The sequence below is a fragment of the Amborella trichopoda genome, chromosome 7 (genome assembly GCF_054954075.1).
Source record: "Amborella trichopoda isolate Santa Cruz 75 chromosome 7, AtrichopodaSantaCruz75HAP2 v2.0, whole genome shotgun sequence".
In the NCBI taxonomy this organism is placed as follows: domain Eukaryota; kingdom Viridiplantae; phylum Streptophyta; class Magnoliopsida; order Amborellales; family Amborellaceae; genus Amborella; species Amborella trichopoda.
Window position 1 is genome coordinate 5,389,442 of NC_142342.1, and position 72,089 is coordinate 5,461,530.

At 35.4% G+C, this 72,089-nt stretch overlaps 5 protein-coding genes across 6 annotated transcripts in view; 1 reads left to right on the top strand and 4 right to left on the bottom strand.

Annotated features, from left to right (window-relative positions):
• Positions 1-6,412: 6,412 nt before the first annotated feature.
• Positions 6,413-13,602, bottom strand: LOC18447305 (stearoyl-[acyl-carrier-protein] 9-desaturase 5, chloroplastic). Its single transcript, XM_011629889.3, has 3 exons — positions 13,208-13,602; positions 11,490-11,991; positions 6,413-7,149 (listed from the first exon to the last, which is right to left on the bottom strand). The coding sequence occupies exons 1-3, from the start codon at positions 13,318-13,320 to the stop codon at positions 6,589-6,591; spliced, it is 1,176 nt and encodes a 391-aa protein (XP_011628191.2). The 5' UTR covers positions 13,321-13,602; the 3' UTR covers positions 6,413-6,588.
• Positions 13,603-30,091: 16,489 nt separating this feature from the next.
• Positions 30,092-37,807, top strand: LOC18447307 (protein unc-13 homolog). The gene is made up of 4 exons (XM_006857407.4): positions 30,092-31,079; positions 33,557-34,861; positions 34,948-35,134; positions 36,338-37,807. The coding sequence occupies exons 1-4, from the start codon at positions 30,591-30,593 to the stop codon at positions 37,342-37,344; spliced, it is 2,988 nt and encodes a 995-aa protein (XP_006857469.1). The 5' UTR covers positions 30,092-30,590; the 3' UTR covers positions 37,345-37,807.
• An 823-nt stretch (positions 37,808-38,630) lies between these two features.
• Positions 38,631-48,370, bottom strand: LOC18447308 (very-long-chain aldehyde decarbonylase CER1). The gene is made up of 10 exons (XM_006857408.4): positions 48,239-48,370; positions 47,141-47,364; positions 45,948-46,180; positions 45,626-45,845; positions 43,873-44,248; positions 42,841-42,948; positions 40,465-40,665; positions 40,261-40,359; positions 39,612-39,785; positions 38,631-39,000 (listed from the first exon to the last, which is right to left on the bottom strand). Exons 1-10 carry the CDS (start codon positions 48,296-48,298, stop codon positions 38,830-38,832), a joined length of 1,866 nt encoding a protein of 621 aa, XP_006857470.1. The 5' UTR covers positions 48,299-48,370; the 3' UTR covers positions 38,631-38,829.
• An 8,895-nt stretch (positions 48,371-57,265) lies between these two features.
• On the bottom strand, positions 57,266-59,946 carry LOC18447309 (eisosome protein). The gene is made up of 4 exons (XM_006857409.4): positions 59,577-59,946; positions 59,393-59,481; positions 58,180-59,278; positions 57,266-57,660 (listed from the first exon to the last, which is right to left on the bottom strand). The coding sequence occupies exons 1-4, from the start codon at positions 59,655-59,657 to the stop codon at positions 57,553-57,555; spliced, it is 1,377 nt and encodes a 458-aa protein (XP_006857471.1). The 5' UTR covers positions 59,658-59,946; the 3' UTR covers positions 57,266-57,552.
• Positions 59,947-67,905: 7,959 nt separating this feature from the next.
• Positions 67,906-72,089, bottom strand: part of LOC18447310 (very-long-chain aldehyde decarbonylase GL1-5) — a 14,077-nt gene continuing 9,893 nt past the window's right edge. The window contains exons 7-10 of one of the 2 annotated variants that reach the window (XR_002283227.2): positions 70,785-70,985; positions 70,389-70,487; positions 69,050-69,217; positions 67,906-68,229 (exon numbers count right to left, since the gene is read on the bottom strand). Coding sequence is in view for 1 of the 2 variants with exons in the window: in XM_020675314.2 (XP_020530973.2) it covers positions 68,053-68,229; positions 70,389-70,487; positions 70,785-70,985 (477 nt within the window). In the remaining variant the exon portion in view is untranslated. The remainder of the gene's footprint in view (positions 68,230-69,049; positions 69,218-70,388; positions 70,488-70,784; positions 70,986-72,089) is intronic. The other variant, XM_020675314.2, reaches the window with a different exon arrangement.

A 72,089-nucleotide genomic window follows, 5' to 3' on the forward strand; every position in this document is an offset into this window, starting at 1 on the left:
GAATCACGGTTTGGCATACACGAAAAAAAGAAATTTCTTTGAAATATGTTTTAGGATGACAAAAGTATGAGCTCAATACATACAGGTATAAATCCAACTTTTGAACCCAACAGATCAGGTCCAAATCCAAAACGACTGGACCCAAACCATCCCCGGCCCGCCACCTCTAAATACGAAGTGAGGAAAAAAAAGAAAAGAACAGACATCACATGGAGCGTGGTTGAAGAACAGAGCGTATGAAATTAAAAGAGAATGACGTCCAAAGATTTGTGGGCCACCAAGGCCCACATAGTGTAAATTACACCAACCCATCTTTTTTTTTTTTTTTTGGCTTTGAATACAAATTCCTCCCCTCCGACAAATTTATATTGGTGTCACAAGGTCATAACTTTTATTGCTGAGTGCTGCATCAGCAAAGAGTTATACAAAAGAAATTAAATTGTCAGAGAAACATACACCGGAGACAAAGGACTCCCAAGTTTATCGAGCTGGTCAGCCAGGTCATTAGACTCCAAGTAAAAAAATGCAAACCAGTAGTAGTTGTACCAACATTAGTGATTTTTATCCATAACAAATGATTTTTATCCATAGTAATGAAGATTGTTGTATATGGAAGTTCTAAGCTCGACGGGAAGAAAAATAAAACAAACAAGAAGCAAAAAAAATAAAACAAGAAAAAAACATAATGAAATTTACATAATTCGTCATAGATGTGACTACATACACAACAAATTGAAATTCATTTTACCAATAAAAGTTACATTATAGATTTTGAGAGTTACCTCCCTAACCTCAACATGATCCAATAAAGCAAAACCTAGTCGAACAAACTATTTTAAATCATTATAGATTTTGAGAGTTACATCTCTAACCTCGACAAAACCCAGTCGAGCAAATCCTTTTAGATACGTTCTCACAACTAGCACCATTGTTAATCTCTCATCTCTATTCTATAACTAGACCAATGTCAGGGAAGAGAACCTTGAAAGTAAGCAACATTAAACCACCCAAAATTTTTATGGGAACCATTTCTCTACAAGAAATCATCATCTCATTATCTACAAGAAACCAACATCTCAATCTAAAGCAGGCACCATGCACCATCGCAATATTCATCTCTATAGGAAGTGGCACCAAACACTATCGCAATATCTATCTCCATAGAAACCCCATCGAAATGTTTCTCTCCATAGGAAACCTTCTTCTCTTTAAGGGGAAGCCTTGCCTCTCATGTACAAGAGGCCTTTGCTTCTCTCTCTAGATGAAGATACTTTTCCCATATGGTGACCCAAACAAGTTACATGGTTTTTTTCCTCTTTCATATATATATATATATATATATATATATATGGAAGATACTACAAAATGCCTATAGGCAAAAATGAATAGTGATTTCGTCTACCCTCATTACCATCCAACTTCATCGTACTGTCACAATTCTCCGGTAGTGTTTTATTTCTCATTTTTTTTCGAATTGGAATATTCTGAAATTTGGAGCAAGTGTACATCTTAGTGAGGCGTTCCTAATAAAAATATGAAAAAAATAATTAATAAAAATTGACTAAAATACCCTCATAAATTTTTAGGTGTAATTTGATCAATTTATATTTTGCGAATTTTTTTTTTTTATATTTTTATTAGGCGTGCTTCACTAAGATGTATATACGTTCTAAATTCAAATAATTTGAATACTACCAGATAACTGTGATCGTGCAATGAAGTTTGGATGGTGATGAGGGTAGACGAAATCACTGTTTATTTTCGTCTATGGGTGCTGAGAAGAGTGTGTGTGTGTATATATATATATATATATATATATATATATATATATATATATATATATATATATATATATGGAGATACTACAAAATGTCTAGGGAATGAATCAGAAATTTAGAGCTTGTGTTCATAAAATATAAGCGAATCTTCTAAAAATATCAAAAAATATATTATATGAAATAAATTGATCAAAATACCCCCAAAACGTTTTAGGGGTATTTTGGTCAAATTTTTAGGAATTATTATTTTTATATTTTTATTAAGTGCGCATCAATAAGATGTACACATGCTCCAAATTTTAGATCATTCTGATTTGTAGAAAACAAATGAAAAATGAAACACTACCAGACAATCGTGACCGTACGATAAACTTTGGATGGTGATGAAGATAGGCGAAATCACTGTTGATTTTCTCCTATAGGTGTTGGGAAGACTTTTCCTATATATAATTATATATATATGAAAATGTTGAGATTAGCTCACTAGCTCATATGAACATATTGGCCCAACGGTCCAGATTGAGTCTAGGCTATTCTGACGGTCCCGACTTCATTTCGTGTTTAAATTTTAATTGTTTTTCTACGAATCTAAATAATTTGAAATTACATCCATTCTTCTCATCAAGGTGCACCCAATAAAAATTTTTAGACGTATATATGTATAATTAGTGATTTCATGCAACGGTTGTATCATAATATAATACACCCATACTTCTAGATAATCATGTTTGTGTTATTTATATGAATGAAAATTTTGCACGCATACTTTTCATCTCAATAATCAATCTAAAAAAAAAAAACTAATTTGCACTGTATATATGTCAAAATGAGTCCCCTGTAACAATAAATCTAGACCGTCAATTTGATGAATTTCAAGATTTATGTCTTTATGAATTCAAAATCGTATTTTTTTTAAAATATTGTTAATCTAATGATAATAAAATTATCTAAAATATTAGGAAATAAAAAAAATCATTTTAAAGCCTAGATCTAAGCATCTCACCAAAATAGACGGCTTATATTAATTGGGCTAAGAAAATACTTTCTGGGTTGCATTTTCAAAATTATATTTATATATAACCAAGTGTCCTAATCTTTTTGGGTGTCAAACTTCTTTTGGAAACTTATCAATATCAATATTAATCCCATAAAATGTGAGATTTCTTATGTGAGTGATTTTATATCCAATAATCTTTACATTGATATCAAAATCACTTAGCTCACCATGCCAACATCCATTGGATAGGTTTTTAAATTCTTCATCTGACATGGATTCTAATTTTGTCAAGTTTTCTTTTAGTGCTTTATGTAAACTTTGTTGCACTAGCAAATCCCGAACATTGATTTGCCAAATTTTAAATTTATTTTTACTATTAAATTTCTCCACCTCGAACTTTGTATAACCTCTACAGCCATACCGACAACCCCAAATTAGGCTTTGATACTACTTGTTGTGCGTGGAAGCTTTAAACACGATAGGTTGACTTTGGACAATAAAGTACGAGAAAAATAGAACAAGCAACAAGCAAGAAAAATAAAGTAGGAAAAAATAACAGAAAAAAAAAGCCAGAATTTATGTAGTTTGTCAGCGATGTGACTACATCCACATGCACAACAAACTGAAATCAACTGTACTAATGAAGGTTACATCTTAGATTTCGAGACAAAATTACCTTTCCAACTCTTTATAATACCCGAGCAAATCCTTTTAGACCTGCTATCCCAACCGACACAACTGCAAATCTCTCATCTCTATTCCATTGCTAGACCAATGTCCAAGACGTGAACCTTGAGAGTAACGAGCCACAAACCACCCAAAATCTCTTTGAAAACTACTTCTCTATAAGAAACTAGCATCAAACCACCCAGATCTTCATGAGAACTGCTTCTTTACAACCTACAGGAGGCGCCATAGAACATTGTAATGTTTCTCTCCATAAAAAACTCTCGTATCTCTAAGGGTCTTTTCTCTAACGGGAGGCCTTGATTCTCATGTTCTTTTTTCTCTAAAGATATTCTCTCTTATGCACCATCACAATGCTTCTCTCCATAAGAAGCTCTCCTCTAAACAAAAAAAACCTTACCTTTTATACTCTTTTCTCTCTAAGGATCTTCTCTCCGAGAGGAGGCCTTGCCTCTCATGTTAGGGGCGCCCCCGCCCCTCTCTTTAGTACGGTAGTCTCTCTCTTGCATGGGAGAACATCAATATTTCCACGTTTCTCTCGTAGCTTTGTATAAGGAGGTCCTAGTCAATCAAACGGTGGTCTCCCTCCCTCTCTCTCTCTCACAGGAGAACATCAATATTTCCACGTTTCTCTCATGGGTTGTTGTATAATTGTTTCATGGGTCTGTATAGGACTGAGCTCCTAATCAATCAAAAGTTAGGCATGCTTCCTGTAAAAAAAAAGTAATTATTTTAGTATAAAAAAGTTTGTGATGGCTTAAAAATTTGTTTTCATATCTAGTTATAAAATTTGAAGATTAAAAATCAATGTACAACAAGCAGATCTACAAACATTTGAAAATTTTGAAAATTGATGGTCTAGAGAATAATTACAATATGCACTATTTTTAAAACTTAAAATCTATTTTTTCTCATGTCCATACATCTCGAGGTCAAGATGATTGAATTGAGGGTTTTTTAGCACCAAAACATCTTCTAATGAATTTTTAAGGTGTATTTTAATTTGATTGTTTAAGGCCTCACCCTTATATCAACTTTTTCGTTTTCTCATTGCCACTTTTTTAGCTATTGAGGCGGCTACGGTGACTTGCAAACACGATTTAAAATCCATTTGATCTTTAGACGCGGTTTCTATAGGGCCTAGGCTTGATGAAAAAAAGTAAAAGCCTTTTCTTGAACCTTCAACAGCAAAACACTTCTGGAGTGGAAAACTCCTATAATGACTCTAAAATCTATTTTCGCTATTGATTATAAATTTGTAGCTTAAAAAAGATATAGATCTCGCAGATACATGAATACTTGAAAATTTACGGTCTAGAATCTCTAGATAATGTGTTACTTTACCTTCTATTTTTAGAGTTTATAATCTTAATTTCTTTTCATATCTATACTGGCTGGTTAAAATTGATATGATCCATTTGAATATTTTTGGGCTTTTTCATTTTGGGCTTGTCATAAGGCCTAGGCCTTATATATCAAAAAGGTTTGTGGTCCCTTTTGCCAACTATACTGACAAGGGCCGTGCAGAAGAGCCTTTTTCTTACTGGCCGCCGACTGACGTCTCCTTTCTTTTACGCATATGAATCAAATTTATTTTTAGGGAAAATATGGCCATACATCAAGAATGTATGACATGATAATAACCACACATTTTTAATGGACCAAGAATAAACTTTGATTGTATATGTGTGGTACACCACAACAAAAGATTACAATAGTCCACTCAATTATCATTATTGACATTGGGGTTAACCATAACTTTCTACTAAGGGTGGCAGCGGCCGGGCTGAGGACTGGATGTAACCTGGCCTGGCCCGATAGGTCGAGGACGGGGCTGGGCCAAAAATAACTGAATAGATATTTTTCATAACGGGAAATTTTTTTGTCCATGCATAATCATTTGACTTCTTCCAAAAATCCGTCATGCAAATGGATTTCGAATTTAAAATTTTATAGAGCAATAACCTTGGCCACCACCAACATGAATTTTAAAAAAAGGAAATTTAGACCTTAAACATAGATTATTTTGAAGAATTAAAATGACCAGTGCAAAAAATGTCCAAAAGATAAGTTTAAAATCATCTACTTATAATATTTGAAATGTAAAACTTTTTTTTTTTTTTTTTGCCAAATTTGTGTTAGTTGTGATCGAGACTATCAATGATAAATTTAGATCCCCATCATGGAATTTGGAAGGGCGCCAAAACCCAATCCTTTAAGTATTTCATTTATTTAATTTTCCCCACAAAATCCATCACAGAATAACATCTCTCTCTCTCTCAGTTATTTTTATCCAATCATCCTGCTGTTTTCCTTTAAATCTCAAAAATAAGGATGACTAATATGTAGAAAAAAAAAATTTAAAAATTTAAAATAATATGTTTTGAAGAATAGTTCTAGACCGTTAGTTTTGTCTTTTTAGGGGACCACCACTTTTTTATACCCATCCTTAGATGGATGTTTGGGGCATCAGGGGACACTAATATAGAATTGTTCTCCATGATGCACAAAACACTTTTTTATGAACAATTGGGCATTTGTGTTTTTCTATTAAGAAACCTATTCTTTACCATTTAGTACAAATATCATCATTATCACTTTTAATGATAAAAATACCTTTATTTATTTTATAGAAATAATGTTATGAAACGGGCAACTAGAGTAATTTCAACACTCGTACCTTTTTCTATATATAACTTATAGGATTTCATTGGGTGTTACTGTATATATAATGATTTCATGCAACGGTTATATAGTAATTATAGGATTTCATTGGATGTTACTGTATATATAATGATTTCATGCAACGGTTATATAGTAATTTAAGGAAACAATATTAAAAAACTATGTTAAGGCTGCAGTCCTTGAACATTATAGAAGGCATTTTCAACCTAATTTCACCAAAGCATTGGAACGTTGAATACCAAAAGTTCCACATTGGGAAACCATATGAAAATAAGCACTTGATTTTATCTTTCCAGGAGCTAACACTGATGAACATCCAACATCCAACATCCAACATGAACCAAACACAGACTGCTAAACATTATTGTGCCCTTCTACGGTGAAGAGAAGGATCGAAAACCAAAGGATTCTGCAATGGCCTCTGTTTATCAGTGGTACTTCCTATAACTTCACTTCTCTATCAAATATCCAACTAAAAGGAACCGATTTTGCTTGTTTTGCCTTCCCATGAGCTCTCTCTGCCAACCCTCTGATTTTCGGGGCTAAGCTACAAATATAATCTTGTGCTATTCTCATTTCACTAGTATGACAATTTATCTTCGCTATATTCCACCTATCAATTAGGAATTCAAGAATATCTGCATAATCGTTTGCAGTATAAATCTCGAGTCTTTGAGCAACTGAGGAGAAGTGCTCGAATAAGTTTTCATCTTGCCCATCATACATGAGATTGCCAGGCATGGTTATCTTCCTCCTCATTAAGTCCTCAAACACTAAGAGAGTTCCATTGGGATCAATCTCAAACAGCTTCTCTACTATCTTAACATAAGCAATTTCATGGCGTTTTTCGTCCGAGGCGATGGCTCCACAAAGCTGTGCTAGTTTCTTGTCCCCAAACTTCTTGGCATGCCTAGCTGTGCGTCTATGTGATATGAATGTTGCTCTCTCTTGGAAGGATGTGTAAATATAGATATGACAAGGATCTGTTGGTAAGCCCATATCCTGGAAGAAGTGACAAAGGAAGTGAGTAGCTCACAAAGAAAGAAAATGACTACAGTTAAATGAGATTTGAGTTATTAGTCCATCTTTATCTCACTTTAACAAGCCTAAAATAAGGGAAGGTAGACTATAATTGATGTTCAATAAAAGCAATGTTTTAAAAAATGGATCGTTGACCTAGATCGTCCGTCATGAAAATAGGTATGTACTGGTGGATTGTCTAGATTTGCCTTATCTTGCCTTTAAATAATTCAAAATAATTGTTCGAAATGGTTGTAAATGTGTTTTTTTGGATTTTCAATGAAAAAAAAGGGTGTAGTGCATTATGAATTTTCATTATCTTGTAATAATACATGAATTTTGATATGTCATTTCTTGTTTTGAAAATCTATTGACCATTGAATATTTTATGGTTTTCAAACTCTTAAATTCCTATTAAAGATAATGGCAGCCACTAATCCTAAGACCTCTCAATCTCTTCCTCTCTCTCTCTTGCATACACACGAACACACATTGAACATCTCTCTCTCACACCACACCCACAAACACATATTGAACACCTCTCTCTCTCACACACACAAAACATACATTGGATCTCTCTCTATCATGCAGACAAAAAATGTATTGGACATCAATCTCTAACACAAACATGTTAGACCACTCTTCCTCTGTCTTATACACAAACGAAAAACAATTAAAAAGATATTGCCCAATCCAGAAAGAAGAAAATAAACTTAGCAAACTAAACTTGCCTACTCTTTTTAATTAACAAAAATAAAAAATAAATAAGAAGAACTTGTAATCAGGATTAAAATATATGATTTTGGGATCAATTGAATAGTAGTTTTTGTTTTTTTTTAAAAAGCTTTATTACTTTTGTTGTTGATCATTAGATTAACTCATCATAATAATCTTCAGAAAAAAAAAAAAGAAGTAATTAAATATTGGTAAAAGGGAAACTCGATGCCTTTGTATTTCCCCTAAATTTAGACAAATTTTAATAGGTTTTTTTAGCTTTTATTAAAAAATCTTCATTTGCCATTAGTTTTTTTTAGATTAAATACTATTGGTTCTTTTTACTTTTTAAAAACACTTGTTTATTTACTATCTTTGTTTACAAAAGATCCAAAAATAAAATGGAAGGATGTTCAAAGAAACCTATAGTAAACAAAAAGCCTTCCATCTTTCTTTGAACATGGTTTATTCTTGAATCTTTTGAATACCTGTCCTTCTCACATTGGGGATTTGGAAGGCATGATAAAGCTCTTCGTGAAGGTGGGCCACCCCTCTTTAATAAATAAATTTACATGCATTTTGAAATATTAAAACTAAAAAAACAAAAAAGTCGGAATCCGTATGACTCGCTCGACTTTTTGATACAACTGGTTGATTTTTTTTAAAACCGCTTAGTTCCCACTTTATTTATAGAACCGGAATGGTTCCCTTAAAAAATGATCTAGATGGGACTATTTCCATCCTGAAAAATATTTTTTAAAATATTAGATAAAAGAAAGTTATAATTACATGATGCGTAATCAAGCGGCTAAGGCGTGTTCCATAAATTTATTTTTGGGGATTTTCAATGCGATGAACCTCACTCCAAGGGTTTGATTTCAAGTTTATTAGTAAAAGGTGTATGCGATTATTTTGTATTACAACTAACTAATTTTTAATATATATCTCTCAAAATAACATGATGTGAAGTTTGATAATCCCAAGATGGTCCGGCCCGCCAGTGGGTAGATGTATATTTTGGTGGGAAATATTATGGCCACTTATTTGTGAAATTTATGACAAAGAGACAAGGATGGCAGGCCTATATTCATATGCGGGTTGATGGTATGGTACCACACAAAAAGGGCGCTCAGCCTTTTGAGTAGAGGGTTTTGTTAGGCTACACCACCACTTGTTATGTAGATTTTTAAAGTGCTTCACATCTTTTTTTACACTAAAATATTTGTTAATTATAATATAAAATTTTTCTAGTAGAGACATTTTTGGCTATTTAAAAGAGTATAATGGATGTTTTTATAGAAAAATAGTGGCATTCAATTAGTAGTTAAAAACAAGTAATATATTTTGTTGGTGATGTCACACACCATATCAGTGACGTTATTGTCCATTATTGTTAATAAATGCTTTTATTTATATTAAAAAATTTTAGTTTGTCCTTGACTAATTACTTAAAATACATCTAAACAAAAAGTGATTATACTATAAGATAAATATATTTAAATATCTAAAAAAATTGAACACTTTAAGAGTCTACACCAGAAGTGGTTTAGCCTAACAAAACCTTTGAATAGATTGCATAGTAACCGAAAATCTAAAAATATCTTCATCATCCTTTGGATGGCTTTCATCTTTCATATGGAAAATGGCCTTGGTGCCCTAAGGAAATAACCAGTGTGGGTTGTCCAACTTAGAACTGGCCGGTCATATCCGTGCACTGGCCTGATCTGATTTTGGCCAGCTTTTTTTGGGGTCTATTGTGTATTTTGAAAAAAAAAAGTTGAAAACGCTATATAAAATCTCAAAAAATAAAGGATTTGTTTGTAATATATTTTGAATATTTTTTATACTTTTAGTAAATATTGGAGAGTGTTTTGGCTACAAATACTTATTTTTACATTTTTCTACTTTTTTTAGAAAATTTTAAAAATACCTTGGGGTAAAAAATTGATTTTTTAAAATTCATTTCTTTTACTACTTTTCAATTTTATTTAGATGCACATGCTTTAAATATACTTTTTATATTTTTTTGAATATATTTTTGTTTTTAAATTTTTTATTACTTTTTGGAACAGCCATGTGCTTCTAAGTTTGGTAAGTTGAACCGGTTAAGTTACCGGTTACTCCGACCCAGCCTTTAGCCAATTTTCCAATGCGAGTTCTATTTTTCGAACATTAGGACAATACATATTTAGGTCCTTTTGTTGCACATTAATTTTATGGGCTAGTTTCTGGTTATAATGTTAGTGAGTGTTCTAGTAATTACTTCTGTAGTTTGACTGGGATTGAATGTCAGGTTTGTACGTTGTTTCCAAAAGAAAAATCAGGGCTGCTAGAGGCATATATATGTTGTTGTAGTCCTGACATCTGCACTACCTAATTGTAGATAAATTCAAGACCAATTTGTATTGTTTAATACAATTAGAGAGTGCGGGATAATCGTGATTTGTTCACCGTCTAATCATGTTTGAGGGTGGTGCTTGCAAGAAAAATCTTGTAATCATTAATACCGAACTTGATTGGAGTGTGGATCGGTTGGGCAGCATGCACAACAACCGCATCCAAAAAACAATGGGTGCGGTGCATAATTTAAAATGCATGTCGACTGCCACCTACCCAGGCCCCCTACCTAACTCCTATTTTAAAGACAATATGCGATCACTAGGAAAGGGTGTGATATTTTTTCGCCAGCAAAATATTGGACCCTTGAAATCCCCTGTGCTACACTAGTTTTTATCGGTCGCGCATTCGATATGGAATCTCGTTTGGAACTCGTTCCCATCATTTTAGAATCTCGTTTTAATTTTTAAGATTTTAAATCTTATTTACAACGGAACTCGCATCCGATACAACATGATTTTAAGATCTTATTCCTAAATAAATTAGATCCTCACTCCTAAAATTTTAGGAGCACAATCCCTACGTATCTAGAACTCCATCCCTATTTTTTCAAAACATCCTAAAAGAAACTTCTTAAATAAAATTAATTTTTAAAATAAAATAATTATATTTTAAGCCAAATTTTCATAAAAGTGGAATTTTGTGATGGGAGTATAGACCGATCATGCACAGAACGCGATCCTTCTTTGAATGGAGCTCGATCCATTCCAAATAGGAATGCGGTCATTATTAGATGGGGGCACAAACCTATTGTTGATGGGATCACAATCCTAATGAATATGGGAACACGATCCCATTTGATATGGAAAGCGTTCTTGTTAAATAGGGATCTGGATCCCGATGTATTGGGAACGCGCTCTTTGTTCATACATGATCTCGATCCGCTACTTTTACCTTCACCGGAACGCGCTCCTCGAGCTTTGGGCAGACATTGCTTCGACGCTCCCGTTCCCGGAACATGAACGATTCCCGCTTCCGCTCCCGATAACTATGGTTTTTACTAATAGAAGGAGGTCACAACCACCCATCTCTTTTTGCATGTGAAATTGGGCAGTTAGAGGCATGCCATTTTTCTACACAAAGGCTGAGAAATTGGGCATAATATGTGACACCTCTGACCACCAATTTCACATCTGACAATTAAAGTACATTATAATTTTAAACGTCGTTGCATTCTTCTCCTAGTTTCTAAAAGGTTAGGATTTGCTTACCATTCCGGACCCAATCAAGTATTGACTGGTTTTCTCAACCTGCCTCATGTTTACCCTTCCACATAAGTAGAGATACTTGTTGAGAAGGTCACCGTGCCTGTTCTCTTCAGCTGTCCATGCCCGGCTCCAAATTGCCCAGGAACTTTGGGACGACCCGGTTTCATCTCTGGTGATATCATTAATGTTAAGCATGCTTTGATATGTGGGCAACGCTTCCTCTGTGATCATATCTCCTATCAAGCAAACAAAGTAATCATCAGGGATTTCGCTGCATTGTTTTTGAATTTCATTTACGCTTTCGAAAAATCCCTCAGAGGAAGGGTCAGGCAAGAAATCTTGTGGTTGCCATGATTCCTCGACGGGTTTCAGGTGAACCAGGATGTTCGTCTTCGCCCAATCTTCGATTGATTCGAAAATCTCCCTTTTCTCTGGGGGCATTGTTTGCTTCACTTGATGATGTTCGATTCCAGGGTTGACCTTCTCTCCGGTCATTACAACATCCCTTAGTGAATCAAGAATGTAAAAATACAAAGGTTATTTGCAAACTATGCGATAAACTCTAAAAACAAGAGAAAAGACAAAAAAAAAAGGATATTTGCATGAAATGAGTTAAAAAGTTTATCCAGCAATTTGCAGATCTAAAATTCTTTGATAACATGAAAAAGAATGGCACAAGAAATTTCTACAAAGTATATATTTGTATGGAAAGGTATACAATGAAACTATTGACTTTTGTTACAAGAAACTCATAATCATTATTTAGTTTTAGATGTGAATATTATATGGTTAGGGATGTCTCACTCACTTTGCACAAAAATTGAAATAAATTTTTTAAAAAATTGTGACTTCCTTGTATTAAAAGTGAATAGTTTTGTAGTATACAATCTCCAAATAAATTGAACTTTGATCGAATTATTTTGGTGCAGTAAAGATTAAGAATCATACATCAGCTGCAAATAACTTTTGTATAATTCTTAAAGGGTTTGAGGCTGGTTTGCAGGAATTAATGCAACGATTGTGTATGCACATTAAATATTTGTTAACTCAACTGAAAGGGTTAACGCAAACGCTATTTTCACCTAGGGAAAATATAGCACGAGATTGAATGTTATTAACTAAAAAACTTATGGACTCGGTGCCCATGCGGCCCCCGTAGAAATGTGGGCTTGACAATAAATATAATTTTTTAATATAATTTGATCTTAATTTTTAGAAAATTAATATATAACCGTTAATATGGAGATCATGAATATGAAAAAAAATTAAAATTTTTTTAAAAAGTTAATAATTATATTAAAAAAAAATTTTAACCGTTAATTATATTTATTTTTTGATAGACCGCCTATTTGCATCTTATAGACTGCAGATTCAGATTGTAAAAATAGACTGCATACTGTAAAAATGCTATCCAGCCCGCATGAAACAACTTCCCAAAGGGATTGTATATAACGAGACTTTCCGAAAAAGGGTGTATATCGGGAAAGTATACCCTGCTAGAAGTTCAGTTTCAAACAGAACGTCAGTTCCTTATAAAACTAAGTTTAAGGTCCTGTAAGATCAATTTGTACATTTGATCCTGCGGCACAGAACTTGTTAAGGAACATGCTTGACCACAACCCTGTACCTATCTAAGTGTATGTGTGGAGAGAGAGAGAGAGAGAGGGAGAGGATTTACTTGGACCAGAGAGAGAGAGAGAGAGAGAGAGAGAGAGGATTACTTGGACCGGAGTGCAGCAGTTCTCAAGAGAAATCTAGCAGATCCAGGACTTGTTCGTTGAGTGCTTACAGTTGGGTGCTGCGGCAGTCGAGAAGGCGAGATCTTCATCGCCATCTTCAATTTAAGGCCCGAGAGACAGAGAAAGAGCTTGATGCAGTCTCAATGGAAAGAAAGCCTGAGAGAGAGACAGAGATGGAGATGGAGATGGAGAGATGCAGGCTCAAAGGAAAGAAAACAGATGCATTTATAACCGAAATAAAGGAAAGAGGGTTATTTTGGTCTGCATTTGTTTAAGAATCAAATCCGGAACCAGTAACGCCATGAACTCATTGGAATTTGAGGTCTCTTTGTCTCTCTCCATTTGTTTTCCTCTCTGGAATTCGTAACGCTGCCACTGCCAAGTTTTGGTCTTCAAGTACATAAAGTCACATTATAATACAGAAGAGACGAGAGGAGAGAGAGATGTCTTCACGCAAAAAGCACGGACAAGAATGAGACTGGCACATTAAAGATTATATACATTTTCGTTTATTATTTTATACATTTCTATTTATTAAAGAAAAAGTCTATATAAGGATGCAACTTTTATAATGTAGAACTAGGGATGCATCTCAAAAAATCCATTAGAAAAGGTAGTTTTAATGTTGAAAAACCATTTTATTGATCATCTTGATGTGGACATCGAGATGTATGACCATGAAAAATAAAAAGATTTTAAGTCTAAAACACAATGCATTTTATAACATATTATCTACACCGCTCATTTTCAAGATTTCATATATTTATAGATCTACTTGATTTTAATTATTTTTTAAATTTAAAATTTTATAATTAGATATAAAAATAGATTTTGAGATAATCTTAAAAAAATTTACATCAAAATTATATACCATGATAAAATTTAAAGGTGCACTTTATCTCTAGTGCTACGAATGCATCCGTATGTCAACTGGACCCCATTTATTAATGGTAGTTTAATATGTATGCCAATTGGACTCTTCTATCACCCCTTAATTTACTAAACTCCTTACCATTTAAAATAAGGTTGGTACTTTAAAGTTTAAATAATCAAAGTATAGCCCACCATGAATTAATGCTCAAGGATGCTGTTCAAGTGCTGGAAATCCCAATGATGGTCCTCAAACCTATTTTATATCTACTTAGGAAATTGTTTGTTTGTTCTTTCACATCCTTGCGTCTTGTACCAAAAAAGTTCGTCCCATGTGGGAGGACTTCCGCATTTTGCTCATCCAGCGCAAGATGTGAATATCTATCAATGTGTTGGAGTGGATAACCACTTAATGAGAATAAGTTGAGAGATAGACTCAACATGAGAGTAGGGAGAGATTATGGAAAACAAATATATCTCACACAAAAAACGGAGTCCCATTAAGAGGCCTAAGGATCACTCTCTCTCTCACTTCCAAAAAACGTGATTCTCTTCTTGGGGTTGGGCCTCTTTATTTATAGAGAGAATTATAGAGAGCTTGGGAGGAGAAAAAAAATACAAATACAGTAAGGCTTCTCTTACATAGGAGAAGAAGAGAGAGAAACGTATTACAGAGAGAAAGAGAGAACATGTTCTTTCAAAGAGAAGAGAGTCTCTAGAAAAGAAAAGAACCCTTTGAGAGAGAAAATCTTAGAGAGAGAAAATCTACAGAGAGAAAGTCTTGAAGAATAAGTTAGAGAGCTCAAAAAAACTTGTTTTTTGGATGATTTAATAATTATTACTTTTAATAGTGTATCGGTCTATTTTTCCTGTGAATGTAGCTTGAAAAGGTGAACTACATAAATCTCAGTGCCAATAAATCATTTTTTATTTTATTTGCTTTATTGTACGATTTCCACTCATACACACGTACATTTATTTATGTTATTTGCTTTATTGCACAATTTCCATCAGAGCGTGTGTCTTTTAACTCAGATACACCGCTCGATCATCCCTATCACCATTTGCCGTTGTAGCGAGCCTAACTGTCATAGGACGAGCAAGGAAGAAAAAACTCCTTATAAGCTAGATCATGTTTAATTGTCAAATGGAGTGTTTTGGGACACGTTGTTAATCAGAGACTTTCGATGAGTGGCCACTATGTAAAGAAGGTCTTGACTGATGAACTGTCGTTCACCATCTTGACCAACAGTGAATCACTTTGACCACCAATGACTCACATTGACTCCTTGATAGCCGGTGAGAGCTTGACTGCCGACGAGTACTTGACTATTGAGGGATACTTGATCCTCAACAAATACTTGACCGACAATGGATATAAGACCGTCGAGGGGTTGACATCCGATGGGAGCTTAATCGCTGATGAGTTAGTAGCTGGTGGGAGTTGATAACTGACAGATCCCTGACAGACAATAGATTCTTGACAGATGACAGATCCTTGACTACCGATGAATCCTTGACAGACGATGAATCTCCTTGACAACCAGTGAATAGGACAGAGGCGTGTGGAGGACAATGTATGTGGATTAAAGATGAATTCCAAAACTAAGAGTAAGATGATATCGCTCAATAATTGGATCATTTGGAAGTCAGAGATGGAAGATCTTTAGTACTGTAAAGACTTGTATACACCCATTGAAGGGGTAGGACACAAGCCTGAAGGTATGACAAACGATGAGTAGAAGAGACTAAAGAGGAAGACTCTCGGCACTATCTGACAATGGTTGGATGAAAACGTGTTCTACCTTGTGTTGACGGAGACATCCACCTAGTCTTTGTGGGATAAGGTACATGACTTACATGAGAGAAAGACCGCAAAAAATAAGGCGTTCTTGATCCCAAATTTGGTGAACATAAAGTTCAGGGATGGGGGATCCATTGCAGAGCACTTTAATGAAGTGTAAAACATTGTTAGCCAACTCACAATGATAAAATTGTTCATAGAAGAAGAGCTACAAGTTATATTTTTGCTCGGTTCATTACCAGACATTTGGGAGACCCTGGTAGTCTTCACAAGTAACTCAGCTCCTGATGAGAGAGTGACCACAAGTCAAGTCACTACCAGCCTGTTGAATGAGGAAATAAGAAGAAGAGCCTTTGACATATTGAACTCGTAAACTCTTGTCATAAATCGAGGAAGGTCTAAAAATTGGGACCAAAACCAATCTAACTGATCTAAGGATAAAGCTAAATCGATGTTGGTTCACATTGTGGCAAGAATGGGCACATCAAGAAATAATGTTAGACGGTCAAGAAAGAGCATAATGAAGACAATCCTAAGGATGATAACAGGCAAACCATTGCAGTGACCACAGATGTTGGTGTGGTCAGGAACTGTGGTGATAGGTGCATAAATACTACATCAAGATCATATAACTCTGATTGGGTTCTAGGTGCCGAAGCATCATTCCTTGTTACCTTATATAGACGGTATTTTGCTTCGTACAAAGAATGAGACTCTAGCTTTGTAAAGATGGGGAACATTGGTTCGTCAAAGATTGTGGGTATGATAGATGCACACATCAAGACCTATATTGGGATGGAGCTGGTGCTGAAGGACATCGGACATGTACTAAGTATATATCTGAACCTCATCTTAGGAGAGTGTTTATATGATGAAGGGTACCACGCAATGTTCAGTAAGGGACATTGGAAGCTGACAACAGAATCTCTTATCATAGTAAATGGCAAGAATTGTTGTTCACTTTATAGAACAAAGGTAGGTGTCTCTAGTAGCAAAGTTGATACCATCATGAAAGAAACCTCACTAGACTTGTGGCACAAGTGTATCGGCCACATAAGCGAAAAAGGAATGCAACTCTTAGCAAAAAATCATATATTTCTCAGGGTCAAGAATGCATCTCTAACCCCACATGACCATTATTTGCTAGGCAAACAACATAGAGTCTCTTTATCCAGTACGGGCCATAAAGATACGAAAATCCTAAATCTGATGTAATTAGATATGTGTAGTCCCATGGATGCCAAGTTGTTTGATGACACATCATACTTCGTTACCTTCATTGATGATGCGTCAAAAAGATTTGGGTGTACTTAATGAAATCGAAAGATCAGCTGTTTGAGATCTTTCAGAATTTTCATACTAAGGTGGAAAGGGAGACAACGTAGCTATTAAAGTCTCTTAGATCTGCCCATAGGGGTAAGTACACTTCGAATGCTTTTAAAGGTTATTGTATCATGTGTGGTGTAAGGCACAAAAATACAGTGTCATATACCCTTAGCATAATGGTGTAATAAAGAGAATGAATCACACCATTATGGAGAGAGTTACGAGTATTCTATCCAGAGCCAAGTTACCAAAGACGTATTGGGGTGAAGCGACCCTCACTATATGCTACCTAAAAAATAGATTCTTGTTGGAATGGTGAAATCCCAGATAGAGTTTTGATCGAAAAATATATCTCTTATTTGCATTTGAGGGTGTTCAGGTGCAAGTCCTTGGTGCACATGCCCAAGGAACAACGATCCAAGTTGGATGAAAAAACACTCTTATGCATCTTACTAGGGTAATCAGATGAAGAATTCGGCTACAGGCTATGGGATCCTAAGAACAAGAAGGTGATCAGGAGTACGGATGTGGTATTTCAGAAAGACCTTATCATTGGAGACGTGAAGAAATCAAAAAAGCCACGAGTCTTCAATGGTTGAGAACCGATCATAGTTCCTCCTACCATGGTGCATGAAGGCGATAGAGAAGTGAAACAAGATGATGGGTCCCAGGAGTTTGACATACTAGTTCCGAGTGACATGGAGCACGGTAAGTAACCTGTTCAAGAAATGCCACCTACAGTTGTAGACATCCCAATCTCGATTGAAAGAACTATAGGAAACCATGTAATTCTAGGACATCCATCTTGAGCTCTAAACCACGAACCCTAGAAACCACTATCTCTGAACTTGAACCCTTACTTCAAAATTCATTGTGAAGCACTAAACCGTTAGAAACTACCATATAGACGTTCAACTACCCCACTGATAGCGCCAACTCTGGCCAACTCTGGTGGTGGGGTTGTTGGGCACACAATTCAACTATGCCCCTGGCAATGCCAACTCTGGTGGTGGGGTCGTTGAACACATAATTGGCTTATACCATTGGCAACACCAACTCTAGTGCTGGCGTCATTAGGCGCACAATTCAACTACACCCATAACAGGGCCAACTCTGGTGGTGGGGTTGTTGAGCACAAAAATCAACCACATCATCTGTAATGCATAAGAGGGCAGAGGCATTGTTGGAAAATCGGTGGCTATCATGCCTGTGAAGAGCTCATAATTACTTTAACAACGGGGGTGGTGTCTTCCAACAACCCTAGAGGCATCATTGGACAAATGACCCGGGGACATCACCTCTGACGCAAAAGTGGGAGAGGCATTGTTAAGAAGTCGATGGCCCAAGTTACGAGCCTGCAAGCCAAGTGTCATGGTTCATGATCAACGACAAGAGTGATGTCACCAACAACCCCACTAGAAACATTGTGTTTTGATTGGCCCTAACCACAGCCAACCTTCAGGTCTTGAAATACACAAATCACGACAAAGAAGCAACCATCATTACCTGGGCTATGGGAGTGATGTCATTGGAACTATGATCAGTAGTGCCCTACCACAATTTGAAGCGGCCAATGGCAATGACAACTAGGCCACCATGGTCGTTGGTTTTTGACCATGTTGCCACTTGTAAACCTGGCCGTTGCGTGTACCCAAAAAGTTAATCATGTTTTGAATTACCTTGGTTGCAGCGCCAGAGATGCCATTGGTGTCATCGAATGTTGGACAACCCAGATTTCATCCCAAACTTCCAACAATGATTAAGGGTGCTAGATATCTATAAATAGGGGCTAAAACCCCTCATTTGAAGGACCGAACTCTGAACCATCTAATTGGATTTTGTTGGATTCGATCTAGACCTACCGACCTTAAGCCTTCTTGACTTGGTAGATTCAAACCTCGTTCTAGGATACCTAAATTAAATTTCATCTATTTATAAAACACATCTTCTCAATCCCATCTCCTTTCTCAAAACCCCATTTCAAAACTTCTATGCAAGCTTCTAGTTTTGCTATCTCAAGAGCCGGCATTGTCAGAGATTCGTGCAGGGGCATTCTTATGGCAAGTCACTAATTTAACATGACACATTCTTTACCAAACCCCTTTCAAAGAGTTTACGGCTGAAAATGAGGAGAGGACTGTTGTCCCTACTTAAATTTTTGAGAATAAACAATTGTTGAATTGAGAAGGTCCTCTATGGGATATAAACCCTCTATCAGATACCCTGCATCGAAGTATATCTTATCCTACATTAGAGTATATCTGATAAGCATAAAGAGGAGTGGGCTAAATCGATGCAAGAGGAGATGACATCCTGGCATAAGAACCACACTTATGACCTGGTAAAGTTGCCTTAAGGCAAGAAGACACTGAAGAACAAATGGGTCTTTTCAGGATAAAGATTGAAGAAGGTCAAGTTGGTTGTGAATGGTTTTAGGCAGAAAAAAAGTATCGACTTTAATGAAATATTTTTTCATGTGGTAAAAATATCATCAATTCATGTGGGGTTAGGCCAGACTTGAAGGTTGAATCTTGAGATAGAGCAACAAGATGTCAAGACTGCCTTTCTCCATGGTGATATATATATATATATATATATATATGGAGCAACTAGAAGGATTCAAGGTCAAAGTAAATGAGCATATGGTTTATAAGCTGAAGAAGGGCTTATACGGGATGTAATAGGCCCTAAGGCAGTAGCACAAGAAGTTTGATCCATTCATGGGGAGTCACAAGTATAAGAGGAGAACCTCATACCATTGTGTGTTCGTCAAGAAGTTCTCCAATGATAATTTCATAATTCTTTTACTTTATGTTGATGATATGTTGATTATTTGTCAGGACATCATCAAGATTGATTGGTTGAAAGAAGAGTTGAGCAATTCCTTTGCCATGAATCACTTAAGGGCCTGATCAATAAATCTTGGGCATAAAGATCTCTCATGACAGAAAGGCTGGGAAGTTATGGTTCTCATGAGAAAGATATATTGAGAAAGCACTCAAAAGGTTCAGTATGGGCACGGAAAAAATGTGTGGCTCTGTTGACCACAGAGCTGGAGTGCCTTGCAGTCACAAAATGCAAGGAGATGATTTGGATGAAGAGATTCTTCCAAAAGCTGGGCTTGAAACATGGCATATATATTGTCTATTGTGATAGTCAAAGTGCGATCCACTTGAGCATGAAAGAGAGCTTTCATTATAAGACAAAAGAGAGCTTCCATTATAAGACAAAACACATTGATGTGGGTTATCACTGGATTCAGGATGTTGTTGAGAATAAGTTATTGCAACTAGAGAAGATCAATACTGATAAGAGCACGTCAGATATGATGACAAGACCTTGGCTAGAGATAAGCAAGAGCAATGTAAAAGCATGACTAGCATGGGTGCCATCTGAGCACTTAGTTAATCTTCCAAGGAAAAACCTCCCCCATGGGACAAGAGAGGGAGATTGTTAGGAAAATCTGTCTCATGTTGGAAGACTATCACATTTGTTTCATCTAAGGCAATATGGAAATATATCATTGTGTTGTTGAAGTGAATGACCATTACATGAGAATAAGTTGAGAGATAAACTCAACGTGTGAGTAGAGAGAGATTTTGGGAAACAAATCTCACCTGACATAAAAATGGACCTCCAAATTGAGGCCTATAGATAACTCACTCTCTTATAAAAAGTGTGATCCTCTTCTTGGGGGTTGATCACCCCATTCATAGAGAGCATCATAGAGACCCTAGGAGGAGAGGAAAAAATAGAGATACATAAAGCCTTCTCTTAGAGAAAAGAAGAGAGAGAGAAGCTAGTTAGAGAGACAAATATAGAACATTTTCTTTCATAGAGAGAAAAAGCCTCCAAAAAAGGAAAAGAATCCTCTGAGAGAGAGAACCTCAGAGAAAGAAACTCTCTAAGAAAAAGTTAGAGAGTCTAATAAAGCTTGTTTCTTGGATGATTTCGTAACCAGTACTTTTTAATAGTGGATCTGTATCTTTATCTCATGCACGTATTTTGAAAAGGTGAACCATGTAAATCTCAGTACCAGTAAACTATTATTATTATTATTTGGTTTTATTACATAAATTATACTCATACACACACACATTTATTTTAGTATATTTTATGTCCCATAATTTGAGTTCCAATGCCTAGATCCGCATTTGTGCAAGATGGCGCGAACGGGTGAGCCCAACATTTCGGAGTCGAGAAGATCAATTAGAGGATTTTTCAGCATTAGGACAATCTTTTCTAATGAGTTTTTGAGTTGATCCCTACTTTTATTGTAGGAAGTTGACATCTTGCGTATACTTTTTTCGTTTATAATGACTTACCTACTCACTGTTTGGGAGTATTTTGTTACAAATAAAATATCACCAAGCTCAAGAAGCAGTGATGTCTCGCCAAATAATTCCCAGAACGATGACTACTAAAACGCCTAAAAAACTATTGGAAGTGACTACAATGGGTAAAAAGTAGCATCATTATAAATAAAAAAAATGAAAAGTCCCTTTAATATGATGAAATAAGGCTCCCTGCCAAAAACGAGAAAGTTCTGAGTCCAATCATGCTTGAGACATCGACCAGACAGTAGGGGAGGAGGCATAGTCCAACTCTGGTCGTCAAAACATACCAAAATGGGTGGGTTGGTACGTGAGATGCCTTGCGACCAAAGTTCCAATTCTCAAACTTGCCCTTAAAGTTGCTCAGTTGACCACCACCATAATAGTAATCAATACTAATCACATCCTCTATTCCAAACATGTCTGAATATTGATTAGAATCGTATGTTATAAGATCATTTTCTTTGGGTATAAGGCGGTAACAGTCACTCTAAATTATTAAATGTCCAATTTTAAGGGAAAGGATTTTATACTTCCCCTACAACATAGAAGATCTATGCTTCCCCTACCATCCAGCCATCTAATTTTAATCAAGAGAGCCACTCACCGTTTGATCTTAGATCCGACGTCTCACAGTATTTTATTTTTAATTTTTTTATACAAATTGTATGCATATAAATTTGGTACATGTCATTTTATCATTGGGGCACACCTATAAAAAATATTAAAAATAATTTTTCAAGAAAATATAATAATGATGAAAATACCCCTTGAAACTTTTAGGGGTATTTTGGTCATTTCATTTTATTGGAATTTTTTTTATATATATAGTTTTAGCTAGTGCGAGTTTAATAGAGGATTGGACATGCAAAATTTGGTGTCAGAATAGTTTATAGAAAAAAAATTAAAAATAAAATAGTGTACAAACGCAACAGTATGATTGGGGCAATCTTAGCTCTCCATTCAAAATGGATGGCTAGATAAGGGGAGGTATAGAAATTTTATGTTCTAGGGGAAGCATAGAAAGCTTACCCCAATTATAAAGCCTAAGATATATTGCGAAGATGGAGTAATTTTCTCGAAAACTTTGAGCTAAGTAAGTGGCACATACCCAACTATGTGATTTAAGATCTAGTGGCCACTTATAATTATGACGTACTTGTACCAAAGATCAATAATCTTTTTCTATTTTTTCCAGAACAATTTTGGTTAAATAAGATTCAAGGACACCATGTTGGGGGCCTAATGCTCCATTAAGCTATGAGCCCAAACTCCAATTACTTTTTTATTTGGGTAAATTCAGTGGGGAAGACATACCCCTACCCGTGTTTTAGAGGTGTTAATTGGGGGTGTCAGCAGTAGGAATGGATACCACGATGTGGTAACTGGGTGTGGGAATGCTAAATAGTGTATATTGTATTTAAGGGTATGATTTGTATAAGGTGTCAACCTTAAACAATCTAAGTAAGGTGCACCTCCAAAGCTTGGCAAAAGATGTAACTTTAGTGCGGAAAATTCAATGATGGCCTGAAAAACTACTTCACATCTAATTATGAAATTTAAACCTAAAAAATAGTACAGATTTAGTAGCTCTAAAAACATAGGAAGATCTAGAGAATGGGCGGTCTAGATAAATATTGCAAGATGTAGCATTTTTCGAATTTAAAATCTTTGATTTTTTCCACATACGAACATCTTGAAATCGAGATAATCAATTGGAAGGATTTTCAGCATCAGAACAACAATTTTTTATAGATCTTTAAGGCATACCTTTTTACTTAAAATATAAGGTTGCAACCTTTTACTTTTTCTTATACTTTTTTTTTTGGAGAATATTCCATAATTTTATTAGCTAAAAGAGATTACAATGCAATCAAGTAATCAAAACATCCGAAAGAACCAAATCTTGCATCGAACCTCCTCTCTCTGCCAAAGCATCCACGATTTTATTTCCATATCTATAAACTTGTTGGAAGGTGACAGTCATATCCTGACTCAACTTCATTACTTCCATCCATTCCGATCTCAACTTCCAAAGAGGTCTAGAGAGACACAATTACACCAATTAGCCACATTTAGTGAATCACATTCTATCACACATCATTCCTATAAACCTCTATCTTTTAAAGTTTTGAGTCCCCTTAGCACCGCAATTAGTTCCACTTTATTGCATATTTTTATACCACACCGACCCGCAAAGCTGCAAATACATCGTCCAAGGTGATTCCTTGCCATACCTCCAAAGCCTGCTGGCCTTGGATTCCCTAAGGAGCTCGCATCATAATTCAGTTTTATACTTCCTAATCCAAGAATAATCCATCTTCCCTTGTGTCTCAACTTCATCACGTTTTGTTTCATTAAATTCCTCACGTTCACTTCCATGTCAACCTTCGAAACCTTCATTCGTAATAGAGAATCAACTCCAAATTGTATGCAGAATTCTCTTACTCAACAAATTTCTTTCCATTACCAGCCCCTCAAACACCCTTCTATTCCTTTCCAACCAAATCTCTTAAAGGATTGCTACCCTTCCAATCATGAAGATCAAGTTCCCACCTTTAGCGGCCCATCAAAAGACATATATTTAATAATATTGGTGTGGCTTTGGGGCAATGGTCTTGAAATTCCCATCATGTTAAGAAACCAACACTATATATCATTAGTGAAAGGGCACTGTAAGAATAAAAGGTCACCACTTTCATCACACTACTTGCATAATATATAAATATTTGTTATTATCCTCCCTCTCTTCATAAGCTTATCAACTATCAAACACTTTCTTTGAAATAACACCCAAAGAAACACCTTCACTTTTTGTGGAATCCTCCAAGACCATATTTTGTGCAACGAGTACCTATTCTACCTTATCCTATCATGGAATAGAAGATTACATGCTGATTTCATAGGAAAGACCCCATCACTTTTATCCTCTCACACCAAGTCATTAGGAAAGTCTTGATATAACTTTACAATTTCCAGCAGTCTAAGTGCCTCTTCCATCTACAAGATAAATTCATCACTAACCATATTATACACACACTTTATATCTCAGATTCCTCTCTCCCTGCAGTATACCTCATCTACTTTGGCCCTATTGGATGATGCATTATAGATCAGAGGAAAAGAATACCTTAACGAAGTCTCCCAATCCATTTCCCGTGCCAGAATGGAGTCTTAAGACCATCCCCCACCTCCCATCTCGAACAACTTATCATGAACTTTTTATTCTACATAACACATTTCCAAACCCTTGACTATGACCTCGAGCTCCTATTATTCCCCAACCACAAGCTATCCCTATCATATCCATACCTATCCTTAATAACCACTTTTCATAGTCCCTCCTCACCATCTATAGATCTCCACCACCACTTTGCTAACAAGGCATAATTAACATACTTTATTCTTCTAACTCTTAGGCCTCCTTCAGAGACCGGTGTGCATACTCTATCCCAACTCACCAAATGATACTTCTTCTCTAACTTACCTGATCCCCAAAACAAGTTTCTCATAAGTCTTTCAATAACCTTTGAGACCGAAGCTGACATCATTAGTAGAGACATCTGAAACACATGAATTAGAAAATGTAGCCTCAATAAGAATCGCTCTGCCACCAAGAGAGAGATCTTTTGCCTTTCATAAAAAAATTTCTTGAACTTTGTAAGACACTTCAAACCATCTAATTTGATATCTAGGTTAGTAGCAGTTGTGACCTCTTTGTAAAAAAATAATGGCCTTATTGTTCTTTTAGGACAAAAGAAGTTAATGGTAGGCGTTCTTATTGATCTTTTAGGACAAAAGAAATTAATGGCAGGCATTGATTTTATCAATAAAAAATAAAGATGTTACAACTCATTACTTTACAACTCTAGAGTAGAGCAGTTGTGCCAAGTCAAGAGGTAAAACAAGTGTAATCAACTATGAAAGACAAGAGCGCCAAAATGTAGCCTCAGAATGGGACATGGCTCTTTTAAAATCAACCAACTTGGAATTGTTAAAATCAATATCTGAAAAATTGCTGATCCAACTCATAATCATCCTTTTTGGATCGATGATGGGTGATTTTGTTTAGAAGAATCCTAGAATTACCCAATTCTCCTGATTTTCTATTCTATTTTTGAAAATTTATTTGTTATACATATGCCGTGCATTAGATGATCAAGATCAAAATTACTGATCCAACTCGAGTAATCATGGGTGCGAGTCAAATCCAGATTCCATTTTTTAAATATATATTTAAGTTACAGACCAAAAAAAAAACATGTTGTATTAGCACATTATTATAGTTTTGGATGTATTATGTTGAAGTCGTATTGTCTTTGAGGTTTTTATTCCTTTTCTAATCCTCTATTCAGAACTCTAAATTTTAAGCCACTATAACAAAAAATGATATTCGGCTGTATGAAATTGTAACTTCTAATCGTCGGGAAATATAAGTTTGGGTGGTTCAAAAATCTAATTATTGATCAATACCAAAAAATGGATGTGTTTGAAAGTTACACTTTCGAATTACTTAAAAAAAAAAAAAAACCTAAATATAGTTGGACTTTTGAACCGCCAAATTCATATTTAGGTGGGTCAAAAGTTATACTTTCAAAAGCCCAAATACTTCACTTTTTTTTGGTCTATAGCTGCTAAAAAATTAGAGGGTAGAATAAGAATTAAAAAAGAAAATCTCAAGAAAGTAGAATGTGTGGAGAAAAAAGAGAAATCTGAATAAAAATACTGTGTTATTTTTAAAATTAAAAAATAGCTCTATATATTTCATAATTTACACTCAAAATTTATTTTAGAGTATATATATATATATATATATATATATATGGGTGTGGTTTCTATAAGGTTGCAACCTTAAACAATCCAATTAAGGCGCACCATAAAATTTTATCATAACATATAATTTTGTAGTAAAAAATTCTTAGTAATATTTTAAAATCTATTTTCATACCTAATTAGTAAATTTTAATATCCAAAAATAGTTAAAATCAAGTAGATCTATAAATATATGAAAATCTTAAAAATGAACGGTCTAGATAATGTGTTGTAAGATGCACTATTTTTGGGACTCAAAAACTTTGTTTTTTTTCATATTCATACATCTTGATGTCGAGATGATCGATTAGAGGGTCTTTTCAACATTAAAACAACATTTTCGATAGATTTTTGAGGTGCATCTGTGATTCTACATTTTAAGGTTGCAACCTTATTAAAACGTTTATATATATATATATATATATATATATATATATATATATATATATATATATATATATATATATATATATATATATATATATATATATATGGAAAAGATGAGATTAGCCTACTAGCTCATATGAACATATGAGCCCAACGACCTATATTGAATCTAGGCTGATATGACGATCATGGATGTCCGATAATGCTTGAATTTTTTTTTTTTTCTACAGATCCAAATTACTTGAAATTTTAATAGTGTGTTTTTCTCATCAAGGCGCATCTAATAAAAATATAAAAAAAATTATTCGTGAAAATAAATGATCAAAATCCCCCCCGAAATATTTCAAGGGTATTTTGGTCAATTTATTTCATATAAAATATTGTTTTGATATTTTTCGAAGATTCACCCATTTTTTATAAACACACCTAAAATTTCAAATGATTTGGATTTGTAGAAAAAAAACTAAAATTCAAACACTACTGGACATCTGTGATTGTCAGATCGGCCCAAATTCAATCTGGGAGGATGGGCTCATATGTTCATATGAGCTAGTGGGTTAGTCCCATCTTTTCCCATATATATATATATATATATATATATATATATATATATATATATATATATATATATATATATATATGGAATAATCTCGAGTTTGGTATGTTTTTATTTCTCACATCACATACCTATAAAAAAATATTTAAAGTTAAGAAATAAGCCTAATGCGATGTTTTTTTGTTTTTTGGGTAGTATAAAAAGATAATATTAAAAGATATTTTACACTCTAAAAAATAGGAATTAAGTAGAAAATTTGAAATATATAAATTCCGCCAAAAAGTATAGCTTATGTTTTTTTGGATTGTATATTATGAGAGCATTATTTATCTTTGAAACAAGGTGACCACAATTACTCGTACCCATTAGATGTCAAATTGGAGGGCTTAGTGTGAGTCACGAAGTTTGCATTTTTTTTTTTTTTTTAAAAAAACTTTGAGTTTAGCCGATGATAATATTCAAATGAGTTTAGCGAATGACATTCTTACAACAGTGCAATTTAAAATCTCAGGGGCATGGGTGATTGTGATATCAGTTGTTCAAATAAAGCTAGTGGGCTTCCGGCCAATTTATTGCCCATTGTAATGGGCTCAGAACTATGACTGTGCTCCTGCCGTGGTGGCCCTTTATGCATGTGAATTAGTGGGGCATAAGCCCCCTCTTACTTAACTTCTTCATGTGGAAAATTGGGGTAACGTCTATGAATCAACGGTCACGATTTTATGAGTCAAGTATAAAAGAATGGCGACGATTTAATCCTGCACATCATTGGACCATTAAAGCCGTCTATCCACTAAGTACTTCACAAACCTTTCCATGAGATAGTTTATTAGAGAAGAAACATAGGTTCCCTCGCCCCATGAAATATTGACCTTGTACTTTGTGTTTCGGGCACTATTTAAAACCCTCGCTCGGGAACCCGAACCGGTTACTAGCCGGTTCTGCGCCAGGTAGACTTAGCGAGCCGACCGGTCTGTACTAAAAAAAAAAAAAAAAAAAAACAAAGAGCAAAAATAAAATAAAATGGATGGCCTAAAAGAGAGAAAAGCACATTATAAATTAAGTATTTGAAATAGAAAATTGATTTCATTTTGGGTATCTGAATGGATACCATCTAGTTCCAACTCGGTGAGCGGAACTGTCTAAACGGTTCGTATTAAAAACAGAGCAAAACAAAAAAAAAATGAAATAAAAAGATGGCCAAAAAGAGAGAAACACATTAGAATTCACGTATTTGGAAATATATAATTGATTTCATTTCGGGTACCCGAACTAGGTACCAACCGTTTCCCAGTCAAACGAGTAGACTCAGTGAACCGAATTATCTGATTGGTTTGTACTTAAAAACAGAAAAGAGAACGAAAAAATAAAGAAAACGATGGCCAAAAAGAGAGAAAAGCACATTACAAATCAAGTATCTGAAATATAAAATTGATTTCATTGTACCGGAAGCGAAATCAAAATCTACAAATCACAAAAAAAAACAAACAAGGAGGAAAGGAAAACACCCAAAATTTTGATTGAAAAAATGCCAAAATTGGTTTTGATAAAAAAAATTTGTTTAGATCTTTTATAGACCAATGTAATAAGAGCATTTTGGTACATATTTGAATGAATTTGGTGAAAGATGGGCGAGAAATCGAAGATTTTATTTCAAGGTAAAAAAACCCTTGAAATTTAAAAAGTAGATTTCTTTTATTTTGGTTTTTATACGACAAAATGATATAGGGGTTTGATGGAAGTCTCAAATATGAATCTTTTGAGATAAATTTGAATTTTTTTGTTTAACAATAAAGGGAAAAATCGGAAGAAAGGCTTACAGGAATTATAAGGTTGAACAATCATGAAATTTGGATGAGATAACCTCGTCAAAATCTCAAACAGATCCAAATAATCTTGTTCTAGATAAAAAAAAGGGGCATTCAACAATCGGTTTTGGGGTTTAAATGGATCATTGAACAAAAAAAGGTAAAATATAGACCTAAAAATCGATTTTGGAGGTTTGAAATGGTATTTTCTCTAGTTTTTTTTTAAGGGCACGGGGAGACTCGCCCGAGTTTGAGTGGGACGCGAACTAGTAACCTTTGAATTGGCAGGTTCCAAGTCGACTTGCAGATTTTTCTCTCAAGAATGGGTATGCATCACTATGCTAGCATTGAGTTTCAACAATATTCAATCATCTCCATGTTAAGAGTCTAACGGTTGGGGTGTCTCTTTTAACTCAATTACATAATTTTACCTACGGGAGAAGTGCGAGAAATGGCTTGAAACACAAATTCCATCATAGATGACTTTCCTTATTTCAGATTTCATTTATTTATTTTTACGTTTTGTCGGTGATATAAAAAAGCCAAGTCGGCATAAAATTGTTTGGTTCGACTCGAAAAACGGTCACCCCGTGCCGATTCTATCAATTTATAAATCGTCTTAAGAAGAAAATAAGCGATTCGCTACAATAAAATGGTGTTTTGCTACAGTAAAAGTATCAATTCACCGATCCGGACAGGTTCACTATTTTTGCATGTATTTTTTTGCTGGTTCACTATTTTTTCTGCACATTAAACGGCGATCTAAACTTCCCGATTCATCGATCAAAACTAGATTTTGCGATACTCGATACGGTCACCGATCCGTTTTTTAAAACCGTTCGTTTTGTGTTTAGACATGCTTGGACAATTTCATGGTGACCGTTGGATAACGACCCCATGATGCGGCAACATGTGGTGGGGCCAACCCATCCCAGCCTTAAAATGGCGTTGGAGAGAGAAAATTCGACCGGCCATCCATGGTACAATGGCCCAACAAAGCCTCCTAAATTCAGCCTCCTCCTCAATCCTCTCTCTCTCTCTCTGTAACCTCCTAAATTCGGCCTCTCTCTCTCCAAATTACAGCCCACATCGTCGCTGGCAAAAGAGTCCCTCTCCCCACCTTATTTCCCCTCCATTTCCTCCCCCCAAAGTCCACAGACCATGACTACAAACATGAAATCATGAAACTTTAGTTGTTACAGGGACCTCCTTTTGGGGGTGGTGCCAAGCCTGAATCCCGTTTCCCCACCTCTCTCTCTCTCTTTCTCTCTCTCCAATTCTCCATATCAGGGGACCTTCAGGTTGTGGTGTTCTTGCTCCGGACACTAAGGCTTCCGTGCTTTCATTTTCGGATTTTTATTTGTGATTATTGGTTTCTCGACTTTAATTAGTTGAGAAAAGGCTTTGACAATGATGATCATACCTGATTATTGATTTATATAAAGAGTCATTGGTGAATTGTAGTTTCATGACAGCTGCCATGGGTGTCATGAAAAAAGAAACTCGTTTCTCAATTGAATTGTTACACTCGGGTTCTGATCTCCAGGAACCCGAAGTCGACTATGAGATTGGGTGGCCCTTCGGGAAGGTTGACCTGGGGCCAGAAGACCTCCGGGAGACGGCATATGAGATACTTTTCGCGGCATGTAGGCCGTTCCCTGGGTTTGGTGGCCGGAGCCCTCTAACTTACATTCCTCAATCAGAGAACACAGATGCTGGAATTGGTTCTAGGATGGGCTTGGGCCTTGTCGCCACAAGCCGGATAAAGAAAGCGCTCGGGCTGCGGACAAAGAGGACCTCTCCGAAGAGAGGGGGTGTACCAAACAGTCCCACGTCCACTGCGAGGCCGAGGCAGCAGCCGTTCACCATTGCAGAGTTGATGAGACAGCAGATGAAGGTGTCTGAGCAGGGCCTGGCCAGGTTGAAGAAGGCCCTAGTGAGGATACAAGTTGGCCAGGTTTTATTTTATTTATTATTTTTAATTAATTGTCATTTACTTTGAAAGTAATTTGTTTCATATCATTCCATTTAAGGCAAATTATTCCATTTTAATTAGGAAACTTGTTGGGTAGAATGGGCGGAGGTTTTCAGTGAGGGTGAGGTTTGTATAAGGTTTCGGCCTTCTACTATTGAAGCAAGGTGCACCTCAAAACTATATGCTCAAATGCACGCCACAAAGTTTTGCAATGATACGAAAACCTATCGTTGCTCTCAATTATGAAATTTAAAGTTTTAAAAAGGGTGATAATCAAGAATCTTGAAAATTGATGGTCCAAATAATGTGTTAGAAGATAGACTGATTTTAGGATTAGAAACCCCCTTTTTCAATGTATAAGAATCTAGAAGTCGATTTTTGGGTTTTTCAAGATAAAAATAACCTTCTCTAATGGGCTTTTTAGGTGCACCTTACTCGTATAGTATAAGGTTGACACCCTATATAAATTTTTTCTTTTCAGTAATGGACCCGGATTTGGTGAGTCAGCCCGAGTCTTCTTTATGGATGGATGGTGGAAAAAAAAAGAATAAAAACCTTAGTTTTATTTTTTCAAAAGAAAATCTAAATTCATGATCAAAGTTATGGATGAGATTAACCAACTCTAAAACTTTGAATGTCCAAAAGAAGGGGAAAAAAAAGGGAAGAAAAAAAAATCTCTAAAATTTTGCATCCATTGATCATGGAGGCGAGATGCACACGAATAGGTCATAATGACCATTAACTATTAACTATAAGATGTACAATTGGGCAGATTAGGATATTTTATTAATTAGGAATAAAGTCTAAATAAATTTTTTTGAATATTTTGATGCACTTCAAGTTATAGGATTTCACATACTTGTACCAAAGAAGAATGATCTTGTAATATAAAATCACTAAAGAAAAACACCTAGTTATTATATTTTGTGTTATGAGGATTCGCCTCATTTAGGCACTTATTCAAACTTATATTTCTGCTTTTTTCTTTTTATTTTCTTTAATTAGAATGAAATTTATCATTTATTTTTTTTTTATGTAGGTTATTTCATTTTAGGATTGGAACACTTTTGTGGCTCTAGGGGATGCAATATCATTTATGGTCTAATCATTTAAACCTATTGGGAATTTATTAAAATGGTTTTACATATGTTTATAAATAACGAGGAATCCATAATCTAGGAACTTAAATGTACTCATTTTATTTTCTGCCTTTTACTAGTTTTCATTTATTCCGAAAACATTTTGTCATTTGCTTTATTTTTTTGAGGTAAATTGTTACATTTGGATGGGGACTCTCGGTTGGTGGTTAGGACTTCGGACGTTAGGCGATGCAATACCACGTCTAAGGTTCGCATGATATTCTTCCCTTAAAAAAAAAAAGAAAAAAAAATGTATAATATATTATGTTACATTAGTAAAAAGAGCATGTCAGCTCATAGGCTGATACAATAGTATGGGCTCAATGGTTCATATTTAATTTGGACCAATCCGTTAGTCACAATTGTGTTTCATCTTTAAATTTTAATTTTGTTTTTTCCACATAACTAAATCACTTGTTTATAGTGTCTACAATGAAAACCAAGCACACCAAATAAAATATTTTTAAAAAATAAATTAGCCAAAATATCTTTGGGAGCATTTTGATTAATTTATTTTTTAATATTTTATTGGGTTCGTTTTAATGAGAAGAGTTGATGCTCCAAATTTCAAATGATTTGGATATTTATAAAAAAATTAAAATTAAAATACAAAATACAATTCTAATCGTTGAATCAACCTAAATTCAATTTGGGCAATTGGATATTTATTGTAGCTGTCAGCTACTAGGTGCACCTCAGGGGTTTCACATTCCATTATGTTATATATTTTTAAATATTTATTTATTTTTATTGTATTATTATGATGAAGATGCTCCTCATCTTAGTACTTAAATGTCGCATTTGAGTGAAATTTTCCAAATAAAGGTCACAATGACAATTGCCTTCCAATTGAGTTATAATTAAACCCAATCTTAGTTTTCAATGCAAATATATTTTATACGGAAAATGCAGGATTTAAAGTTCTGGTATCTTTTTTGTAGCTTTGTTCTTCTTCTCTTACGAAGGTGTCGATTACGATACCATATATGTTAAAAAGTACTTGTGATCGTAAAATGTCAAATTGGATGGTTGGGCTGTGTTTTGAGAAATGTTTTTGAACTTCGCATCTTGGGCTGTGTTTTGAGAGATGTTTTTGAACTTTGCATCTAGTCGATAATAGCCTCGCAACTATCCAATTGATGGAAAAGAGTATAAAAAAAAATACAAAAAAAATAAAAAGCCTTTTTATATATTTTTTTCAAAACAAAAAATGAAAAAAAAAGAAAAAAAACTCGAAGAGGGGTAACCTGCCGGAGCATACTCCATGCATGTTGCTAATGAAAAAGTGTTTCCTTGTAACTCTTGTCTACAAACTCACAGACAAGGAGGCCAGAGGCTATCTTCCTGCCCCTAGAGCTCCTCCGCCAGCTGAGGCCCTCCGAATTCAACGACCTCCAGGAGTACCACCTGTGGCAGCGCCGCCAGCTGCGCATCCTCGAGGCCGGCCTCATCCTCCACCCGTCGGTCCCTCTTGACCGCTCCACCCCGGCAGCTCAACGTCTCCGCGACTTTGTGCGTTCTGCGGACTCCAAGCCCCTGGACACCTCCAAGTCCTCAGACTCCATGCGTGTCCTCTGCAACTCTGCGGTCTCGCTGGCATGGCGAAATCCTTCCTCAGATAGTTGTCATTGGGCTGATGGCTGCCCCCTGAATCTCCACCTTTATTTTTCCCTCCTCTTATCGTGTTTCGACATAAAGGAACCGACTCTGGTGCTCGATGAGCTCGATGAGATATTCGACCACATGAAGAAGACATGGGCGATCCTGGCAATCTCGCGCCCCGCTCATAACCTCTTGTTTGCATGGGCATTGTTTCGACAGTTTGTCTGCACCGGGCAGAATGAGCACAACCTCTTGTCTGCAGCGCTCACCGTGCTATCTGACGTTGCTGCTGATGCTCGCCGAGCTGTCATAGCGGGGGAGGTGGCGTACCTGCGGGTGGCAGCATCGGTGCTCGCCTGCATGCAGATATGGGCTGAGCGCTGGCTCCTGGACTATCACTTTAGCTTTGAGCGCAGTCCACCAGGGCTCATGGAGAGCGTGCTCCCTCTTGCCCTCTCAGCTGCCAAGATCCTGGATGAGGAACTCCGTGAGAAGACACAAGGAGACTCTGCCGGTTTTCTAGTTGATCGATACGTTCGTGCCTCTGCTCGGGGTGCATTCAACAGGGTTTTACAGGGCAATGCTCTGAGCAACATGGCATGCAACGGGGAGAAGGGCGCGGCGGAGGCACTTATATTGTTGTCCAGGGAGACAGAGGCGGTTGCTCTTAGAGAGAAAGAGTGCTTTAGTCCAGTGTTGCGTCGGTGGCACCCAGCCTCGGCAGGGGTGGCGGCCGCCGCATTGCATGGATGCTACAGGGCGGTGCTGAAGCAATACTTGGGTGGAGTGGCCACTCTCACACCAGAGGCTGTGCAGGTGCTGCAGGCAGCTGGGCGGCTCGAGAAGGCGTTAGTGCAGATGGCAGTGGAGGACTCGGCAGAGATTGAGGATGGCGGCAAGGCCATCATTCGCGAGATGATGCCCTACGAGGCAGATTCTGTCATCGAGGATCTTATGCGAAGCTGGGTTCGGGAGCACCTCTTTAAGCTCAGGGAGTGCTTAAACCGAGCTAGGGAAGGAGAGGTATAGAGTTCGGACCTGAATATTTTGATAGATTTCAGCAGGGTGCCTTGAAAGCCTTAACAATTTCTTCTTTCTTCCAATCTTAGACATGGAATCCAAAGTCGAAGAATGAACCTTATGCACAGTCGGCTGCAGAGTTGATGAAGCTTACAAAGGACACAGTGGATGACTTCTTTGGAATACCGGTGGTCTTCTTCGACGACCTTGCACAAGATCTTGCCGACGGCATCGATTCTGTTCTGCAGGACTACACCTCATTCTTATCTGCCGGTGGTAAGCTCTTACTTTTTAACTAGAATTCCATTCAAATAATTTGAAAAACTTTAAAACTAGGATGTCTATTAAGAGGAGAATTCTCATATAAAATTCTGATCTTCATCAGTCATGCAATGTTTTAAGGAGTAAGTAGCCTAGGTTAAAGCTATTACTGCCCTTGTTTCAACCTTTGTTATGCAATAATAAGGATTTATGAGTGGTAGACTAAATCTTCCCATGGGTTTTATATGGGAAAGCATGCAATTAACTTAAATCTCATTCACGAGGAAAGCTAATCTCCAATGCTCCCAAACTGCTATGAGAATTACTAACCTTAATTAAGTTCTGATTAGGTTAAACCTATTATCGGTATTCAAGTTTGGCTTGTAATACATTTGCTTTGCCAAAATGCTGAAAATGATGCATCAAGAGTTCTGGTATGTCAGCTGAGATAAATTTACCACGAGGGTAAGTGGCGGGACAGGAACCTTGGCATCATGAAACTTGAACACCCTGTTTCTTATACATAAATTGTGATAAATTTGGAGAAACGAACACGGTATCCTAAGTGATTTAGGAAAAGCAATCGGGATCGAAAAATTGAGTCAAATCTTGGTTTCTGATATGGATCACTCGTTTTGGGGAATACAAAGAACTGACAAGAAGGAAAAATAGAAAACTGGAAGAATCGGGGTGATTTCAAGATTCCTTGATCCCCACCTCCCAATCACCATTCGAAATGTGTGATTCGAGTTTGGGTCGATGACTTGCATAATACGGCTTCCGTCCTCTACCATGATGAATTTGTCTTGCCTACATCATACTTTAGAACACATACACTGGTATCCCTTAATGCAAATGATTTTCTTTACTGGCTACACCCTTAACATGCTTCAGTGATTCTCAAGTACTTAGACATTTATATCCCTTGATGCAAAAGAAAATTGATTAGGGTCACTTTTTAAATAGTTTTATGTCATTTATTAGCAACTTAATGAAAATTTCTGGTTAATGAGAAGAATTTCTATTCGACATTATCTTGCCTTTGAATTTGGAGATAGTACTTTTACATTTTTCATGACATCAGATGTTGTTACACATTTACTTTCCCAAATTTTATTTGGACAAATATGTTTCAGCCGAAATCTAGGTCACGTATGCTGAATGAAATACACAAAAAAGGAAAAACTCAAACCATTTATTATTTCTCCATACCACCAGGCACTAAGCACAACTACATTCCTGCTCTTCCCCCTCTCACCCGGTGCAACCAGGACTCTAAATTCCACAAGCTATGGCGAAAGGCCCTCCCCTGCCATGCAGGCCACGACTACCGCTACCATCGCCAGCACTCCTTTGCTGCCGAAAGTGTCAATAGCAGCAATAATGGAAATGGCAATGGCAATTGCGGCCTCCACCCTCGCCCTTCTACTAGCCGTGCCACCCAACGCCTCTACATCCGCCTCAATACCCTCCACTTCATCCTCTCCCAACTACAATCCCTAGACAAAGCCTTGTTCTCGGGAAGAAGATCCAAGGCGCTCCCCCACCACCACCGCCACAACCGCCTTGCCTCCCCACACCTCGGTGCCACCCGTAACTCCATTCATGTGGCCACCCTCCAAGTCTCTGAGGCAGCCGCCTACAGGCTCATCTTCCATGACTCAAGCTCAGTGTTTCTGGAGGGCCTGTATGTCCCAGATGTATCTAATGCACGCATTCGCCCAACTTTACGTGCTCTGAAGCAGAATCTCATGATGCTGGGAGCCATCATTATGGAGGCAGCACGTCCAGGGGCTGTGCGAGAGGTGATGCGTGCCGCCTTTGAGGCATTCCTGATTGTGCTACTGGCAGGGGGACCCGGTAGGGCCTTTGCACGCTGTGACTTTGAGATGGTCGAGGAGGACTTCAGGGCCTTGAAGTCACTGTTCTCTAGCGGTCCTGACGGTTTGGCAGAGGAAGTAGTGGAGAAGGAGGCAGACACAGTTCAAGCGGTGTTACCTCTGCTAGGCCAGGGCTCTGATCAGTTAATTGAGGACTTTGGGGTGGTGGCATGCGAGGCCAGTGGGTTGGGGCTGGCTGCGGGGCAGAAGCTCCCGATGCCTCCAACAACCGGACGTTGGAACCGGGCTGACCCAAACACAATACTCAGAGTTCTATGTTATAGGGACGATGTGGCAGCTGATCGATTCTTGAAGAGGAGCTTCCAGTTGCCAAAGAGGAGATGAGGAGGGATGGGTCCTTGGTAGTTTCATCATTTGTCAGGGGAGAGAGGTTTAGGAGGTGGTTCTACTAGTGGTGCAATTGTGTTAGAGGATCTGCATATTATGGCGCATATCTCATCGAAGCATTATGGTTATAGGGTTGTCACCGTACATCAATGTGATGGACGATTATGGTCCAAAAGAAGCCTGTCCATTTCGCATTAGTGAAAAATAAGATGAGAACTACACTCCAACCATCACCATTTGAACTAATGATGCTATGGTAATAGCCTCCTATGGCCATTCTATTTCGCATGTGACATAGTCATGGTATTTTTACCTACTTAAGATGTTGATTTTGACTCCCCTGTCTTGGATTGTGCTCTGTAACTTTCAGGGAAGATGGTATATTTTTTTTCAAGGGTTTCAATTTGTTGAACTAACAAATTCATGTCTTAATCTTTTAGAAATGAAATTTATCTAAAAACTATTTGTAGATGTTATGGGATCTCAGAAACTATTGCAGAGACTAGTTATCTCCTCCAATTGGTCTTAAAAGATCTAAAAGTAGCATCACTTGATATGCCTGATAGTATGAGGTAAAAAGAACTTAGAAGAGCCCTGCTTGACAACCTTGAGACCCTCTTAAAAGGATTTAGTTGCAGCCTTTCACATAGAAACTTTAGGGTAGCAGAAATTACATTTAAGATTGAGAGCTACTGGAGCATTTAAAATGAGGGGATTGGAAGCATCTTCAAATAGATTTCTTGTGGGGAATTGCTGGTTTCGAATTTGAGGACATCCAAAGAGATGATGTGATGATCTCTTCAATTATCAATAAGAATTCCTCAATTACCATGACTATTACTGGTTTTCTTGCTGATATCCAGAAAGGAAATTGGTTTTATGTCATCTATTAATATGATGAATAAAATGATTTCATTCTTGATTGGCAAGACGAATTTTGGAAGGAAAAAACCTCGTCGACATAAAGTTCCCTGAGAACTTCTAACATTTCTTTTGGAAGATCATATTTTTCCTGCTAAAGATAACCAAAAGTAGAAATCATGAAGAAATACCCCATTTTTCCACTTGGAAACAAAAAAAAAAAGTAAAATAAAGAGAAACCAAAAGCTATTTCAATAAATTATATATAAGCATCTACTTTCCTCCTTTCATTTCAATGATTCTGCTCAGATAGAATGGAGCTACGAAAGGGCCCTGCTTAGTAGCTGCTCTAAAGGTGCATATATCTATAATCTAAGCTCCAAATACCCAACCCTAGGTTAATAGGAATCAAGAATAAGTTATACTAGAAAAGCCATTCTTCAACATATTCGATCTCTAAAGCTGTAAATCAAACCCACAACACTAAAAATATGTTTATCAGTGAAGCTACAACCCTTGTAACACCAGATATGAAGGCCTGTGCACCCACAAACATATGCACGGGGTGTAAATGCTAAAAGCAGACTACTTGTTTAAGATCTCATGAAACTTCACATTGAACTAGTTGAACTTCACATTGTTGATAGGCTTAAAACCATGAGACAGAGTAGTAGACCACACTTTCTCAACATCTAGTGTCATGTTTCCACACTCATGAGAGTCCCATCCTTCCAATGCATGCACAATCCCGGCTACGCGCCATGCACTCATCACCCTCCTTGGCAGCCAGTTCTACAATCAAAAGAAATTAACTTAACATGGAGAGAACTGCAAAAATTCTGCATAAACTGTATGCAACATATTTATTGAATATTCGACTTTTGTTTATTTCACAAAATGTTGCCCATAGCACTAAAGAGGTCTGCAACTTGCATGTCATTTTAAAGATGTGCTAATGAAGTGTATTTTTAGTTAATTGACAGATAAGGAAAACATTGGTATAAGCAGCATTGCCTTTGATGATTTTTAAAACTTAAGAATAATATCATGAAATCGAAAGGGAACCAAATGCTTTTTCAGAGTTCGGATTCTGGGCTTAGTGGTTAGTATTAGTGTACGATGTCTAATTTTTGTGATGCATTATGATAAGCAACAATCAACTAAAGTTCAATGTTAAATTTCAATGTTTAATGATATTTTAAGGTGACAATAAATCATGAAATTCTATACTCAGTGTTCTTGTTCTTATGTCACAACTAGAAGATAGAAGACAGCATTCCAATGACCAAATTAGTCTCTATAAGGACATCAAACACATTAGATCCTCATAACCCCTTTACGGCAATATGAAGGGCACAGGGTGATTTGGCTGGTTGAGATAGAGAGAGAGACGGCAGAGATACCTCGCACGAGTGCACATCTTCAAGAGTACGCGGAATGACCAAGGCAGGAGTTGTGTGATAAATACAGTCTTCACGCACAGCTCGAGGTGGGAATTGGGTGAAGGGAATGAAAAGTGTGCCCCTATTGGCTCTACTTTGCTCCTCTGCCCTTAGATCCTCTCCCACCAGCCATACCTGCAAATGTTTCTTCCTTGTATCAGACGAGTTAAAAGAAATGTTGTTTTCAAATATAATTTGAAATGCTACTATTTTGTCACCAACAAAGAAATGAGATTCTAGAGCTTATGGAAGTTCATAGTTGAAACTTGAAACTAACAAAAATCAGCTGAAAGGGCAAATAAGTCTTGAGTCTCTACCTATACTTACTTAATTTCAGTCAATTTTGTAATTAAAATCAGGTATAATTGCCACAAGTATGATTTTAATCACAAAATCAGGTAAATTTGCCACCAATATGCCGACCCCAAATAATTGGGATAAAGCTTGGATGATGATAATTGCTGCTAGTATTCAACAGACGCTTGGTAATAGCAAATTATAAAGATATCCTCATCATCTTTCAATTATTCATTTCTATTTTTTTCCTTTAGTAATAGCAACATTTACGTTATTATCTCAAAAAATAACAAAAAATGATTTGAATCCTCACCTTTGTATCATAATTATTGGAGAGTGAAATGCCACTTTGATACTTAGAGGGGATCCTCATTTTCAGGTTCTCATACTCTTCAGTGCGAATCACGACGATCTATTCCATTAAATTCATCAGTATAGAAGTTGTATTTATATTTAGTAATGAAGAGTTGGGGTTAAAATATGGTTTAGTCAGCGAAATTAGTATTATGGTTAGCACCTTAGTCCTCCTCTCCAATAATGCTAGAGCAGTTGTGAACAGTGTCTTTGTAAGGCATCCTCTGATAAGAACCTTCTGTGTTCCATGTGGGATGCCATTGAGGACCGTGGCAGCGCTTAGCGTGCTCCCATCCACAATCCTGGTCTTGAGTTTTTCACGATTGTGGAGGTAGAGCTCCCCATTCTTATTGAACTCCTCTCCCTGTGCAAAATTTCAGATGCAGTCATTCAATATTGTAATTCTTATTCCACTCCTAGTAAAAGTCTTTTTAACTTCTCTCCCTCTACAAATTTTGATGAAATATCATTTAACATAGAAAATATCATAATAAGTTTTACTATCTCGAGAATGTCTGAACTAATGTTTGCAAACTCGGCCCGTCTAATTTGGAACCGGTCGGTCAAACCGAAACTGGGCTCTGGCCGATTTAGTTTAGTTGGTTTTGGTGGTCGGGTTGGGTATTTCAAAAAACAATTCAAAAAATATATAAAATACTAAAAAATAAGCGATTAGTTTATAATGTTTTTTCATTTTATATTTTTAGCATTTTGACAAATGTCGGAAAGTTGATCCATATTAAAAATCCAAATAAGATAGAAAATATGTCTAAATGATGGATTTAGAAAAAGTTGATCTATAGTTGGAAATATTTCTGAAAAAAAGGAAATAAAAGAAAATAGGACATATGACAAATAAAAAATAAAAAAAATTAAAATTACATATAAAATATTTACACATTGATTTCACAAAAAAATAAATTTTTATAAATACTCCATATGCCAATTCCGAGTAATTTGCCAAGTTGCTGCCTGTAAATTACATGCACTCGTTAGTGAATTGAGAAAAACTAAATAACAATGTAATTTTTAATTCCGGAAAGGGTAAAGTTAAAAAAGGCGGAGAAGAGGGTTTACTCTGATAGCTCATTGCTGATTAGAGCTCGACCAATGGCATAATGGTTTTAATAATGGAATTGAACTAGGGTTTGAATGCATGAAAAGGATCGTGAATTAGGGTTTCTAATGAATTACTACTTAGAAAATCATAGAGCGGTTTGTTACTGGCGTACATCGGATCATCCTAGCAGACCAAATTTAACCTTTGCAAACTGTATCCGAGCAATTATTTTTTTAACACTTGTTTTCAGGAAAGGTTTTCTTTTATCTAAACATTTTTCTTTTATTTGAGGAAAAAGTTTATATAATGATGCAACCTTATAATTTCGAACTACAGATGCACCTCAAAAATCCATCAGAGAAAGGTAGTTTTAATGTTGAAAACCCTTTTGATTGATCATCTCGACATCGAGATGTATGACCATGAAAAGATTTTAAGTCTCAGAAAATAGTGCATTTTACAACATATTATCTACACCGTCCATTTTTAAGATTTTCATATGTTTATAAATTTAATTGATTTTAACCAATTTTTAAATTTAAAATTTTATAATTAGATATAAAAATAGATTTTGAGATAATCCTAAGAATATTGTACATCAAAATTATATACCATGATAAAATTTGAATGTGCACCTTACCTCTACAGCTATGGATGCATCCATATGGCAACTGCACCCTTTATTTGATGGGTTTTTTGAATTTGATTATAAAAATGGTGAGCTAATCTATGATTGGATAAGTTTTGTATAAGGCGCTCATCTTAAATAATCAAAGGATGGTGCTCTCTCAAACTCTATTTAAAAAAAATACTATTATGCATTGGAAACCTTAAAATTTATGTTCACCTCTAACTATAAAATTTACAATTTAAAAGATAATACAGATTAAGCAAATCTATAAACACTTGTATATCTGAACTAGATGAGCTATTATTTCCATACTTTGTTTATTCTTTATTTTTTTTTGTTGGGGGTGAGTACATAGCATTGAAAACTTCAACTAATAAGCAAATTATATCCAGGATCTATTCCTAAAAAAATCCAACCATTTCTCAATTTTCTTCGGTCCGGTGTTTTAGAACTTGAAATCATATTTTGGCTCTTTAGTGAACCGATTGGGATTGGCCAAATCAGGAAAAACAGTAATAGAAAATTAAAATAGGTGGGTATTGGACAATTCCAAGTGCCAAAAACCCGAATCGCCCACCCACCAAATTTGATTCGGATTGGGCTACTTTGATCCACATGGACGTTGTTTAGAACATTGCTTCCATTGAATGGAGAGACGAAGGCACACAAGCAATGAATAATCCTAGAAACTCACACAACATGAGGGGCTTTGCCCCTAATGGCCTAATGTCTGGACCTTTCATTCTCACATTGTAACTTAGGTTATCCCAGCTTATCAAAGCCAAGGGGAAGAAATGAATAATGTCTGAGGAGTTGAAGATTGTATACTTAGTAGAAATAATTTTTACCTGGTTAAGAAGCCCTAGGCTTATTACTTTCACACCCATTGCATCAGCCTCAAGTATAGCTTTCTCTATCATGTTGTTGATGGGTGCCTTTTGCCATTTTAGCGAGTACTGCGCATAAACTGTAACTGTCACTGAAACTATACAAAGCGAGAGAAAAAAAATAAAAAATAAAAGGCACCATGTACCATAATAACTTATTCAAACCTAGTTTTCCTAATACCTGCATCTAAAGCATCAAATTAAGTGTCATAAATTTTAGAGAAATTTAGGGACAAATTAAAAAGATTTTTCTATTAAAGAATCATTGATTTTTTTGGAGATTCTATAGTGAGGTCTTAAATTTTTGGGGTTATATTTTCTATTTGTATTTTCCCCCGGGTAAGAATTCAAAAAACCAAACACAAAATTTTGATGTTTGGAAAGTTTGGAAGTAGGGCTTTTGAAACGCCAAAAACAAAAAGACTAGGTGTTTAGGCAGTTTGAAAATCCAACTTTCTATTCGCTCTAGTTACAAGAGAAATTAAGTATTTAGATGGTATGAAAATTCAACTTTTGAAAGACTCACCTATCCAAATACCGTTCATCTTTTTTCCCGTAATTTGAAAGTCCTACTTTGAACTGCCCAAACACCTAACTTTTTTGTCTCCGAGTGGTTTGAAAGTTGCAATTCCAACCACCGACGTACTTAGTTTTCTTGTGCTGGGCAATTCGAAAATCCTTCTTTCATACCTTGGGTAAAGTAGGAATAGATTAAACCTCAAAAATTTAGGACCTCAAGAATAAATGCCCAAAAATATAAATCATTCTTTAACACAAAAAATAATTTTTAGGGTTGTACGTAAATTTCTCTAAATTTTATTTATCAAAGTTTCACTTCTCCGAAGCTCAAATTAAGATTCATGAGCTGATAATGCTATTAACCTGGTTTAGAATTTCTGTTCTGGTCACAAATTATTAAGGAAGTTAACAATTACCTGAAAAGCTAACTTCAATTAATTGAGAAAAAACAATGATGATGATATGAATAATTACCTGAAAATTATATCTTGGGATTGCCCAAGTTTGCATTTTGTGCTCATATAGTTTGTTCTTCTCAACTACAAAAGTGCAGCCAAATATCCAAGTGACCAACATCAAAACAAAGCTAAGTGGGCACATCAACCACAAATACCATTTTGAAGAGTAGGGCTCAGCTGCTAAGTAAGCAAACCCTAGACGAAGATGGTAAATGGAGTGAAGGCTCGTTGGGTGGGTCAAGTGGACCACATCTGTTGTATCCTCCCTTCCCTCTATGGAGCTTTCATACACCGAGTCTGTGGTCTTGTCCACAGTATTATACATGTAATCATATATTGGCATGAAGAGTGAGAAATTGGTGTGCACTTGCGAATGGTGTAGGGAGTGATACCTGTTGATTCAAGGAAATATATTTCAAATGTTGACAATGAAATGTATAGAGAAAAGAAGTTCTTTACCATAAATTTGGACCAGCTCATAATTAGCGTATTTGTATATGGTAAAGATGTAATTTTTTCTATCCCACTCCTATGGAGTCCCATTTATATTAGTGTGATTTATGTATAGATACTAAATTTTTAAAATACGTAGTGCTCCATTTATACGTGGAAATTACAAAGATAGTCGGTGAACCCTGCTTTTTTTTTTTTTTTCAAAATTTCCCCTCATTGTGAGGATAAAAACCTTTGTTTGAATTTATATATTTATTTTAATTTTTTTTTTTTAAGTTTTTTTGTTGGTAGGGTAGTGACCCAAGCTTTAGGATAATGCCCTATTAACAAAAAAACCTTAAAAAAAAAAAAAAATTAAAATTTGGTTTGAGGATGTCATTGGATTGAGGGGTAATTTTAAAAAAAATAAAAAAAAGTGGATTGATCAACCTTCTTTATAACTTCCACCTATAAATGGAGCCTTTTGTATTTTAAGAAATTTTTTAAGATATATGCATTAATCACTCTTTATTATTAATCCAATAAGGGCATTGACTGTCACATCTTTATTTAAGATGGTCGAGACTGATCCTATTGGAGCCCACTTGGACCTGGTTGAGAACTGGGGGCGATTGGACTGAGCCTGAGTCGCTTGGGCTTGGCAGCCTGGTTAGCCCTTGGGCTCAGAACTATTGACATGGAAACCAACCGAGTTTGGCGAGGTCCCCTAAGTTATTTATTTGTTTTGGTTTGGCTCAGCCGGGGGCCGAGTCTACGATAGACTTGGTTGAACCTGTAAACAAGGCTCAAGCTCGGGCCCCTCAGAGTTCCAACTGGAGTAAATGTTTTACTACAATGATTGGGACAATCACCAAGGTACAAGTGAAAAGTGATCTCCACCGTCGGTCGTGAAACATAAATGGTGTTTGCAGCATCTGACCGATCCCAAGATAGCTCCCTGATTTATTGGACAGTCCCAAGTATATAAAACCAAAAACAAAAAACTCGTCCAATGTTGAGAGCATCAAACTGAGGGTCAAACTAAAAAAAAAAAACTGGGAGATGGATATGTGGGTAAATTTTGACAAAATTTGGACCTTCTCGTCGTTTTGAACCTTTCTTCATGTAAAGGCATAATTTTTCCTATCCTATTATAATTTTCATCGAAAAAAAAAAAAGTACCCCCGATAAATATTTCTACGAAAATACATACTTCACTAATATCACATTTCATTGACAGGTGACATCAATCGCGTTATATCTCAAGTTCGATTCCTACCACTGAACTACTCGACAAAAAAAGAAGTCCAAAGGTTTAAGGCGGGAGAGAGACTTACGATGGAGTGTAGATGAGGTATTTAAGAGGAGGGAAGATCTTGAACGTCCATTTTGGGAAGAACTCGAAGTTACAATGACCCATATTGTTCATGAAATCTATGAAGGTCATGTACCCAATCAGCACAGTGTAGGAGGCAGTGTAAGTCAACACCGTGGCCAGGAATGGAACAGCAAAGATGAGGGCATACAATATGTGCTCTGCAAATGGGTGCACAACAGCTGCATCCAACGATCCATAATCCACCACGTGTCAGCATCTAATGGTCGGGGTGAGAGAGAATAAAAAGGGCCAAATGCAGGGTATAAAGGAACCGAACTTACAGGTGATTGGTTCAGTGACAAAAGAGGAATGGTGGTGAGAATGATAACGAGTGTAAAGGAAATGGTGGTGTAATGCCCTGTGAGCCCAATAATATATGTACTCCACAGGACCAGCATGGCAGAGGACTGCAATAATGACTCCCTTTGTGTTCCACAGAGGTAAATTCTGAGCTCCAGGGAGAAACAGCTCGCCTATATAGAATATTATGGCATGAAGAATTGCTTGATCATCCCTGTACAAGAGCCAAAAGATTTAGTTTGTTAGTTAGAGAGAGTGATGTGTTTGAAGTCACACGGAGAGATAAATTATAATATTTAGTTGAGAGTTCAAAAAATCGACTCGGACGAGGTGAGTAACTTGGCCGAGTTATGTCGTGTTTAAAAAGAAAGGGAATAACATAAGGAAATAAGATGTATATGTATAACCGGATTGTATACTATGAGACCATTTAGAGGTCACAATTACTCCGTACCATTAGATATCAAATCGGATGGTTTGGGGTGTGTTACGATGTCTAAGAACATTTTGTTTGAACTTTGAGTCTAGTTAATGACATGTTCACAACTACTCAATTTGAAATCTAAATGATAAAAATGATTGTGATCTCCTTGTGGTAAAAGTAAATAGTCTATTTGTATAATTTTTCATATATAATAAAATGGAAAATTGTTTCATGTGGGCTGGGACCGCATTTTTACAATATGGGATCCCAAAGTATAAAACATCCATCTTAAAAATGGATGCAATTAGGTGGTCCATCTAAAAACAATTGAAACTGACTGTCCAAATGTTCTATTAATAAAATTATTATTTTTAATTTTTAAAATTTTATTTTTTTCATATTCACAATCTCCATGTTAGAGATTACATGTCCTTAAAAATTAAGTCCAAAACTCCATCTCAAAAATAGATTTTTAAAATGTGGCTCATTTCTACATGGACTCATAGAAATTGTGTCTTAATAAGATACCTACTCTTATGATAACTGCCCATTGCCCACCATTTTGAGCCAACTAAGAGAGAGCTTTTATTATAGTCGCATATATATATATATATAACTCAGTAAATAATACTCGAGTCGCCCATAGGCCAAGGCCGAGTCTCCACGACCAAGTCCAAAAACACTGATTTAGTTAGATAGAGAGAGAGTAGAAGATTCAGTGTGAGAGAGAGAGGTGTGTTTGAGGCCTACCAGTTCCTCTCTCTATCGACTTGCTCAAAGTCTATGCCTCGGCTTTGTATCCTATGCTTGCTTCTTGCAGTTTGAAAGCGAGAGAGTGTGATCCAAAGTTGGTCATGGATGATCCTGGAGAGAAAGAGACCCAAGGATATGATGGTTGCGTGGTCTCTCTTCTGTTTTTGTGCGCCATATATTCTGTACACCGCATGGATAGCGCATGGCACGATCACCATATACTAAACAACCGGGGGACCATGAAAAAGAATCGATTCGTTAGCTCAAAGAAATTTGAGAGGCATATGATTATTTATGTAATCATCTTGGAAATTAGACGCGGGACCATGAAAAAATAATCTATTGGTTAGTTCTAATAAAATGGAGAGTAAGAATAGTGTTGTGTAAAGAGAGAGATTGTTGTGTGAGAGAGTAGATAGTTCATCAAATCATTCTCTTTTATTTTCAGACAAAATATCAATAAAATGATCATGCACCTCAAAAAAAAAAAAAGAACAAAAGAAAAAAAAGACTGGAGGGTCAAATTATTTTACAAAATCATTAGTAGTGTCAAACCGTCTTGTTTACCATTGCAAGTGATTTTGTTTAAGTTTCATTTTACTCAAGTACATCGTAAAAAATATAGTGAAAGATTAAAAAAATTGCTCCGGCTCAAGATTGAAAACCTGAACAACTAGTGAGTATCTTGGCAATTTAGAGTCCACTTATGCAGCCTGCGCCAAATGATGAAATATCCTTAACGGCAAAAATGCTCATGATTATTTAGGATTAGCAAATCTTTCTCACTATATCTTTATGTGGCTTAGCTTATGATAGTCCTATGATTCTCACCTCTGAAACGTTTAGAAAACGGCCATGCAATCATTTGATCACCATCAAATCATTTGTTCTAAAAAACATATTAGAGATATGAAAAAAAAAAAAATAAAAAAAAAGAAAAAAAGAAAGAAAGAAAGCAAACAGAACTCTATATAGAACGCTTAAGCACTAGAGAGAATGGCTGAGGAAAAGATGATAAGTACTACACAAAACCAATATCAAACAACTCAAAACCAATGCTAAGAGGCCAAAAATATTCATGGTAAAGATTACTACCTTGAAATTTCCAAGCTTCTTCCATGGCCAATCAGTTAGGGGCCCTGGTTTGGACGCCATAGCTATGTTCTATGCTCCAGCACTATGAAAAGAATAACAAAGCATGACCTTTGGCTTTGGAGCTAGGGTTTATATAATCTATAACGGGTTGGTGATAAATAAATATGATACGAACAAAACCTACAAAACAAGGTATAAAATTTAAATTTCATATGCCTTTGTGGACTCCAAGAACTTAAAAAATAATTGCACATGGCCCGCCCTCTTTAGGTGATTTCCATTAGGAGTAAACTGTGTTTAATAAATGACTCTGTTGGTTGGTGAAAGAACACATACAAGGATAAAGAGGGTTGAAACAAACACTCTATTCAATATGCCCTAAATTTAGGAAGGATTTATTTTAGGGTTTTTTCAGTTTGGACTTTGGACCGTCGAAATGGAAACCCTAAACCTAAAGATGAAGTTGAGGAAAGTGTGATGTGTGAGGCCTGTAAGATGGTTTATATGTGGCATCTCTATTTATTGGGCCATGAGGGACTTGCTTGATATGGGTTAGGGGTTACTGGGAACTACGCATAGGGTACATGGAAATGGAAAATATGCAGTGTGAGGACCACCCTATATTATGAACTGAACAACACACACACACTCTCTCTCTCTCTCTCTCTATTTTAATGTTATATCATTAGTGGCACATATGGTATGCTCCCTCGGGCTTATCTTTACTGGCTTGGTCAGATGACCTACTTGGGAGGATTTTTTCAATCTGAAAATCTGGAAATCACCTAAGAATCATTATAAAATTATTTTCAAAAGAAAAAGTTTGAAATTTGAGTTTTCTAACACTTAGATCTCACCATCTAGACATTAGATGGTCAGTATTCAATCTCGAAATAATATTTTTTTCAAGTGCATAGAAGGTGCAATTAGGAAATTTATTTTTATTGAACTTAATCTATGAGTTCAAGAGATTACAATTCAAAATTTGAAGTCCTAGAATTATTTCTACTTAGGTTTTATTGGAGGGAGTAAATAGACAGAGTACTCCCGCAGGAGGTGTACCAAGATGTGGCTCAGCCCTTGTCTCCTCTGTCTCTACCCTTAAATGTATGTGAAAGCTACTTCATCAAGTATACTAGCTGTGCTTCTTGACGTAGTTCACCTCTATTTTAACTTTTGCAAGCCGGACTATCTAAGGTTAAGTTATTTATTTCATCATTAGTATTATATATATTTTAAAATGTCAACTTTATGAATGTTAAATTATCAATAATAAATTATTATTATTTTAATTAATTATTTTTTCTGATTTTTGTAGTTCAGCCGTTAAGTTCGATTCCTACACTTGATCTACCCAGATATGCTAGTGTCTTAGTGTTCTCCTAAATTAATTAGAGATCAAATGATGGATCATGCCACGCACTAATTCACAAAATTATAACAAGATCCTTTATATATATATATATATATATATATATATATATATATATATATATGAAAAAAGTTTATATAAGGTTGCAACCTTAAAATGTAGAATTACAGATGGACTTCAAAAATCCATCGGAAAAGGTTGTTTTAACATTGAAAAAACTTCTAATTGATCATCTCGACATCGAGATGTATGAATATGAAAAAGAATAAGATTTTGAGTCTTAGAAATAGTGCATCTTGCAACACATTATCTAGACCGTCTATTTTGAAGATTTTCATATATTTATAGATCTACTTTATTTTAACCATTTTTTGAGTTTAAAATTATAATTAGATATAAAATATATTTTCAAATAATCTTAAGAATTTTTTATACCAAAAATGCATGTTACATTGAGATGTATGAGTATGAAAAAGAATAAGATTTTGAGTCTTAGAAATAGTGCATCTTGCAACACATTATCTAGACCGTCTATTTTGAAGATTTTCATATATTTATAGATCTACTTTATTTTAACCATTTTTTGAGTTTAAAATTTAATAATTAAATATAAAAATATATTTTCAAATAATCTTAGGAATTTTTTACATCAAAAATGCATGTTATGATAAAATTTGACGGTGAGCCTTAATTGGATTCTTTAAGGTTGTAACGCTATAGAAACCACACCCAATAATATATATATATATATATATATATATATTTATTTATTTATTTATTTATTTATTTTATTTTATTGTTTTCATTTTATTTTATTTTATTTTTTTTTCTGATTTTGGTAATTCAGTTTTTAAGTTCGATTCCTACACCTGATCTACCCAGATATGTCGCATATGAGTGTCTTAGAGTTCTCCTAAATTAATTAGAGATCAAATGATGGATCATGCCACCCACTAATTCACAAAATTATTACAAGATCTTTTCTTTTATATTTATATATATATATATATATATATATATATATATATATATATATATATATAAAAAGAGATCATGTTCACATATAACAAATACGATTGTGTGCCCCCATGGGTCAACTGCTTCGTATTACATTATCGCACATGATGTGTATTGCATATATTAAGGTCAAAACACGTGTGTACACGTGGTATATTTTGTTTTGTTTTTCTTAATATTATATTTTCTTCTTTGGAAAATTTTTATATAAGTTAGCAATCTTGGAATGTAGAATTAAGATGTTCCTCCAAAATTTATCGAAAAAGGTCATTTGGATGTAGGTAAAGCCCCTAATTGATGATCTCGACATCGAAATGGATGAATATGAAAAAAAGAAAAAAGAAAAAAAAGAATATTCTGACTTTAAGAAATAGTGCATCTTGCATAACATTATCTGGATCATTCATTTTGAAGATTTTTATGTCTTTATTGATCGACTTGACTTGAACCATTTTGGGAGTGTGAAATTCTATAATTAGAGATAAACGCAGATTTTCAAGTCATCCTAAAAAATTTTTAAACCAAAAATTACATCTTGTGATAAAATTTAGAGGTGTACCTTAATTTTATCGTTTAAAATTGCAATTCTTATTTGTCAAAAAAAAAATTGATAAAACTGCTAATGTGTGAAAGCTTGTTTCCTATTATGGACTGGGAATATCCTAGTATATAGCAAACATAAACCCTTTGGGTTTTTACGTGATTAGTATTCCCATTTTATGGAAAAGAAAACCCATACAAATACGAAAACCAATATTTAGGAGGGTTATTTGGGTATCCGTTCGTTGTTCCTCTTTATAAAAATAATTTTGTAAAAAGAAAATTCGAGATACAAAAAAAAAAGAGAAGGGTTAGTTTTTTTCCGTCCTTAAATGGGTGTTCTAGAAAAATCCCTTGTATTCTCCATGTATAAAACTTTATCTTATTTTTTTTATTTTTTCGCATTATTTTTCTTTCCCATTATTTTTCCCAAACCTTGATTTTTATCCTCTCCAGCAACCTTATACAAACCACAAATTTTAGGGATACTAAGTCTACTTAACAGCTATGCAAAGAGATATTCTACTCCCTCAGGAGTAGAAGCTATGCATAGAGATATTTTCCTCTCGCATGAGTACATTGTTCATTTACTCCCTAGGGTAATGGCTATTCTTGGATCATGTGATTCGTGGCTTGTTGTGCACACGTGTCAAGGGCTTGTGCAATAAACATGTTGCTCTTCTCCCATGGAGCAAGAAGCACTTCATTGCACAAGCATTGTCAAAAAAAAAAAAAAAGAAAAAAAAAAAATGAAAAAAAAAAAAAGTGAAAAAGAAAACAAATAGTGCAAAGGTTTAACTTGATGATGGAGTACTTTGAAAATATTAAATGGAAATTGATGTAAGTTAAGGGGAGAACCCACTGAATTATTTTGCACAATTGAATCGGAAATCAACATCATTTTCTATGGTCTCTTTGTTTCTCCAATTTTTACAAGACACATAGGCATATACCAGAATCTAGAAGATTTTCCTAGAGAGAGAGTCTGTATCTTTTTCTCTTCTTCTTGCTTCGTCTTCTATATTGAGAGAGAGTGGGAGACCAAGCTGCAGATGGCACAAACTTATGAAAGAGAGAGAGAGTGGGCAGGGTACAAACACGAGAGAGAGAGAGGGGGGCATGACACAAATGGGAGAGAGAGAGAGGGGGCAGGCCTGAACTAGTGGGAGAGAGCGAGAGAATGAGATGGCAGGGTTAAACCAGAGAGAGAGAGGGGCAGGGCAGCTAATTGAACTAGAGATGCCATGTCTACATCATCATGACAAGCACTGGATTTAATGGTCGAACCAACAACTTCACCAATTGATTCTCTTTAGAGCTCTTGATCTTTTCTTCTTCAAAGGTAGATTCAACTATGAAATCCTGTTCATCATCATGGATTGGATCCATATGATCTTGTTATTCATCTTAGCATGTGTCAAAAATCGGTGGTGACCCCCAATTTACAACTCGTTGATTCAAGAAACAACTTGATGAAACAAAGATTCTCCATGGTCAGCCTACTCAATATCACAAACGAAATTGTAATCACATGCAGCGAGATTATTTTTCCTTTAGTTGTCAGTCAAATAATGCTTGTCAAAATCAAGAACGTCCACTTTCAAATAAAAAACCTTAGTGTGATGTCCTCCCTGTCTAGGTTTTTTATCACTTACGTCTTTATTTGACAATTCAGGTAGTGCAAAATGTTGAACGCGGTAGTACAAGACATCTTCTTGGACAAAATTATAACCGTCATGCCTATGAGTGATGTAGGCAACTTGTAATGCAAGTTGCCGAACTTGCCTTTTGAGATCTTCAATCTCTTCATTTTGGCACAGCTAGGTAGATCTACAAATGATTCTCTCCCTCGGCTCCTTCTTGTTGCCATGGATTCACTAAAATCAAAACCCTAGGTAGAAAATTATCAAATGCTAAGTCGAAATTAGCAAACCCCTAGGTGGAAATCAACAAATCCTAGACTGAAATCAGCAAACGTCCGAACTTGAAGTCAGCATATCTTAGACTGAAATTAGCAAACCCTAGGCTTTAATAAACAAACTTTGCTCTTGCTTATCACAAATCCTTTGCTCTACGACCATTCAATGGAGAAAGAATTTCATGTCGAAGAGAATCAAATTATCTAATTACTGAGAAAACTAAAGAGGAAAAATGCTTGCTAGGATCCAATGGCCAAAAATCTAAAAACTCAACTCTACATTCTAAATTCTTTACATAGAACCCTACTAATAGAAAAATACTTTACTTAGAGCCTAAGAAATCCTATTCCTAATTAAATAAAAGTCCTATTTAAAATAAAAATTGTAATAACAATAGTATCCTTAATAAAATAAAATATTTATATAAGCATTCTAACTAACTTTTTTAAAACCTTTTGAAATTCTAAATGTATATATGAAGAAAAATCAACTAGAATCCCTGAGAAATGTTGAATCGTCAATATGTTAGGTGGGTAGGCTTCTTACAAGAGTATAATTTTGTCATTTGGGGTATGGCATGCAGTCAGAACAGAATAGTAGATGTTCTAAGTGGAAAGTTAGCTCTATTGATTACCATGACATCCACAATTACGAGATTTGAGTTTATGAACGATTTTTATGCTGATGATGGTGATTTCAAGGAGATATGGGTTCAATGCAGTGCTGGGATTAGTGGAGATCTTTTTATTCAAGATAGATTTCTTTTAATCTATCTTTTAAAATGTGATCATATGTGCATAACCTAAGTTCCCTTGGAGATACTCTTATAGCAGAGCCTCATGGACGAGGTCTTGGTGGACATTTTGGGAAAGACAAAGCCATAGTACTAATAGGGTCTAAATATTACTAACCTAGGTTGAAGATGGACATTACTCGATTTATAAACCAAAATATGCCAAAACAAGAAGGCGGTAGTCCAGATTAAACCTGGATTGTCGAAATTTTAGAGGAACGTATCGTGCTACTGAACCCTATTGGCCAGTGTCACACACCACAGTGCTAAAACATGGACATTTCAGGTTTGTGCCAGAGATCGCATGAAATTTGATGTTGTGGTCTGATCAAAATAGGATGCTTTCTTGGGGTTACAATTTGTAATTTTCTTCCTTTTTTTTGCTGCCTACTTCTGAGTTACTAGTTTCCTAACTGGAATATTTGGACCTAAAATGGGATATTTATGATATCTAGAATATCTAGATAGTACTTAAGGCATATTTTGGAATATTTTAAGTTGGACTATGGTCAAGATGGACTATAGTTTAATGTATTCTATGATGTAGTGGGATAGTGTATTACAGATGGACTATAGTTTAATGTATCCTACGTAGTGGGATAGTGCATTTTAGGGGTTTAGAGTTCATAAATAAATTTATATTTGGAGGGGGTGTCTGCAAGGATGTTAGCACGATTTTTGTTTTGGGTCTTCCGCAAATTAAACAAAGTATGGGCTCTATATTTGTGGTAGTGGATAAATTTAAAAAAGTGGATAATTTATAAATCTTCAAGGCAGTAAGATTGCATGGTACTCATAAAACGACCTATTCAGATCAGGACACTAAGTTTCTCAACTATTTTCTAAGGGATATACAGGAAGAGTGTTGGCTAATTTATAAATCATCAAGGCAGTAAGATTGCATGGTACTCAGAAAACGACCTCTTCAGATCAGGACACTAAGTTTCTCAACTATTTTCTAAGAGATATACAGGAAGAAATTAGGTAATTGATTACAGTACAGTAGTGCCTATCACCCACAAATAGATGGGCTGATTGAAATAGTAAATCGTACTCTAAGGAATCTTCTCAGATGTGCTGTGGGGGAAAAAGAAGAAATAGTGGGATCTAGCGCTACCTCAAGTGAAATTTTCCTGTAACAGTGCTCGTAGATTTTGAAGTGGTATATGGGTAGAATGCTACCCGCTTGCTAGAGTTGGTTCTACCCATAAGAATGGGCACGGTCATACTAGTGCCAATGCGTCCGTTGAGCATATGAAAGAAGTTCATGAGTAGGTTTGAGCTAATTTAAAAGCTAAAATGGCCAAATAGAGAGAAGCAGTAAACAAACATGGTCCTTTTAAGATGTGTAATGGTGTATCTCGAGAAAGAGAGGCATCTGGAAGACGAGTACGACAAACTAAATGACAGGTTAAGATCTGAAAGAACATGGGCAGCAACGTGTATAAGGTCTCTTTATATTCACATTTTGAAACTTCCGACAATTTTAACATTATTGAATTGTTCGAGTATCATAGGCTAGAAGTTGGTAAAGATGAAGGTTCAAACTTGAGGGAGAGTTCTCTTTAACCAGGGTAGAAGTGATGACATGCAAAGTATGAGTACTGAAGGTTCTCATCTATTGCAGCAGTAGATTCTTCTTAAGCCATCATCTATTTGGAGGATATATGTCCCAAACGAGTGAACAAGAACCAATCAAATTATTTTCCTTAGTGGATCTCATAATTTCAGTTTGTTTTTAGTTTAAATTTAATTTCTTTTATTGTTTTGTTAAGTGAGACGCATCCTAGGTATTTTATTTTTAGTTGGGGTATTTTATATTAGTGATTTTCGTTAGGACTATCTAATCAATCTTATTTTAATCAAGGGCATTATGGATTTCATACTCTATATGGGATATAAAGAGAGATGCATCGAGGAATGGGGGCCATTCACGTGATTTGCAATAGAAAAACAAAGATTAAGTATGTCCTTGGAGCCTACAGGTTTCTTGACTTGAGTGCTTGTATCTCGCTTGAAATTGCTCAAGTTATCTGTTTTCTAATGGAGTAGAAGATGGAGATATGTTTTGGTAGAAAACTAAACTACAGAGTACAAAAAATGTAACAAATATGTTGACTTCCCTTGGTGCATTATTTCTTTGGGGCACTGAATTACTGGATAATTATTGACCAAATGTCAACATATTCTCGAGGCGAACTAGTTAGAATGGAAACATATATTCAATGGGGAAAGTGTTAAGAAAACATGACAACTTTCCCTCAGAGTTTAGGACTCCTACAACGAGTCAAATGATTAGAGCAATCATAATCTACATACATTGACGATGGGGTTGGGTCGTGGTGGTAACACCGCTTGTGCCCTAGCTAACGTCTAGGCCTCTATTCTAACATAATGCATTCAAATACCACTAACGATTTCAAAAAATGGTAGGGGCCTTATCATCCCCAATGAATTACCCAAAAAAAAGAATAAATACATTCTAAAATCATGTTCAAGAGGATTTCGATAGAATATACTCATGTATATGTCTTTTGGTGTTTTTCTCTATATTTTTTGTTCTTCTTTGAGCAATAAACTTAGAAACAAATGAATGTTTTTGTTGTAGCTTTTTTGTCAATTTTTAGAGAGGTTAAAACCCTAATTTAGGGCACCTGAGGGAAAACTTGTTTCCATACTGAATTTGTTTCCACTTTAAACTCTCCTTGGAGCTCTCACAGCTTCAATCTAACTTAAAAGAGTCGAATGCTGATCAATTTGTCGTGATCATCTTATTTGTTCCACTTTTTCTTCACTTTATTCTACTCAAATCAAATTCTATAATCTACACCTCCCTCTTCTTTTGGGTTCTTACAGCTTGAATTCAACTTAAAGAGTAAAATGGCGATCATTGTGATCTATATTGGTAGCTCATGATAATGACTGGAGGTTTGAGTTATGATAAAATTCAAACTTTGGCTATGTAAAATATGAAACCACATATTACCAAAGTCCTATAAAAAAGAGAAAAGGTTAACATAATAAGGCCAATACTTTATGGAAAAAAAGTAAAGCCTCGTCTCAAAACTCGAACTCACCGAAAATTATAGTTTTGGTGGTCACAATATCTTCAGATTGATCATTTTGACCTTCATCATTATGGTTCTGAAAAACATTAAGATTTTATGCCAATATTCTAACACATGATCTAGACCATCCATTTCAGTGTTCATGGATCCATAAATTTGGTACCATTGTTTGAGCTACAAATTTCATCATCGCTGATCGAAATAGTTTTTTAAGCCATCTTGGGGATTACCATGCCCCAAGTGTTTCCCAGACAAGATTTTGAGGCAAGGATTTATTTATTTTTGTAGAAACTGCATCCCATAATGAATACCATCAACTACAACAAAAAATAAATGTAGTCTCTATTATTTCATAATGGACAATGAATACAAATATTATCAAAGAAACAAACAATTCAGGACAACAATGAACTTTTGAAACGAATAACACAACAATATATCAGAGGTCCATTCTGACAACATACTGGTACAATAATTAACACACAAGATCACAAATACAACACAAACCACCAATTCATAACTCCTCATTACACAAACAAAGACTCCAAAACCTTGAGAAAACCGCACGATTCACCACTCATTTAGACAGAAAATGCAGAGAGAAATCAGTACACAGTGGGGGGATAGCTCGAATAAGCTTCAGGATCTCCTCTGTTCAAGGCTCTTTCAAGCCTCACCTCAAAAGGAGTAGAGTGCCAATTCACTCTCTTATCCTGCCAAACACGGTGAATATCAATTTTCGACATAACTAGAAGCAAAAATCTCTTGAAGACCCAAAATTACTGCCCATAGAGAAAACCAATACAAGATCTTAATTTTAAACTACTGAAAATTCAATTTTTTTGTTCACTCAACTAATGCTTTTTAAGAAGTAAAATATTTTAAAACTTAAAATCCTTTTGAAACACCTAATCTTTTAAAAGGGAAAAAAAATCTCAGCTTGAGTTCACTTGAAATGAAGCCCATAGTATCAAGCTCAATTAACTCTGTTTCGAAACCCAAATGTAAATCCCAAAATATCTATATCTCAATTACCTCTGTTCGTAAACCAAAATGTCTACAAAACCCAAAACCTCTTTATAGCCCTACATCTTTTTCAGACCTTAACCTTTACTTATTGAAAGAAACAAACAAAAACAAAAAGGAGAACCACAATCAAAATTTTAAAAGAAAGAAAATACAGAATTCAGGGTAAAACCAGCCTAAATACACTAGTGTTTCAGTGCAGTTACCTCTTTGTATTTGCTGGTTGTGTTCGGTATTCCTTCTGTGCTGGAAATTGGGATCCGAGAGCGTAAATTCTTCTCTAAGGTTTCCTGGTTCCAATAAGTCCCCACTGTGCCCAAAATTGGCATTTCATCAGGGCTTCTACTTGGAGATTTCCTTGGTGATGATGCCTGCTTAATGTTCTCAACAGTTAAAGCCCCCAAAATAGGCCTCTCATCTGTGTACCTTACTGATTTTACAGAGGAAGGAGAAGATTTAACTTCTTGGGTTGGTTTTATATCTGATAATTTTGATTCTCCATTACCTGGTTTTCTTGGATTTAAAGTCTCCAATGGGTTTAACCAGTTTGAGAGGCTCGTATCCACTGCCATCTCTTGCCTGGGTGTTTGCTTTTGGAGCTTGAAACTTGTTTCTGAATTTAATTGGATCTGAGGTTTTGGGAGCTTGAACGTTGGCTCTGAACTAAATGGAATGAATACCTCTTCATTATCGAGCTTTGCGTTTTCCTTGCTCTGTTTGAATAATGGAGCTTTCTTTGTTTCTTTAGCCTTGAGAGTTTTCCACTCTGAAAGATTCTCCACTGGGTTTAAAACAGGGTGAACATATCTACTCCTGTCCCTTGCTCTTGAGCTAATCTGGTTTGTTGGTTCCTCTATCAAGGAATCGGAGATGGGTTTTGTAACATTCTCTTTCCTAATCAATTGGGTAATATCCGATCGGATCGAAGGATTATATGACTCAAATGTTTGATCAGAATCAAAAAATTCTTCGTCGTCCTCTCTCTCAGCATCATCTTCCTGATCACTCTCATCTTCTTCATCGCAAATGCTATCATCATCCTCATCATCACTGCTTTGACAGTTCTGGTATCTGTGAGTTGCAGGGTACGAACCAGTGGTTGAGGTGGTCGAACACTCCTCGGATGAAGTGACGGACTGGCTCCCTGTAACAATCTCTTCTCTTTCATCATCACTTTCTTTGTTACTATCAGTCTCTGATAGATATTTTGAATCTCCATTAAAGGATTCATCTGAGTAGGTCTTCACAGTGAGATCAAAGGTGACTTTCTTCTGGACATTGAAGCTCTGGTTCTCATTTTTCTCTCTAGAAAAAGGATGGAGTTTTTCATTTTAGCTCAAACTCAAAGCAAGAATCAAATCAAACCCAAAACAAAAGAAACGGAACTCAAGATATAATGAAGAAATCTCTGTGACTCACCTAGCTTCCCGTACTGTAGGAATTGTTAGCTCTGTTATAGAAGGCTCAACAGAGATGGGTTTCTTGAGTGGTGAGTAGCTTCCATGGCTCTGCAACAAATTTACAAAGAAATAGTGATAAGAAACCAGAAATTTAAGAGATGTGGGAGAAACCCATGAAATGGGTTTGGGGAAAGACTGCTTACTCTCTGTCTACTCAATGTTTTGTTGTGGGGTTTCTTCCTCTTAGCATCTATAGAGCCAAAGCAAGCGAGAAAACACCCCATGAACACAGAGGGGATGAGATCTGCAGGCTTCTAACAAGTTGCAGCGCCAAGCATGGCGTATGAAGAGGGAGAGGGAGAGAGAGATAGAGATGTCAGAGCTGAAATATGGGGAAAAAGGGAAAAAAGAGGGAGAGAACTGGAACTGGAACTGGAACTGGAACTGGAGCTGGAGCCCTCGGTTCCTAAAGTTGTTTGATTCTAGAGCGAGAAACGAACGGTAAGTTCCACTTGCATTTGAAAAATATGACCGTTACAGTAATCATCGCTGGGAGCCTATCAGCTAACCGCATTTAAAAAGGCCAAAAAAGTTTTTTTTTTTAGTGTAAACTGAGCCGAAAGAGTAGCTGTTGGAGCTGTGCTTTTGGTGAGTTTCTAAATTTCGGCGAAATTCTTAAACTTTCGGATAAATTCTGAAAATTTAGCGAAGTTTTATGGAATTCGGGAGAAGTCCATTGGATTTAGGAGAAATTTTGCACGAAAAGGGTTCAAAATAGTTGGTTAAGCAACCCATCAGAATTCAAGCCCAAAATGTTTTAGTGGGCCTCCCTATCCACCGTTGATGTGGTCAATAAAATGTGGCGATAACATCACCCCAACTTAGGGGATCTCGAATTGGACGTTGGTGATTACTCTTCATATCCAACCCGGTTACATCTGGACCTTCGTTTTCCCAAAGAGCAAATTGTATATTTACTCCCAGTTATTTTTTTCAGTTTGGAATTTAAGGAACCACCCAAGAATTATTATTATTTTTTTAAAAAATAATAATTATAATTTAAATTTTGATTTTTTTTGATACTTAGATTGATACAATCTTGATACTTAAATCTTGACTTTAAAAAATTGGAGGGTGTCTATTCAATCTTATGCATTGTTTTTTGGAAAAATTACATATATATCTGTTGTAGTTTCTGTTATTACCAAAAGACCAAATAGTTTCCGTTATTACTCGAAAGTCCGTGTTTTTCATTTCATAATGAAAATTTTAACAGAATAATATTTTTTTACCCTTTTTCTGCTTTTGAACAACTGAATTTCCGGGATTTTCGGTTATGCAAAAACCGCAAAAAAGCTAATTTCGGTTATTGAACAACTGAAAATAGCGGAGCTCGTTTAAACATTTATTTATTTATCAATGTAGAAAATACGAATGCAAATTCCAAGCTTTTTTCCTATTTTTGGTTGTTCAACAACCGAAAACAAGACATTTTCAGATGTTGAGCAACCGAAATGTCTTTTGGAATACGTAGTCCTATATTTTTGGTTGTTTAGGACATTGAACAACAAAAAATATCTTGTTTTCGATTGTCGAACAACCGAAAATAAGGATGCAAATTCTAAGCTTCTGTCCTATGTTTTCAAATGTTTAACAACCAAAATTGTTATATTTTCGATTGTTCAACAACAAAAAGTAAAGATGCAAATTCCAAGTTTCTGTCATATTTTCGGTTGTTCAACAACCGAAAAAGGATAAAAAATTCTATTTTTAAAAGTTTCATTATGAAGTGAAAAAAGCAGATATTATAGTAATAACGGAAACTATAACGTGTGTATATATATATATATATATATATATATAATTTTCCCTTAGTTTTTTCAAGTAGATAGAGAGTTCGATTTGGAGTTTTTAAGATTAGTATATCGGTTGAAAAAGTTATATTCGTAGATAATTTCTTGATACCTTATTTACCTAGGTCTTTGGAAAAATAAAGCGGTGTACCACTTACTATACACGAAACGTGTATGGATACCTTCCTTAAATGACAGTCGAAAAGGAAGTGAAGAATGAATATGTTACGCATAGTCATAGAATAGTGGGAATTTTCAGTTGTTACACCAGGAATTTTTAGTGCTTTGTGCATTTTACTGTTACAAAAAATAAAAAACGGAAAGGGCTGGTCTTTCTTCTTTTCTGTGACGTCAGCGACCGTTAACCTCACAAAAAAGGAAAATTTGAAATAAAAAATACAAAATAAAAATAAAACATAAAATAAAAGAACAATCGTTTCATGTGGGACGTACTGCATTTTTGTAATATTTGGTCTAGAGGTAGGTGGTTCATCTAAAAACAATTGTAACTAATGGTCCAAATGTTTTTTTTAATATAATTATTATTTTTAGTTTTCAAAAATTATTTATTTTTCATATTCATGATCTCCATGTTAAATATTATATATTCTCTAAAAATTAGGATCAAATTCTATTTAAAAAATATATTTATTGTCAAGCTTGCATTTCTACATGTGCAGGCTTGGCTGCATGCTAATCGCATCCAAAATTAAAGATTCACTCTTTTCTTTTCTTTTTCTTTTTTTTCCCCCCTCTTTATTGTTTTTTCAGTTTTAGAAATGGGAGCCTCATTAACGTTGGATGAGGTTTCTCTAAAGCCTAGGCTTTTTTTTTTTTACCATCAATAATGCTTAGGCTTTATGAAATTAAAATAAAGCCTTACTTCAAATCCTCATTCAGAAAATATTTTCGACGATTGAAATCTCTACGATGGCTCTAAAATCAATTTCTAACACCAACAATAATTTTAAAACTAAAAAAATAATATAGATTTTACGGATCTTTCGTCCATGTATATTGTGAGGCCAATGACAAAGCAGACTCTAGTAAAAGCAAGGGTCGTTATTCCTTCTCTAGTAGTTAATTCTACACCTGAGTTGTAATGTCCTTGATTGCATCCAATTAATAAAATAGAAGTATTATTGTCAAAAAACATTTACTTTTAAAGAAAAATAGACGATTTAGAAAATTTAATATAATATATATTATTTTTAGATTTTGAAATCTTTTTTTGTCACAACCATAATGTCCAAGTCGAGATGATTGATATAAAGGTTTTCTAATTCTTTATTGACAATTTTTGAGGACGAGATTATCGATGTAATGGTTTTTCAATTCTTTACTTGCAAATTTTGATGAGTTATGATTGAAAATTTACTTATTTTGATTGGGCTGCAGCAGCATTTTCCATTAACGTTTTTTACCATTATTTAGTGATTAAAACTAGGAACCCTTTACCTCACAAGTTAAACATTATGAAGCTTTCATTATGGAAATAACCTAGCTGTTATTTTTCATGGGCCCTATCCATGGGGTACATTAGATAACGGATATTATTACTCCACGGTTTCTCTTTGAGATGGAGTTTTTGGATTCAAATGAAGTCCCTCCTCCAAAATTCATCTTTGCTATTTGCGTTAAATAGCGGTAACTTTTTGTGATTTTTATCTTTTGGATGTTGAATAGCTAGGGACCATTCTATCCTCTTGATGTGTTTAAGATCTCTTATCTCGTTGAACCCTCTCACCTTCTTTCATTTTCATTCAAATAGAGTCTTTCCAGCTTGTACCAATTAAACTTAATAGTATATTTAAAATGAAAGATTTGGGTTTCTTGAGGTATTTTTTGGGTTTAGATGTTGTCTATTCTCATCTTGACTTTCTATTGTTACAAAGAATAGACAAACTCTCAATGATTCCTTTTAAATCAAGCTCCAGTTTGTTTCCAAAACAAACTCTTAATGATTCCTTTTAAATCATCTCGAGTTTGAGGGGGAATGTGAACAGATATGGCAAATAGATATTGAGATCTCTCAGTATCTAATTAGATGCTAAGCCTATATTAAAACTGTATCCTATAGGTTTTAGTAAGTATTGGTTGTACCCTCTCTATAGATCCCTCTCTATAGATCCACAATTGTATTATAATCTATTTCAATTCATTGAATACATAGAACGATTGTATCTCACAACCCCAACCTCAAGAGGGGACTCTTACAAGACTGGAATGCTATGTGATCATACATTCTATCATTCTTTGTTGTGGCAGAGCACTACTGGTCATAAAACGTATGCTTATAAAGTTTTTCATTATTCTTGTAAAGTTTTGTCTCGCGCCAATTGTGCTGGTGGGATTATAACCAATCATGAAAATAACACACAGAGGGAAAAATCGCTCTTAAATTTTGTATAATGAAATAAATGGTTTTGTACAAAAACTGGAGTTCATGAGGAGTTATAGGGACTTTCAATTCTTGTTACATTTTACATCAAGTCTCTATATAGATCAGAATACCCTTGATTTGGGTCTTGAGGCATATACAAATCTACAAAAAGAAAATAGATAGAGAAAATGGAAATGATCAGTGCAAGAGGCATATAATGCACTTATACTTTGATATATGTCGGGGTACTGCCCACACTCTACTCCTTCTCATGACTTGGACTTCAAGTGATTCTGTAATATCATGTTTCCTTCTCTGTATATGGTGTTATACACAAGAGGTAAGGGCAAGCGCATCAATCTCATCTCCGATTCGTCGATTGAAGCTGCACAGGCAATCTCAAGTTAGAGAGTCGAGTTCGAGGTGAGGCTAGCATCAAACGAAAAGCAAGGTGGTGGAGGGGAGTAGGCTCCTATGATTTAGCACCTTGAACGACAACCCTCGAAGCTAAATAAGCCTGCCTGAACCAGTAACCAAGGACATCTTAGTTGCCTAGGCACCAATCCGTACATGTTCCTCTGAGTATCCTCTATTCAAAGAGAAGAAATGTGGTTGGATATAATGCTACTTCATAAGGATCTACCTCACAAAATTGAAAAAAAAGGGAGTATTTACTATAGAACCGCTTCGTCTATCTAGAAAATGGAATGGACAATTTCTTATGTATCAAACCCTCAGTATTTCATTGGTCCATAAGATTAAGCAGCAAATAAATCTCAGGGCTTGTCTCCATGCTAGGGACTGTAAGAAATCATAATATGTCACTCGCATGAGGATATCTCTATGTAGTATACTATCAAGTCGATTAGTCCCCTCTCCCCATTACATTAATGAGATTTTTATAGAGGTTTTGATTAGATAGACACGGAAGTTGGTACTTATCGAAAATCTAATTGGCTACAACCAACTCTCTCATAGAGTGAATGGACAAGAGAACATTCAATCTATATTCAATTGAATGGGATTAAAGTGGTTCGAGTTGATAGGTTTTAATCTTTTTTAAAATTTAAATCCTTTACAAAATTGAATTTAAACCCCATATTGCTCTTAATTTACCTCGATGAGGTATGAGAAAATCAAGGGAAAATAATTATCTGCACTCATCGTCAGTTAAACTAGTGTGCAATTTTGCCATATTTGCATTCAATAGATGCTACTTTCTGAACGAGGATTATTTGAACTTGAAAATTTTTATAGTGATATACGACTGAGTCTCTCCTCAATGAGTCAGTAATGAGGGAGATATGGTTGGGATCAATCCCTAATTATCATGAGTGGACCTCTGGGCAAACAACGGATTTGGATGAGGGAGTATTAGATGATGTCCAATTTATATGATTCTTAGATCAAACATGCATGATGCCTTCTTTTTTTTATGAATATATGCAAAGTTCTATCTCATTATGATACAATTTGATAAGGTTTCACAAGGTCAGGTCATATAACCCATCTCTGATGAACAATGAATATAAAGACATATCAAATAACACTTAAATTCTTGCAATATCACGTGGAGAGGCATATGAAAATATAAGTGAGGCATATGAGAATATAAGTCCCAGAGTTTGGTCTAATATGAGTAGTTTTTATGAAGGACCAGTTGTCTATTAGGATTTAAGAACCCTCTTAGATGCGGAAACAATAATCCCAAAGTTTGATCCTACTAAGGTGGATCAGTTGTCTATTAGGATTTAAGAACCCTCTTAGATGCGGAAACAATAATCCCAAAGTTTGATCCTACTAAGATTGTGTATTTATCCGGCTAGAAACAAAATAGGAAAAAGTATGAGCCATAATATGAGAAATAGTATGAGATATATGAGAAATAAAGCATGAAACACACATGCCACAAGAACACAAAGATTTACGTGGGATGATCACCCCAATAGGGCTGTATCACAAAGATTTAAGTGGGATGATCACCCCCAATAAGGCTACATGGCAAACTAAAATATACTATACCAATGAAAGTTACATTACAAATTTATCCACTATACCAATGAAAGTTACATTACAAATTTTGGGACATAGAGTTACCTCTATAACCTTTGACAAAACCGAGTCGAGTAAAACTCTTTTAGACTAGCTCTCCTGATTGGCATGATCCGTGGATCTCTCACATCTATTTTACAGCTAAACCAATATCTAGGAAGAGACTTATCTTTATTCCACAGGTATACCGTTGTACACGAAGGTACCTTTGAGAGCAATCGAGATTTTTTCTCACTAAAAAGGAGAAACCACCCAAAATCATCATAGGAACTGCATTTCTACAAGAAACCAATCTCTCAATTGACAGGAGGCACATCCGTGATGTTTCTCTTCATTGGAAGCTCTCTGCTTTCTAACGAGAGGTATATGAAGCTCTCTTCTCTCTAAGGGGAGGCGTTGCCTCTAGAGCAGAGGAGGCCCTGCATCTCTCTTTAGAGGAAGCTACCAAATAGGATACACAAATTTTCTGAACTTTCATTTCATATATCTAAGGTTAGGAGTCTACACCAAAATAGTAAACTTCCTATAGGTGTTACCTATATCTCAAAAATCAAGAGAAATATCCAAGAGCCTTAATCTTTTTGGATTTCTATTTCCTTAATTCATCAATATCAAACCCAATCCCAGATAATACAATCCCAAATAATATGGGAGTTTGTGGTGTTAGGTGATTTTGGATAATCATTATATCCAACATTGTCAAGATGTATATGGTATTGGATATTAAAGTTTTTAAGGCATATTAGTGCCTTGCATGGAAGTCCGATAAATTCATTGTATTGGATAAGGTTTTTTTTATTTTTATTTTCATTTTTTGGTAATTTAGTAGAGAAGACATGCCCCTACCTATTTTTTCAAATAGTTTAAGAAAGATGGTGTCAGTAGAAATGAAAACCACAATGTAGTAACTAAGATATAGGGATGCTATCACCACGACCCCTACCCCCTTTCCCGGATAAGGGTTTGAAGTTGGTTAGGGAGCTCAATCGTCCTGGGATAATTATTGAGAGTGACTCTCGTTTATTAGCGGCTTCTTTGATTTTCAAAACCTGATTCATAGCCATTTGTAGCAACTTAATGAGCCCCAAAGGTCATTCAATTATGTATTATCGTGAACGTAATTAGATCGCAGATGCACTAGCAAAGCAGGGGGTTTAGATTATTAGAAGCTACGATTTGGGTTGTTCGGTCACCTTTGAGGCTCTAAACAATCAAAATAAAACGTAAAGTTGGGATTCAACTGGTGAAATCTGGTTCGGAAGTTGACGATCCAAACATTATGTAAAATTTCTCCCTAGATATCCTTATTCAGGGTGCAAAGTACAAAATTGAAAAAATTCCGTAATATTTTTGCAAGGGGTCTATTGACGGCTCGGTTTGTTCTGCTGTGTGCCAAGCTGAGCACGGCTGCCCCGGTTCGGCTTGCCGGGAGTGTAATGGTTAAGATTGAAAAAATTCCCATAATTTTGTAAAGAACCGAATCAGATCCCATTGTATCTTATTTGTAGCTGCCCAAACTAGTTCTACCTTTGTAACTAATCTGCAGTAGCCCATTCTTGTCCCTTTGCAACTAATTTATAACAACCCAAAGATGAATATAACGCATCACTCATCCCTGTTGTGGGTAACAATCACCTTTCTTTCCTCACACCATTGTCTACGCCCAAAGTCAAAGAATCTGTCCCTCGGACATTTTTTAAATAACTGGCATACCCTAGTTGAAAGTATTCATGACCCTAAATGTGTCAATTATTAATGGCCCTAAATGTAACAGTTTCATTGTTTACAAGCCAATTAAAAAGAACAATTGTTTCATGCAGCCGGGCTGTACCGCATTTGTACAATATGCGGTCCGGAGGTATAAAGCATCCATCTTAAAGATTGATGCAAATAGGTGGTCCATTTTAAAACAATTGTAACTAACGGTCCAAATGTTTTCTTCGTATAATTGTTATTTATATTTATCAAAATTTATTTATTTTTCATACTCATGATCTCCATGTTAAAGATTATATATTCTCTAAAATTAGGATCAACTTATATTTACAAAATATATTTATTGCCAATCTCGCATTTCTACATGTGCAATAATAAAAAACTTTCTATGTATTTGGAATTAAAACAATGGCAAGAGGCACCGGAAGTCAAGTTCTTTTAATATAATTTCTTTTAAAAAAACTAGATAAGAAGAAAAGAGTGTAAAAAAGTCAATCCCACAAGAAACATTTGCTAACCAATAAGGAATGAAAGATAAAATGAGCATTGTAATGCTCACTAATTGCTTCTCATATCATACTTAAGTTTTTTGAGGTCTTTTCCATTATTGTAGAATACATATGGAGAATATTATGAGAAAGCGTGGACCAAATTTATGGTACGAAGGACCCCATATTAAGGTTGTGGATTGTGGTCATAGACAAATGGGAGGAAACCTCTATTTAGAGCAAAGCTCCAAACTTTTTGTAGATCAAGCATTGTGTCCCCACATTCGTGTGTCTCCCATCCTTCCAAAGCGTGCAAAATTCCACCAACTCGCCATGCACTCATCACCCTCCTTGGAAGCCAATTCTACATCACATTTACACAAACCATAAGCTAAGATATGACCAGGAAATTTCACTAATGTGAAAAACTTTGAAAATGAGTATAGATTGATGTACTATAATAGAAGATCCAATCCATCTAGAATTCCAAATTAAATGTAACTTGTGCTACAAATGTATATTCTTATAATGGGTTGGCAATGCAGCAAAACATTACTTGGTTTTAGTGCAAATTTGAATGCTTAACCACAAGCTTTTTTAGGTAGGTGGGGGGGGGGGGGGGGTTAAGGAACTGAGATGTGAATTTCTAAATGATTCTCAGCCCTCATAGATCCTCAACTAGATACTGATCTACTATTTTTGTTCAAAACTAAGAACAATAATGCTTGTTTGGTTTTTTGTGACCTCCTTATACTAAAAGTACATAGTTTTATTCTATATATTTCCTTTCATTAATGAAATCAAACGGAAAAATTTTGAAAGATATAAAAGCGTTGAAACCACGTATCTCAACAACATGAGAAAGAATGATCATTATAGGGGTTTTTTTTAATAATATTTTGGCCCATATCTTTCAATCGGAATGTCGGATTTGAGTTTTCTTGGAACATGTGTATTTCTTATTGTCTAATTTAAAATGGTCAAGGTCTTGGGATGCTTTGGTTAAGGGGTTGATAGGATACTCTAATGTGTCTATCGAGGTCTCTTATGGTATATTTTCCAAGGGTTTGGGTTGGAACTTTAGGTTGTTCTAAAGGGTACACAAAGAAATGAGTCGATGGTGGTATTAAGGTCGAAAACTACTAAAGCACGAATAAAATTTGAGAGAAAATTTAAATAGTTACCTCACAAGAGTGCATGTTCTCCATATTGGATGGTACTGTCATGGCAGGGGTGGACAAATAAATGCAGTCCTTGCGCATCATCTTGAGAGGAAACTATGAAAAAGGAATATACAATGTACCCTTGGGTGCATTTTTCTCATCATTCATTCCATCTCCCACTAACCATACCTACAAAAACATTAATCTTTTCAAGCAGTGCTTGATTTGGCTCTATATTTAAGAAGAGTTGTCGTTAAGGCTTTTGTTAGTGTAGTCTTACACATAGAGTATTTCTTTAACATAATTTTTTACACTTAACATCCTTACTCCATAATGTAGTAACTTTATTGGGTAATTAATCAAGAGTAAAATATAATTTTTGATAGAAAGAAAAATATTTAATAATTATAATGGAAAATGACATCACCTATATGAAACAATTATTGATTTTGGACAACTAATAGAATCATTTCTATGACTCTTAATGATGAAAATACACTTAAAAATTTTATAGCACAAAGCAAAAGTACAAGGTGTCCAAAAATGTTGAATACAGTAAAAAAAAATATGGCTAAGAAGCCGTAACAAAACCCTCGTAATATGAACCACATTTTGACTCTATAATTTGGTGAAGTTACAAAAATATGGGTGTTGAGCAATGTTCGAGTTTGGAGCACCCTCTTAGGTTTAAATATAATAGTGTTAATCTATCATGTGGTAAAAACAAGTTCACTTGTGCTCGTGCTATTTGTGTTTGGGCCCTATTTTGCAACATTTTCCAAACAAGCGAGGTCCACAATTGGATAGACGCATACATGTAGCGAAAGTATTCATAGACAAGTGGGATAAAAGAAGCAACATAATTTCTGTCTGTCATTTGAATTTGGGTGCGGTTTGTATAGAACCGAGGCGCTAAACAATCAAAGTAAAGAGCACATTTAAATAGTGTCGAGAAATGTGGTTTCAATATTGAAAATCTTTTGTGATATCCTAAAAATATATTTTTGTCTTTAATTATAAAATTTAAAGCTTCAAAATAGTGTAGATGGAGCATATCTATGACAACTTGAAAATCTTGAAATTGACGGTCCAAAAATGCGTTATAAGATGCACTATTTAAAAAATTTGAAATCCATTTTTTTCTCATGTTCATGCATCTTGATGTCGAGATGAGGATATTTGAACATCAAAACAACCTCTTCTAGTGAAATTTTTTTTGAGGTAGGTTCTAATTTGATTGTTTAGAGAACGAGAGAAAAAATGAGGGGAGATGTTTAATAACAATAATAACAGCAACAACAACAATAATAATAATAATAATAATAATAATGGCGACAACCAGCAATGTTTTGGTTGTTACCTTGCAATAAATTCCAGGAGCATAAATAAGGTTAGCTTGATGTTGTAGGGAGATTCGCATCCTCAAATTTTCAAGCTGATCTGGGCACTCAGTAATAACCTATTTTCCATCATTATAAACAAATTCTTATTAGTCTGTAAATTATAAGAAAAAAAATAAGAAATAAGTAAGACTGCATTTTCCTTAGAAAGGAACAACAAAGAAATTTTATGATAGAGAAAAATTCAATCAATTTACTGAAAATTAAAAAGAAAAGGAAAACAACCAATGCATAAGACTCTATGGGAGAGAGGAAAAATTGACTTACACAAGAGATTTAATTAGATTAGAGAGAAAATCCTGAAGCTATGAATTTAAGATACACAGGATTCAAGATTGAGTGAGAAAGGTTGAAACCTTTGTGCCTCTCTTGCACAAGGCCATGGCAACGGCATAACCCGTTTTTGAAAGGTGACCTTGGATTAAGACTTCATTTGTGTCTCGAGGAATTGAGTTTAGTACGCATGCAGCAGCAAGCATGCATCCATCCACTACCTTCATTTTTCGACCTTTGAGCCTCACAAGATTGAGCTCCCCATTTCCATTGAGAATTTCATCCTGTTTCAATCAATGACATAAGAGAGAGAGAGTGACTTCTCTTCTTCCTCCTCCTTACAAGCCAAAATCATTAATTTTATGGTTTCCTCCAAAAGAGAGACGATCGTTAGAAGGGTTTCGGGATTTATTCATTCCTCTCAGCTACTCTCAAGGTTATTTTTTATAGGCATTGTGACAATGTGAAAGAGAAATGATTGACGGTAGGCGAGGGGTCTTGCCGATGATTAGTCAGAGGGACATCCCTTGGAGCCCAAGAGAAAGTGGATTTCGACTTGCCAAGTCTTTGGATCTAGCCCACTTTTGGTGAATGACAATTATCTTTTATTTTTTTTTTGGTTTTCTCTTGTATTGCTTTAGTTTGTTACCTATTTTGTCGTTGTATTTAACATCGAGCTGACAAATGGAAATGTTCTAGAGTAGGATCCTGGCATTTACTCTAGATCCTGGTATTTGAGGTTCCAAGACCATGAACGAAGGGTTCCTGTGTTTACTACAAATTTTTCATTTATTTTAAATATTTCTCAAATGTTTCAGTGACATTTAAAAAGAATCCTCATTCGTTTGTAAATTCTAACTCATGTATATAGTTCATTCCTTGCTTTCAAATTTTTCTAATTTTTTCCCATAATTCCTCTTTTTGGATATTGCTATTAGTAAAAGGGGACGAAATTATATGTTATGGGAATTAGGCTTAGATTGGTCATCGTGTTGAGGTTATGAAAACTTCTTCCAATTTTGAATATAAACTAACCTAAATAAATAAAAATGAAATATAGTCTAGTATATGTAATTAGTTGGGAACATGTAATTAGGTGGGATAATGTTTGTATAAGGTGTCAACTTTACACTATTGAAGTAAGGTGTACCTCAAAACTATGTTGAAAATGCAATTTCAGGACCAAATATATTATGGCCCCCTAATTATAAAATTTTAAAATTTAAAAAGAGTGACAATCAAGCAGATCTATAAACACTTGAAAGTTTTGAAAATGGACACTCCAAATAATGGTTAAAAGATGAACTATTTTTAGGACCAAAAATCTCTTTTTCTTTTATATGAATCTCAAGGTTGAGATGATTGATTTGACGGTTTGCCAGCATAAA

Bases quoted from the DNA above. Each gene is read 5' to 3' on its own strand.
- LOC18447307 (XM_006857407.4), top strand. From the start codon at position 30,591: ATGACAGCTGCCATGGGTGTCATGAAAAAAGAAACTCGTTTCTCAATT. The intron at 31,080-33,556 runs GTTTTATTTTAT...ACAAACTCACAG, and splicing joins TGAGGATACAAGTTGGCCAG to ACAAGGAGGCCAGAGGCTAT. The intron at 34,862-34,947 runs GTATAGAGTTCG...TTCCAATCTTAG, and splicing joins ACCGAGCTAGGGAAGGAGAG to ACATGGAATCCAAAGTCGAA.
- LOC18447305 (XM_011629889.3), bottom strand. From the start codon at position 13,320: ATGGCGATGAAGATCTCGCCTTCTCGACTGCCGCAGCACCCAACTGTA. The intron at 11,992-13,207 runs GTAATCCTCTCT...TGATTCACTAAG, and splicing joins ACTGCTGCACTCCGGTCCAA to GGATGTTGTAATGACCGGAG. The intron at 7,150-11,489 runs GTAAGCAAATCC...CACTTCTTCCAG, and splicing joins ACTTGATTGGGTCCGGAATG to GATATGGGCTTACCAACAGA.
- LOC18447309 (XM_006857409.4), bottom strand. From the start codon at position 59,657: ATGGGGTGTTTTCTCGCTTGCTTTGGCTCTATAGATGCTAAGAGGAAG. The intron at 59,482-59,576 runs GTAAGCAGTCTT...AATTTGTTGCAG, and splicing joins AAACATTGAGTAGACAGAGA to AGCCATGGAAGCTACTCACC. The intron at 57,661-58,179 runs GTAACTGCACTG...CGTGTTTGGCAG, and splicing joins CAACCAGCAAATACAAAGAG to GATAAGAGAGTGAATTGGCA.
- LOC18447308 (XM_006857408.4), bottom strand. From the start codon at position 48,298: ATGGCGTCCAAACCAGGGCCCCTAACTGATTGGCCATGGAAGAAGCTT. The intron at 44,249-45,625 runs GTAAGTCTCTCT...TTGAATCAACAG, and splicing joins TACCTCATCTACACTCCATC to GTATCACTCCCTACACCATT. The intron at 39,786-40,260 runs GTGAGGATTCAA...AAACATTTGCAG, and splicing joins CCAATAATTATGATACAAAG to GTATGGCTGGTGGGAGAGGA.